The sequence below is a fragment of the Strix uralensis genome, chromosome 25, assembly GCF_047716275.1.
Source record: "Strix uralensis isolate ZFMK-TIS-50842 chromosome 25, bStrUra1, whole genome shotgun sequence".
Classification (NCBI taxonomy): domain Eukaryota; kingdom Metazoa; phylum Chordata; class Aves; order Strigiformes; family Strigidae; genus Strix; species Strix uralensis.
The window spans coordinates 4,005,001-4,058,200 of record NC_133996.1 but is presented as its reverse complement, the minus strand read 5'-3'; the positions used below and the strand labels follow the sequence as shown (position 1 = coordinate 4,058,200).

The following is a 53,200-nucleotide window of genomic DNA, read 5'->3' as shown; positions in this document are numbered from 1 at the left end:
CTCGCCTCGGCTGGCGGTGCCACGCAATCTGCTCGCCTCGCCTGGCCCCCCCCAGCACCGGGCACCGTGCCACGCTGCCCAGCCAAGCCTGGCCGGGGGCCTGGCCCTTCCCGGAGGGATTTTTCCCCGGGATGAGGAAGGGGGGTGACAAGGGGGGGACGGGGGTGACCGCATCCAGCCCTGCGCTGCTTCACGACCCCGTCCCCCCCGGGGATTTGCAGCCCTTGGAGGAGTTGGGGTGAAGCAGGAGCCGGGGAGGTGCCTGGTGGTGCCCAGGGAGGGTGGCATGTCCCCAAGCCCCCTGGCATGGCCCCAAGCCCTCTGGCATTGGCCCCGTGCCCCGCTCCCCACTTGCCCGTGGCCTCCCCCCCAGCCTGAGCCCCCCCTGGATGGGGCCGGGGCCAGTCCCCCCTTCCCACCAGTGCTGGGGAATTCATTAGCCGGCCACAGCTGGGCCCTGCTGGGGAGGCCAAGCTGCGAGGAAAATTAACCTCTTCCTCCCCAGCCTCCAAGCACAGGACCCCCCCACCAGCACATCTGCCCTCACACAGAGGAGGGGGCCAGCAGCTCCCCCCAGCCAGACACCGCCCAGGGACCCCCCCTGCTAATTAAACCCAGCCTGCTGCCTCATTAACGCACATGCCTGGGAGCTAGCGGGGAGGGGGATGGTCCTCCCCCCCGCGGGGATGCTGGGTGCAGGGGGGGGCTGCAGAGTGCCCTGTGTGGGGGTGGCTTTGCTTCCCACCCCAGATTTTCTGGGCTTTTATTTGCAAGGGGAGTTGGTGCTGCAGCCCCAAATGGCTTGGGGGTGGCTGGGGGGGGGTCTTCCTCTCCCCCACGCTCCCCCATGGCCCCCCCAGCCCAGCGTATGTCTGTGCCCTGGGGCTGGAGGGGGTGAGGATACGACCATATCAGTCCTGGATTGTCTGAACCTGGGAGCCCCATTGCGTGAGGACGGGTGCCCCCACCCCTAATCTTGCAGCCCAAGGTTGTCCCCCCCAGCTCTAGCCACCCCCTCAACCCACCCTGCCCAGTGCCTCACCCCAGCCGAGGCAGCCCCTCTCCCTGAGTGGGGGCAGAAGGACCCAGGCTCCCCCCACTTGTTAGAAAGGTTTTATTTCTCTCTATTTACAGACTGGATTTTAAAAAAAATAAACAACAAATCCCTCCCCTTCCCCCGCCCCCCCCCCCGATGGCACTGCCCACCCACAGCCCTGCCCCCTGGGTGAAGGGGGGCTCTTGGCCATAGGGAGCAGGGCTGGGGCCAAGCCTGGGACTACAGACAAGCCCTCCCCAAAGAAAGGGGGTGCCCAGGGGCGCTCTCAGGAGCCAGCCGGCAGGGTGGCATCCCCCCCCCGTGCCATCACATTCACATTGTGCCCCGAGTCCCCCCACCAGCCCCCGCTAATGCTTGCCGCAGGGGTTTGAGCCAAGCTGCAGCTGGGACACCCCCCCCCCCGAGCGCTGCGGGGGTGACCCCATCCCGTACCCCCCCCTCCCGCCTCACGTGGGGCAGTGGGAAACAGCCCCCGGGGCAGAGCTGCCCCCCCATAGCCTGGGCCCCTGGGCCCCACCAGGACCCCTTGTCCCCCCCAGGACGTCTTGTCCCCCCCCAGTGCAAGCAGAGGTTTATGGCTTTCAGGATTTGGCTCTACTATAAGGAGGGGGGCAAGGGGATCCCCCCAAATACAGGGATCCCTGGGGGTGAGGTGGCTACTGGGGTGAGGGGTATAAAATCTTATAAATTAAAGATAATATAAAGAGGGGGGGTTGAGGTGACCTTCCCCAGGTCAGTGCCAGGATTTGGGGGGGCTGAACCCCCCCAGGTGTGCAGAGCTGAGCTGGGGGAGAGGAGATCAGGGTTGGCATGAGGAGGGTCCCCCCAAGACCTCTGCTGCTGCAGGGATACGGGTGCCTGGGGGGGGCACAGAAGGGTACCCCACCTTCCTCCCCCCAGCCAAAACACTTCTCAGGTTCAAAGCTGGGTGTGAAGGCAAAGAGAGAGATGGAGGGGGGGCATGAAGGGGGGGGGGGTGGGGGGCTGCAGCTTTGCCCCCTCTCTGAGTCCAAAATCCTTGTGCAAAGCCCCCTGTCCTCCCCGGAGCATCCCGAGCACCCCCCAGTAGGCGTTTTGAGGAGGGGGGGTGGGGCACAAGCAAAGGGAGCAGCAACCACCCTGCAAAAAGAGGGAGATTGGCCCAAAAGCCACCCCAGAGCCTGGCTGGGGGATGCCAGCGCTGGGTCACTGGTTGTCCCCCGGCTGGTACTGGGGCTCAGTGGCAGTGAAATAATCCTCGAGGAAGGACTGGAGGTACTCGAAGGTGGGGCGCTCCTCAGGCTCCCGCTTCCAGCACTGCACCATCACCTCGTGCAGGGATGGGGGACAGTTGCCTGGGCACTGCATGCGGTACCCCCGTTCCACCTGCTCCAGCACCTCCCGGTTGTTCATCCCTGTGTGATAAGGAACACCCCCCCCACGCCTCGCTCAGCGACCAGCACCCCCACGGGACAAGCCAGTGGGGAAACTGAGGCACGCGGAGGGACGCAGCGGCATTGCGCTGTGGCTTGGATTGGGAGCCCAGCTTAACAGGGTCTCTCTGGTGGGGAAACTGAGGCACGGGGCAAGGCTTGCCCCTGCCCAGCCCACCCCAAGGGTACCCGCTGCCCCAGGGGGGCCGTACCTGGGTAGGGCACCCGGCCTTTGGTCACCAGCTCAGTCAGGAGGATTCCGAAGGACCAGACGTCCGATTTGATGGTGAACTTCCCAAAAAGCGCGGCCTCCGGGGCCGTCCACTTGATGGGGAACTTGGCACCTGCAAGGGGAGGTAGGTGGGCTGTGACTGGGGCACCCCGCTGCACCCGCACCCAGGGTACCCCACACCTGGGACATCTTGCACCAGAGGCACCCTGTTAGCGGAGCACCCTGTACTGAGGGTGTCCTGCACCCAGGGTGCCCTGTGCTGGGACACCATGCGCTGGGAACACCCACATCCAGGGCAATCTGTCCCTGGGGTACCCCACACATGGGGCACCCAGCTCTAGGGGTACCCAGCACCCAGGGCAACCTGCACTGGGGGCACCCCGCATCTGGGGTACCCATCAACTGGGATACCACACATCAGCTGGGTTACCCATCCCCTGGGGTACTCATCCCCCGGGGCACCCATCACCCAGAATACCCATCACCTGGGGCACCCATCCCCTGGAATACCCATCACCCGAGGCCCCCATCACCCAGGGCACCCATCACCCAGAGTACCCATTCCTTGGTGCACCCATCACCTGAGGCATCCATCACCCAGGGTACCCATCCCCTGGGGCACCCATCATCCAGGGTACCCATCACCCAGGGCACTGATCACCCAGAGTACCCATCACCCAGGGTACCCACCCCCTGGGGCACCCATCACCCAGGGTACCCATTCCTTGGGGCACCCATCCCCTGGGTCACCCATCACCCAGGCCACCCAGCATTGGGGGTGACCTGCCAGGCCCAGGGTGTGCCACAGCACTTTGGGGACAGGGCAGGGGGGCACGGAGCCAGCTCACCCTGGCGCGCCGTGTACTCATTGTCCTCGATGAGGCGGGCGAGGCCGAAGTCAGCGATCTTGCACACCAGGTTGTCTCCCACCAGGATGTTGGCAGCGCGGAGGTCCCGGTGGATGTAGTTCATCCGCTCGATGTAGGCCATGCCCGCTGCGATCTTGGGGGACAGGGAGGGGGAAAAAGCAGTGAGGACCCCCCAGATGCACCCCCCTGGGGGGGACCCCTGCTCCGTACCAGTCTCCCCAGTACCTGGGCAGCCATGTCCACCAGCTGGGGCAGCTTCAGGTAGCGGCCGTCCCCGTCCTTGAGGAAATCCAGCAAGCTGCCTGCGGGCAGAGGGTGCCCGTCAAAGCACCTGAGAGCCAGCCGTGCCCACCCAAGGGTGCCCACCCCTGGCTGAGGCCTTGCAGAAGAGCTGGGGGAAGGAAAACCGGAGGGGGGGGAGTCTCGCAGGCAGTGCCCCCCTGCTCACCCTGGCTCATGAACTCAGTGACGATGTAGATGGGCTCCTCGGACACCACGGCGTAGAGCTGCACCAGCTTGTCGTGCCGCAGCCGCTTCATGATCTGGGCCTCCTCCAGGAAGGCCTCTGGGGACATGGTGCCCGGCTTCAGCGTCTTCACCGCCACCTTCGTGGTGCCGTTCCAGGTGCCTGGGCCGGGGACACGGGGTCACCGCAAGCCCAGGGGCCAACCAGCCCCTGACAGGGCCGGGATGGAGGGGGGTGTGGGTGGAGGGGTTCGTGGATGGAGGGGTTCGTGGATGGAGGGGTTCGTGGGCGCATGCTTCCATGGATGGATGGAGGGATGGAAGGATGCGTGCGTGGATGGAGGAGCAAGGAAATCCGAGCAGGGCAAGGAAGGGGCATAATACCACCGTACCCCACCCAGGACAAGGAGTCCCCTCACCCCACGGCATGAGGACAAGGCACCTGTGAGCTCATCTTACCCCATTGCCCATCCCTCCCTGGGGGAGCCTGTGCCAAGCTGCCATCCCCCCCCCCCAGCAGTGGGTACCACCTGGCATCCCGTGATGCTGCCTGCCAGGGCAGGACTGGACTGCTTCTGCACACCCCCTGTGCCCCCCCTTCACCCCCCGGGCCGGCTGGGCCAGCCTTACCCATCCACACGTCTCCGAAACATCCCATGCCGAGTTTCTTGTCGAGGCTGATGGATTCCCGCACTATCTCCCAGGCATCCTTAGCTAATCCCAGGGTCTGGGGCTTCATAGTGGGGCACGCCCGGGTTAGCAGATGGCACAACCCGTCGTTACACTCTGCAGGGGGGGGTCAGGGAGGGGGGAGGAGGGAGGGAGGGGGTGCGATGGGATGAATGCAGCATGCACGCCGAGCGGAGGGAGCACGGGGCGCCAGAGGAAGAGGATGATGAAGAGAGGACCCCCCGGCCTGGTTTCGTCTCCTGCTTGTTGTCCCATCTGAACTCAGGGGGGGCTACTTGCCCACGCAGGGATGTCATGGGACATCCTGGGGTACCCACTGTGACCCCAAAGCAGGACATGGGACATTTCCCCATGTTGGCAAACTGGTGTCGCAGGAGCCTTTCCCCTGGGGAGGATGCCAGGCCTGGGGGTGCCCCCACCATCCCCCCCCAACCCGCTCGCCCCAGCTTGCCCGCCAGGCCCTACCCATCCACACTTCCCCGAACTGCCCGTTGCCCAACTTCTTGAGGAGCTGGAGGGACTCGCGGGGGATCTCCCACACATCTTTGGTTTTGACCGAGAGGTCGGCCAGCTTGGGCGTTCCCTTCTGGCACGGCACGGCCAGGCGGCAGCACAGCCCAGCCGCCCGCTCTGCGGCACCGGGATGGGGGGGGGCTCACATCAGCCCAGGCACGGACCCCCCCGCCAGCCCTTGGCCCCCACTCGCTACCCCAGGCATCGCCCAGGCTCTTGCGTGGTCCACTCACCCCCCCAACATGAACATACATACATGGGGTGCACCCCCACTCCACCTCCCCCCGGGACAGCCCTGCACCCCCTCATGCTGGGCCGGACCCCCAAACCCCCCCGGCTGTGCCTGGGGAGCGGCTGATGCCCACCCAGGCCCAGGGGCTGTTTACCTTCTCCGGAGAGGCCGGGTGCGCCCTGCACCGAGGACGCAGGAGAGGGGGGGACCCTCAGGGTGCCCCCTAATGCCACCACCAGAACAACTCCCTCCTTCTCCAGTTAAACCCAGATAGTCCAGCCGGCTGCCTCTTGCCAAAGGGTCTCCTGGACTTTCCCTACCCCCTCCCCACCGCCCCTCCACGCCACCCCCGCTGTGCCCCCCATCCCACCCTACCTATATAGTGCTGGACCAGCTCCTGGACGGTGTCAAACTGGGCACGGGTGGTGATGTAGTAGCCCCCGTTGTCCAGTTTCCGAATCTTATAGTGCTTGACGTGGTCTCCCTTGGCCTCATCCCAGTCCCGGATGGACAGGGAGTAGGCACCTAAGTGGGGGCAGGGGTCAGGGAGGACGTGGGGCGCAGCCCCCGGTGTCCCCGTCCCTGTCCCCATACCTTTCGTTGTCTCGCTCTCCCGGATGAGGAAGGTGCCCCTGCAGTTGCCGTGGCACAGGAGCTGCCTCTCCGCATCCTTGCGCCCGATCTTCCCAAAGTACCATCTGCAGCGGGGATGGGCTCAGCACCAGGAGGGCACCCACGAGGGGCACCCATGGGGACCCCACAGCACGGCCCCTCACCAGCACCCTGGGCTCGCCCAAGGTACCAGGACACCCAGGTCCGAGGCATCAGGGTCAGGGGCTACCTCCATCCCTGTGCCCCCCCCGCTGTACTCACTCTTCTGCCTGGATAGAGTCCACGGGGGCCACGTAGTTGCTGGGGATGTAGCCTGTGGTGCCCGAGCTCAGCGACCTGGCTTCCCACCAGTCACCCTCCCTGGGGAAAGAGGGAGAGAATGTGAGGAGGGACAGACAGACAGACCTGGCTGCCCTGCACCTCCTCTCCCCGCACACAGCACCCCCAGACCCCGCTCTCCCCCACCACAGAGGGCACCTGTCTGTGCTGAGACCACCCAACTCATGACACACATGGCCCTGGCTCTCTTGCAATGGCAGAGCTCGAGTCCCCAGCCCGGGTCCTACGGGGGGTACCTGCAGCACTGAAGCACCTCCCCAGGGTGACATTGGGGTGCTGGGGGTGGCAGGGGGTTGGGGGGGGCTCACGTGTTGTTGATGATGTGGAATTTCTCCCCTTTCTGGAAGGTCAGGTCCTCCTCCGTCCTGGCCTCGTAGTCGTACAGGGCGATGAAGAGCGTCACACCCCCGCCTGTGGCGCACGGAGGGGACCATGCTGAGCCCCCCCAGTCTCCCCCGCCCCCCCCCCCGGTACTGTGGGGGTGCAGCCAGACACCCCTCCCCATCACTCGGCCCCCCCGCCCCTTCCCGCTGACCTGTGATGCCCCCGCTCCGCATTTGCAGCATGTTGGAGGTGAAGACCCCCGGCCCCACGAAGGATGGAGTCGAGGGCATCGCCGCGCCGTGGAAGTTGTTGAAATCGGGGATGCGGGTGAAGATGGCACCCGGCTGCGTGGGGTCGGGGTCGTACTGGGAGGTGGGGGGTGAGGGGGGCCCCCCCACCTCGCCCCCCACCTGCCCTTTGCCAGACCCCTTCTCTTTGCAGTGCACACAGCCCATCCTGGGCACGGCCTGGGGGACAGAGGCACCGTCAGTCCCGTGCCCCCCCCCGGCAGGGCACACGTGTGTGCACACATCGTCCCAGTTAGAGGCACTGGGGCGCACACATCATCCCAGTTAGAGGCACTGGGACGCTCACATGAGCCCCTGCCCGCCCCCCCTGGCTCCAGGAGGAGCGGGGTCCTGCCACCCCCAATCACAGCAGGTTGGGGGGTGCCTGGGCTGTGACATGGGGACAGCAGGGTCCCAGCGGGCACTGCCACTGACAGGGACCGGGCTGTGCTGCCCAGGGGACCCCGTGTCCCCCCTGGCACCCATGGGTGCTCCCATCCACAGTGACCCCACTCACTGCGACGGCTCCTCGGGTCACTTCAGCTGCTCCATGTCACCTCGGGGAGGAGAAGAGGCACCTGTGGACAAGGGGAGGGCATCAGGCGGGGGGCAACAGCCCTGCACAGGCTGTAACACCCCTGTCACAGGCTGAAACACCCCTGGATGGGCTGAAACACCCCTGCCATGGGCTGAAACACCCCTGGATGGACTGAAACACCCCTGCCATGGGCTGAAACACCCCTGGATGGGCTGAAACATCCCTGCATGGGATGCAACACCCCTGCACAGGCTGCAACACCCCTGCATGGGCTGAAACACCCCTGTCATGGGCTGTAACACCCCTGCACAGGCTGCAAAACCCCTGCGTGGGCTGAAACCACATCCTCGAGCGGGTTCTTCTCCCACCACGTCCTCAATAAACCGATTATCTCCCTCGGAGGGGACACACGTCCCCTGGCTGCCCCGAGGCTGGAGGCAGCCAGGCTGGGTGACAGGGAGCCCTCGCAGCGTCCCTGTCCCCGTCCCCATCCCCGTTCCCTCCACTCAGCAGGGGAACTGGTGTCTCGGGGGAGGAAGGGCCCTGCTCGCCTCGCTGCGGTCGGAGCCACGCTCTTCCGGCCGGGGCCACGCTCAGCAGCAAAGGTGTCGCGGAGGAGGAGGAGGAGGAAATCAGACCTCTCCCACCGCGGCTGCAAGGAGACATGTCTGTCCCCTGCCCTGTCACCTCCCCTGGGTGCTGGCCACCCACCCGCACCAGTCTGCCCAGTTTGGACTGGGCAGAGCTTTCCAGTGGAGAGCTCTTGGAGCGATACGGCAGAGCTCACCCCGTCTCCAGCCCGCGAGCGGAGGGAAGGGGCCGTGAAGCTGTACTGCGCCTGGCAGCCATGTCCTGTACCCTGCGCTCTGGAGAGCAGGAGGAGACGGAGCTTTTGGGGCGGATGAGACGTTTCAGGCGGGTTTCCCCCGTCACGGTCTTTGATTCACTTTCCTCTCGCTCGGCGCGGGGGGGTGGAAAGGGCCCAGCGCTCCCCCTTCCACCTTCACTTTCGACACCAGCAGTGTGGCAAGGCCGCGGCCGTTGCAGATGAGGCAGCGTTGCCAAATCCGAGAAGGCTTGGCTGGTTGGGGTTTTTATTTTTGCTGACAATAAGTAGCTACTTCAGCTGACAAACATCCCCAGCTCTCGCAAACCCTGTCCCCTCTGGGTGGGAATCACCCGCCCTGTTGCTGGCATCGCACTCAGAAACTTCCCATTTTGCTGAATTTCTGTGCCGAGCACGGCCGGCGGCGCTGCCACGGCTGCCGGTAGGGATCGGGCAAGCAAAGAGCATCTTTAGGGCAAGCACAAGCCCGAAATATCGCAGCACCGTGGGGTTTAGCCACTGCTCCTGTCGTGCTCAGCTGCCGTGCAGCAGCGTTACACGCAGGCTTCCCCTTCTCTGGGCACCCACAAAAGCCCTGAGCTGGTCCCTGCCACCCCAAAACCGGGCAGGGTGGCACAAAAACCGTCCCCTTGTGTCGTCCTTGGGGAGGGGCCGCAGCCGACCCCGTGTCTGATGGCTCTGAGCTGGCGGCGGGCCCCGACTCTCCCGAAAAGGAGCTGCTTGGAGCCTGGGAGCAGATGGCAACCGAGCCCTTCCCGCACCGGCTCCACCGGCACCGGTCCTGGCCGAGCTGCCAGCTCCCGCCCCGCGCTGAGACCCAGCCAACTCATCACCCCCGCCGCTGCCCCCACCCTGCCGGGCATGGCTGGGCACGATGTAGCCACATCCCCGGCCTCCTGGCCACCTGCTCCCCGGCCCCCCCCTCCTCGGGACATGGGGCAGTGCAGCCCCATCCCCAGCTCCGCACGATGTCCTGGGTGCACACCAGTGTCACCCTGCGTGTCACCCCCAGTGCCGAGGCACCCCACGGGGATCACCCCCATCCTCCGCTTCTGTTCCCCTCCGGGAATAACGGCGATGGAGAGGGCTCAGGCTCCCGGGGGGATGCAGCCGCACAGAGAGATACGGGGTCTGCTGGAAATGTCACGCACCCAGCGCCGTGGGGACACGCTGGGGTGGCATTTGCCAGGCTGAGGGGGGATCCCCAGCACCCCGGCGTGCCACAGCTCCCTGGGGAGTGGGCGAGCAGCAGAGGGGCAGCTACCAGAGGAACTCAGCCAGCACCTACGCAGTGGGAGGAGGAAGCAGCAGGAGCACGGCATGGGGGAGGAGAGGGGAGGAAGAGGATGGTGCTGCGGCCGTCAAGGGGAACCTCAGGCCTGGCAGGATCCCAAGCCATGGGGACGGTGGCAGCCAGGAGGGCCGGGCAGGGACCACAGCGGGGTACCCTTGGGTACCCTGTGCCCTCACCATGCCTTGTCCCACCCACCTCACCCTGCACAGCCCTGTCCTTCCCGCGTGGCCCCGCACCCCGGCGGCTCTACCCGCCCTACCGCAGCCTCCCTGGGGAAAAGGAACCAAGAGTGCTGCACAGCCCAGCCTGGAGCCCGCCCAGGCTCCCCCATCACCCCGGGGACTCTGGACCTCCCTGGTCCCAGAGGGGAAACTGAGGCATGAAGCAGTGCAGGAGGGGGAGGTGCCTCATTTTAGGTGGCTCATTAGAACACATGACGCTGAGCCGTGTCCCAAACCCATGCCCAGGACCCCCGCAGACCTGGGGAAGGGACAGGAGGACACATCCTGCCTCTCTGCTGCCTGCTCCTTGGCCTGGCACGGTGGCAGATAGTGGCATGTCCCTGCTCCTTCCCCGCTGCCCCCAGCCTGAGTCCCATCCTGCGCCCCAGAGCCGGGGCCCTGGGGTAGAGCCTTGCTCCTGCTCCAGTCTCCCCAGTTCACCCAGTGCCTGGCGAGTCCCCCGCAGCTCCCAGCAGAGCACGGCAGCCCCTGGCCTGGCTCGGCTGTGGTGGGACCGAGTTCCCCGAGGACAGGGGGTGTGAGGAAGGACAGGGAGGGTCCCGCTGCAGCCGGAGACCCCCACACCACGAGCACACAGCTCAGGACGGGTGCGAGACGTGGGGACACCGGCAGCGGTGGTGGGATGAGATGCCGTGCTCCGCTGGGAACGTGCAGATGGGGTGACAACAGCAAGAGGATCCCCCGAGCGTGGGTTTCCCAGCGGGGTGTTCCCACCCTGGAAGCACCGGTTGTTCCCGTCAGGAAGGCGGTGGTGGCACCGTGCTATTCCTGGGCACTCTCCTGCGGCGATGTCTGCAGGGACACCCCTTCCTCTGCCTGCCCACAGGCACGACAGGGTTCAAAGGGGGCTGCTGGCCCCCAAAACCAGCTGTGCCCTGGTCAGGCATGGCCAGCTCTCGGCCAGCGTTGTCTCTGTGCCAGCCCCAGGAGGTGGCAGGGTGCCACCCCCCCAAAAAGCGACCTGCCTCCACAAGCCCACCCCAGTGAGCAGGCCCATGGCAGGGGGTGTCCCCTCGTCCCCTGCCCTGGGAGGAGATGCCCAGGGTGGAGGGAGCCCCCCCTCCCCGGCCTCCCAGCCCCATCGCTGGCTGGGAAAGCAGGATTTCCGCTGGAAGAAGAGCAATTCCCGGATCCGAGGGGCTGCAGGGGCGGAGGGAGGGAGCCGGCCAGGGCTCCAAATACAATGTCCCAGGAGGAGCGGGGCGGGGAGGGAATTGTGCAGGGCAGGAAGCCGCGAGTTCCTGTCCCTCCTTGGGACACACCAAGGACCGGGGACAAGGCAGAGCTGCAGGGAGCGGGGGGAGCACCCGCTGCGACAAGGGCCTGAGCCCCCCACAGCTGCCCCCAGCCCTGGCCGGGGAGAGCTCAGCCCCCAGCATCCCCCTGCCCCGTGAGCACTTGCTGGGCTGGCACACCACGGGCACTGCAGGGCTGGGGGGAGCAGGTGTGTGTGTCCCCCCCATCCCGGTGACCCCCGGGGTGCTGTGACCTGCCCCCTCCCCAGCACTTGGGTCCGGCGCAGGCGAAGGCACCATTTGTCTCGGCAGCCTCCCCGCCGCGGCGTCGCCACTGATTAGTGCCGGGAGGACGAGCTGGAGCTGGCGGCTGCCCCCAGCCCTCCCCACGCCACGGCCCCAGGCGTGCTGCCCCCCCGCTGACCCGCTGCCCCCCAAGACGGGGAGGACAGGGGTGTCCCCCCTCTCCCCCCCCCAGGCTCATTGCAGAGTCTGGTGTTGCCTGGGGGAGAGGTGAGGGCAGGGCCCGGTGGCAGCCCCCTGGCAGCCCCCCACCCGGGATACAGGGCCCTCTGTCCCCACAGCTCAGTGCCCCGTCCCAGCCCCAGAACCACCCCACACACAGCGGGGGCAGCTCTCAGCACTCCCCCCAACACACGACAAGGGGTTTGAGAGACCCTCCCCACCATCACAGGGGGCAGAGCCCCCCACCCGCCCAGCACCCCCCCCACCCCATGCAGCCCCCGTGCATCCCCTCCTACCGTCAGCCCTCCTGCTCTGGTTCGCATGGACCCCCGCTCCCACGCTGCCCCCCAGCTCCCGGCAGGACCACAGGCTGGGTTGCCACCGCAGCACCCCAAACTGCCCCGGCGCTGGGGGCCGGGGTGTCGAGACGGGTGACAGGGTGAGGCAAGGAGAGCGGGAGCGCCTGTGCGTGTGTTTCCCCTGTCTCTTCGGCGGCTCTCGCAGCTGAGCAAGAGCTTCCCCTCCCCTCGCCCCCCCTTCCTCCCCGCGCTCCCAGCAATGGTTCATTGTACCAGCCAGCCCAAGCCGGGGCGGCCGCCGGTTCACCCTCCAGCAACACTCGCCAGGGCCCACTGCCTGCCCGTGGAGGTGGCGTGGGACGGGGAGCAGGATGGCATTGGGAGGTCCCCAGTCCCCAGCAGCACGGGGGGACACTGCTGCGGCTCCCCCAGCTCTGCCTGCTGGGATTTATGGGGTGTGCGTGGGGATACCCAGCTCTGTGGGGTCCAGCTCCGCTACCAGGGGCAGCCCTTGCTGGGCTGGGGTGCTGCCTGCACCCATCCTGAGACAGCCTGGCATCGCCCCATCGCCCCCCTGAACCCCACCCCGAGCCAGCGTCCCTGAGCAGGGGATGGCACGGGGACAGCGTATGGCAAAGGGGGGGCTGTGACCCTGCAAGGGGCAGGAATAAGGCGATGGTCTGACCAGCAGCCACCCGTCCTCTTGGCACTGCTAGGACGGGGTGAATGTGGGGCAGGGCAGAGCCACGGGGGGGGGGGGGGGGGGACAGCAGCCCACCTTGCCCAGCGAATGGCTGGTGGCTTGGGACCATGTTCCAGGGGGGCTCCCATGTGTCCCCCCAGGATGGGGTGCAGCTCTCAGCCAGCTCAAGCTGTTGCAGTGGCCATCAATCACCCACCAGATACTGGACCCCCAATTTACTCCTTGTCCAGATAAAGTTGCTGGTGGGGTGACCCCAAGATTTGACATCGGCCACATCGACCCACAAAAACCTCAGTGACCTCTGGGAGAGGGGGTGAGACTCCCAGCACCCTGTCTGGGCCCCCCTGCACCCTTCCTGGGCTGCCAGCCCAGGGCGCTGGGGCACCCACCCTGCAGAGAGCGCCTCGGGCTTTTGGCACCCAACCCCCAGATCAAGGGGGTCTCGGTGGGGTTCCCTCACTGGGGGAACCCCCCCATGCAAATCTGGGGTTCAGGGAAGCCTCCCCTCTAAGGCAAAAGCTCCCCTGACTGGAAATACCCTTTGTAACTTCACCAGGGCCCAAACCTGCACGGCCCCCCCCCGGCCCCCAGCCGGCTTCCCACCGCAGGGGCCGGTAACAGCGAGGGGCCGGTGATATTTTTATGTGCCCCCCCCCCCGCAGTTTCCGGCATGGGGCCACGCTCCCAAGGTGGGGTGAGGGTGTGCAGGGAGGGCAGGGGGCTGCCGTCGTGCTCCAGCCTGGAGCTGGCTGTCACCCCGTCTCCCCACGCAGCCGGGCTGGATTGTGTGCTGGTGGGGGTCCTTCTCCATCTCTCCAGAGCCTTCCTCCTCCTCCTCGCCCTGTGGTTAAGCCTCGCAGGCTGACCTCTTTCCTGTGTGACGGTGAGTCCGGCTCTGGCGTTTCCTGTTCTCACGGCGGGGCCAGGGCTGGCGGAGGTCCTGGGTCCCCACCAGGATGGGGACAGGCCCCCCAGGCTGATGCCACGCTGGCCTTGTCACCCCTCGACTCACCCTGGGATCACAGATCCCCTTTAATCCCAGCTTTGGGAGCTTTCGGGGCACTTGCGGAAGGGGGATTCAGACCCTGCTGGGGATGGAGCCAGCCCTGCCGGTGTCCCTGGGAGGGGACAGGGCACAGGGGGGACAAGGGCTGCTCATCAGTGGTCACCTGCGGAGCGATGAGCCCCTCCAGGCTCCACCTGGGCTCCCAAGACCCTTCCCAAATTGTGGCCCCAGGTGTTTGTGGCCGGCTTCAGCCCCAGGGAGGGCATTTGCCCTCTGCCTTGGAAAGAGTTGGCTCAGCTCTGCCTGTCTGCCCCCCACCTCAGCTCCCTACACCCCAGCAGGGTGCCCTGGCACCATGGAGGGGACAGGGCAGGTCCTGGGGCGTCAGAGATGCTGAACACTTGTCACCCGGGAGCAGGCAGCACGTGTGGGGGGGTGAGTCTGGCAAACCGTGGAGAGAGGGGCTGCCATGGGCTCCCCCACCCCTGGGGGTCACAGCCTGGCACGGGATGTCCCCTCGGGAGGAGCAGGAGCCTTGTCAAGAGGACTCCCAGCCTGCTCCCCATCTGCAGGATGGAAATAGGGGTGGTGGCATATAAATCCCCCCCGAGGAGTGTCCCCATGTCTGCCCCCACCGCCTGGGGAGGTGGAGCCACAGCAGTGAGGGGCAGGGGAGCCCCCAAAACCCTTGGAGGCAGGTAGGGGAGTGGGAGAAGTCGGGTGGTTTCCCTGTGTGGCTGGAGGAAATGCTGCCTTGCCTTGCTAGGCGAGGCTCTCCCTCTCAGCCCAGCTGCTGCCCTGTGCCTCAGTTTCCCTCCTTTGCAGTCAGAGAGGCCAAGCAGCGAGCGAGGGGTGACGTGCCCCTTTTCCAACCCTCTGCCCAAATGCTGAGGGCCGTGGTGGCTCAGCCTGTCCCCTTGGGGCTGGCTCTGGGGTGCTCCACGGCCGGCTCAGCCCTCCTTTCCCAGCAAAGGGTTCCCAGTGCTCCCAGTCTCATTAATGCCAAGCTGCTCCCGGCCCTGGCCCTCTGCTATGGGCGCTGCCTCCTGCCCATCACCCCAGCGTCAGGGCTGCCTGGCAAAGAGCTCCCCGGCCCCAGGGAGCCTCTCCCTTTGCACAAGGAGGGGACGCACAGCCCCAAGCACCCCAAGTTGAGCGGGTCCCCACGGATCCATCCAGTCTGCACACACACCCCCCCACCACGTTGCTCGCGGCTCTTTGGGGCTCATCCTGCACCTCCCATCCCCTTCGCAGCACCCAGTGTTGCTCCATCTCCCTCCGCGAGGACCCTGCCGAGACACGCTCTCCCCGCCGAGCACCCCGGGGTGCCCGGCCCCCCGCGCACCCCGCCAGGCACCACATGATGCTGGTTCCTTCCCTCCTCTGGGGAGGGCCCCAGCTTCTGCATTGGCTCTGCCGGGTTTTGCCGTCGCTGGCTCCGGTTTAAAGGTGAGAGCTGGTGCTGGGCAAGCCAGGGCGGCGAGGATGGGTGTTCTCCGCTGGCTTGTGACCTCCGCGCTCTGCATCGCTGTCCAGGGTGAGTCTGTCCCCGCTGGGGACACCCCAGAGATGGGAGCTGGGGGCACCCAGGCAGCTCTCGCTGCACTGCTGGGAACGCAGGGCAGGGCAGGCTGGGGAAGTGGTTTCTTGTTGGGTCCCCAAATTTGCAGTTCCCCCAAGACAGAGTTGGGGTGGGGTGGCAAAGAGAAGGGAGGGGACGTGACATGCCTTGAGGGCTTGGTGGGGTGAAAATAAGGCTAAATCGAGCCAGATGGGCTTTAACCTGCGCACAAGCCCAAGCTGTTTCCCTGGCTTTGCTGCCTGCAGAGAGCAGGCAGGGAAGCCAGGCAGGCTGTTGCTGGAAGCAGCAGGAGGGGATGGGGATGGGAGGGGGGGACCATGCCCCCACGGGACCCCCTTTCTGGGCGGCTGTAAAGCTGAGCAGGGTTGTGGGGTTGCTGAATCCATCGCTGCTCCTCCCAGCCCAGGCAGTGTCTGTGGGTGCCCAGACCCAGGGTGCGACGGGCACCCATGGGACAGCCTGGGGTGCAGACAGCGGGTGCTGCCGGTCCCTGCCTGCCCCAGGTTTTGGGCGCAGAAGCAGAGGCAGGTCTGGTCCCTGTTGCCCAGGGCAGGCACTGCTGGGCTGCTCCTGGCGGGGAGAAAGATGCTGACGGAGGGAAAGGTCCATGTTCCCAGCGGCGGGTGTGTTGGCGTGGGGTTGCACAAGCCGGGAGCCCGGAGGGAGGTTTGGGAGGTCACCAGGAGATGCCAGGCAGGGCCAGCCAGCCCCCTGGCACCCCCCAACCGTGCCCTGCTTGTTAGGGGACACCTTGCCTGCATCCCCCTTTGGACACATCATCCAAAACCATGGCCACCAGCCCCGGGGTGGCACTGCCTGCCACGGGGACATGGCCCCAGCAGCCCCCCCAGCAGCTGGGGTTCACTGGGGATGCGACATCACGGGGCTCACAGGTTATGGCGTGGTGCTGAGCCCGGATCCGGCCCTGCGAGGGTGTCAGTGTGTCAACGGCCTTTGCAAGTGCCACGGGTGGGCTCGTGGAGCTGCTGCCTTGCACAGGGAAGGGGAGCACCTTCCTCCAACCGCCCCGTCCCCAGCTCGGCCGTGGTGGGGGGACACCCCCCACTCACTCCTGCCCCTCTCTACCTTTCAGGATGGGACTATGTGTTCTCCCGCTCACCCCCTCACTTCGGCTCCATCTACCACGTCCGAGGTAACAGGACCCCACAGCGCCCTTTTCCATGGCAGGGGGGAGCAGAGGATGCTCAGCACCAGGCAGGACCAGGCCATCCCAGTGCCAAACTGAGGCAGCTTCCCACAGCTGGGTGCTCAGCAGCTTGCTCAGCTGTGGGTCTGCAAGCTCTGCGGGTGCTGGGGGGCTTGGGGAGGGATGTCGGGGTGCTGAGGCCTCGGGGATGACCCATGCCACATGCTGGGGGCCCTGCAGGTGTCATTAACCTCCCCTACGCTGAGATCGAGGAGCCCTTTGAAGCCTGGTACAACCTGACGGGAAACAAGAGCCGGATCCAGTATTACGGGGGTAAGCAGGAGGACATGGACCTGCTCCGGGCTCTGCCCGTCCTGCCCCAGCCCTGGGCAAAGGGAGAACACGGGCACAACCGCTGTGCCTCAGTTTCCCCTTCCTGCTGGCACAGGGCAGGTGATCACCTACCAGCTGGCAGCGGTGAAGCCTTACGGGATGCGGTACAAGATCACGCCGGAGACCACCGAGAAGGAGGTGAACACCAGGAAATGCTTCCAGCTGCCCGGCTCCAAGGAGGACGTGGTCAAGGCTCAGAGTGTCTTCCCCAGCATTGACGGCTTCAAGGTGAGGGAGCTGGAGCCTGGATCTTCATCTTCAGGCTCCGGCCGGGAGCGCTGGGCAACTGGAGATGCTCCTCTCCATCCCAGGGGGGTGCAGCATGCTGGGACGGGCCAGGACATGTCCCCGCACCCCGGGGTGCAGGGAGGGTCACTTCTCCACCCGGATCGGGGCCAGACTCCCGGCTCCTTTCCCAACCCCAGCAGCCGTGTTGGGACGTGTCGCAGCCCACACGAACGCCGGTGTTTCGGGATGACTCGGGCAAGTCGCTGCACGGCAGCTCAGCTCCCGCCGGCCCCAGCCTCCAGCCGGGCTGGGCGCAGCAGGAGGGGTGCAGCACGTGAGCCATGGGGACAGCAAACTGTCACCGAGCCGGACAGTGAGCTGGACACGTGTCTGCAGGGTGAGAGCTTGGAAACACATGGAAAAACCCGGAGCCTTTTGGAGTGGGGGTGCAGCCAGGCCCCCCCCAACTATGGGTGTCTCCTGGGCACTGCTGAGCCAGACAAGGGGGGTCTGTCCTGTGTTGCACCACAAATCCTTGCCTCATTTTCTGCCCCACATATGGCTGGACTAGATGATCTTCAAGGTCTTTTCCAACCGAGATGATTCTGTGATTCTATGGCTGCGTGGATCTGGCCCAAGAGCCCAGTGGGGGCTGGTGCCAGGCGCTGTACATGTACTGGGAGCAATGGGCTCATGTATGGCAGAGGGATGCAGGGTCCCCACCCAGAGCCCCCCTCCCTGATCCCACGTGTACCCCCAGTTCCTGCGGGAGGAGTACTACCGGGGCCGGTACTGCGCCGTCTGGCAGAACATCACCCGTTGGGCGCAGAAGAAGAATGTCTACACCCTGTGGGTGACCAACTCCAGCTGCGGGGTGGCCCCCGTCCACTACGAGATGCGAGGCTACAACAGCCTGCTGGGCTCCCACTACGACAAGTACGAGATCGCCTACACCGACTTCGACAACAGCTTCCCCCCCTCCATCTTCGACCTCCCCGTCAATGGTGAGTCAGGGAGGGTCCCCCCCATCCCGCCCGTGGGGCTCGGGCTGATGACATCCCCTCCTTGCTCCCCAGAGACGAAGAAGTGCGGGGTCCTGCCAGGGAGCGTGGCGGAGCACCGGGTGCTGGCGAACCCCATGGAGGACCTGGTGGGACGGCACCAACCCTGGGCCCACAAGGTTTTCCACCACTACCGCAGGCGGCTGGGGCGGCGGTACGGCTCGACGCGGGAGCTGGAGCACAGGCAGAGCATCTTCGTGCACAACATGAGGTACAGGCAGACGGGAGGGGGGGGCTCCAACCCCCCTCAGGGGTGCTTCTCATCCCCAAGGAGTTGCACCGCTGCCAAGGTGGGAGATGGCACCGGTGGCTGACGCCGTCCCCGCCGCGACGGCAGGTTCGTGCACTCGAGGAACCGCGCCGCGCTCTCCTACACGCTGGCGCTGAACCACTTGGCCGACCGCACGCCCCAGGAGCTGGCTGCTCTGCGGGGCCGCCGCCGGAGCGGGACTCCCAACAACGGGCAGCCCTTCCCCACCGAGCTCTACACTGGCCTCATCCTGCCCGAGAGCCTCGACTGGCGCATGTACGGTAGGTGTGGGGATGTGGGGGGACGTGTGGTCCCTGCTCTGCTCAGCAATGGGAAGATCGAGGCTGGGCTTATCTGGTAAAAGTTAGCTCGTTCCTTGGCCCTTAGTCTGGTGCCCCAGGGACAGATGTGACATCTGAAACCACATCTGGCTTCCCTCATGGCCCCATCAGCTGGGAGCGACACCCCCAGAGCTTGCCCCAACTCAAGGGCAGGGGTCCCACAGGTTGGCTGGTGCATTCTCCACCCCCCCACCCCCAATTAGCCCCAAGCTCTGGCTGCGCTGCCTCTGGGAGCACGGCAAGTCCTTGACTCCCCCTGTGCTCTGCACTGGTGAGGCCACACCTGGAGTGTTGTGTCCAGTTTTGGGCACCTCAATACGAGAGAGATCTCGAGGGGCTGGAGCGAGGGCAGAGGAGGGCAACGAGCTGGGGAAGGGCCTGGAGAATAAATCCTGTGAGGAGAGATTGAAGGAGCTGGGACTGTTCAGTGTGAGGAGGAGAAGGGGAGGGGAGACCTCATCACTCTCTACAGCTCCCTGAAAGGACGTTGTGGAGAGGTTGGTGCTGGTCTCTTCTCACAGGGAATCAGTGACAGAACAAGAGGGAACGGCTTTAAACTGCAACAGGGGAGGTTCAGACTGGACATGAGGAACAAATGTTTCCCAGCAAGAGTGGTCAGAGAGTGGAATAGGCTGCCCAGGGAGGGGGTGGAGTCACCATCCCTGGGTGTGTTTAAGGGTCATTTGGGTAAGCTGTTGGGGGATGTGGTGTAGGGGAGAACTTTGTAGAGTCGGGCTGAGGTTTGGACTCGCTGATCACGAGGGTCTTTTCCAACCTGAATGATTCTGTGATTCTGATTCTGTGACTCCTGCCTCAGTTTCCCTTCCACTTACCCTCATCCCCCGGTGCCACCCCAGCCTCTCACCCCCCATCCCGCTGTCCCCAGGAGCTGTGACCCCCGTGAAGGACCAGGCCGTCTGCGGGTCCTGCTGGAGCTTCGCTACGACGGGCGCGATGGAGGGTGCCCTCTTCCTCAAGGTGAGAGCGGGGCCGTGCCCCACACCGATGGCCAGGGCACCTGGAGGGTGCCCGTCCCTGTCCCTGCAGCATGTCCCCTCCCGCAGACCGGTGTGCTGACCCCCCTGTCCCAACAAGTCCTCATCGACTGCTCCTGGGGCTTTGGGAACTACGCCTGCGATGGGGGCGAGGAGTGGCGAGCCTACGAGTGGATCAAGAAACATGGCGGCATCGCCAGCACCGAGTCCTATGGCACCTACAAGGGGCAGGTGAGGGTGGCTCCGTGTCCCTGCTGGGGTCCCCCAGGTCTTGCAATGTCCCCCCAGGGGCTTTAAAGCCAAGGTGGGGCCGATCAAGATGGGTCAGAGGTGCTACCAGGCTGTGGAGATGGTGATGTCACCTCGTCCCCAAGGCACCAGGCTCCCTGCGGTTCAAAGCACAGTCCAAAGCCAAGCCCCGGGGCTCAGCCAGGCGATTTCATCACCACGTGCCTCAGTTTCTCTTCTTGCAAAACAGAGAGAAGGCTCCTCCACCCATGGGTGGTGCCATGGGTCGCTCCATACCCTGGGGTGCAGGGATGGAGCAGGGCTGCCCAGGGACAGGGACGTGGCTGCAAGATGCAGGCAACAGCCTCCCCAGGGCTTTGGGTGCAGAGCCAGCTCCCCGTGCTGCGTGTGGGCAGCGCTGTGTCCCTGCAGCAACCAGGAAAATGTCCCCACCACGGTGGGCAGGGGAGGACAGAGGGGTCAGAGCTGGGACGCTCTCACAGCCCGAGTCCCAGATCGCCCCTTACATCAGAGCAGAACTGCACAGGGGCAGCCAGGGTGGGCAGGGTCCCAGTGAGGGGACCTGGGGGCTCCTGATGGCACCCCCTGCGTGCTGCAGAACGGCTTGTGCCACTACAACCAGTCTGAGATGCTGGCCAAGATCACGGGCTACGTCAACGTCACCTCAGGCAACATCACGGCGGTCAAAGCTGCCATCTACAAGCACGGCCCCGTGGCTGTCAGCATCGATGCCTCGCACAGGACCTTCTCCTTCTACTCCAACGGCATCTACTATGAGCCCAAGTGTGGTGAGTTGGGTGGCACACGGGGCACGGGAGGACCTGGGTGCCCGGGGAGATGCCAGGACACCCAGGATCCCCCCCTTGTTGAGCAGCTTGGGCAGGGGTGGAGGAGGGAACCGGCCCCAGCGCTGCTGGCAGCCGCAGAAGCAGGGATGTTCCCTGGACAGGGATGTTTTCTGGACAAAAAACACCTTCCATGTTGTTCCCTGCAGCGAACAAGCCGGGAACGCTGGACCACGCGGTGCTGGCTGTGGGCTACGGGGTCCTGCAGGGAGAGACCTACTGGCTGATCAAGAACTCCTGGTCCACGTACTGGGGCAACGATGGCTACATCCTCATGGCCATGAAGGACAACAACTGTGGCGTGGCCACCGAAGCCACCTACCCCATCCTGGCCTGAGCCACCTCTCGGCTCTGTGGGGAGAGCCCTCGGCGATGCTCTGGGCACCCAGCCCTGGGGGAGCCCCTTTGGTGGGAGCCATCGTGCAGCAGGAAACTGGGGACACGGCGGGACAGGGCCATGGGTGCTGGCCAAGGAGCAGGATGGGGACCCAGCTGTGGCCTTGCCAATAAAGACCCTGGAAAAATATTGGTTTGCTTCTACAGGAGCGATTCAACTGCTGCCCACCCAGCTCTGCCCCCTTTGCACACCCCAGTGCCTGCAGCATGTGACACATCTGTCCCTTGCACAAGTCCCTGTCCCCACACTTGTTTTCTTTGTCCTGTGGGATCACAGGGGCCTCCCGGGGAGGGGACGGTGCCCTCCTGGCAGAGCCAGCTGGCTCTCGCAGACAGTTCCAGACACCCAGGGCGAGGGGAGCGGCTTTTCCAGCCCTATCTCTCGAGGTGGAGCACAAACAACCCCAGGGATTTCTGCTGAGACGAGAAATTCCTGGCACGGGGTGTTGGGGAGGGGGGAAGGCATCCACCCTCTGCCCCACTGCCCTGCTCCCTGTTGTGGCTACTGACAGTGTTTGCCAATGCCACAAGACAGGCTCCCCTGTGCCTGTGGGGCTGCTCCCCTCCAGGGAAAGGCACTTTACACCATGGCTCACCTGGGTGCTCCTAGTCTGGACTTGAGCCCTCCTGGGAGAGCAGTGTCAGTGCACGAGGGTCCTGCAGACAGGGTGGGGAGGTCTCTCTGCCCTGACCCTTTGTGGTCTCCCATCTTTGCCGGTACATCCTCGGGGCAGGCTGCACCCCCACACCGGTGTGCCCCGATGGCCGTGGCGGTGGTCCCTGGGGAGGTGTTGCAGCACGGGGGTGCATCAGCCCAGCCCTGCACCCTGGGGTGCAGCCAAATCCGACCCGACTCGTCCCTGGTGGCACGTGCAGCCAGCCCAGGCCGAGCCCTTATCAGCTTTGTTTTGGGCTCGGGTGGCCCCATGGGTGCTGGCTGTCACCTTGGGCTGGGGGCCAGCTGGATGGGCAGCAAGCAGGAGGGGTGAAGGCCACTCTGCCACGGTGGCAGCGCTGCTCTCCACCCCAGGTCTGTTTTTTCCATGTAGCCCTTGACATTTCATCTGCATCTTTCCCCTTTTTCCAATTAAAATCCCCTAAGCGCAGTCCTGGGCTTGCCCTGAGGGTGTATTGGGAAGGATGCAGGGATGGAAACAGCCCCCATCTCCCCCTGACTACTCAGTGTTGCCTTTGCTCCTGCCCCAGGAGGGCTGGGAGCACCCCGAGGGGCTCTGGGGTGCCTGGCAGGGTCTCACTGCACCTCATTGTCCCTGGTTGCTGCAGACGCTCCCCCCCCGCTCACAGCACACTGCGTGCAGCAAATCCTGGCTGCAAACTGCCACCCAGGGTGGGGGGGAGCGCAGGGACACCCCCAGCACCCATCACCAAGCCCCCGATCCATGGGGCACCCACCTTTGCCCCAGGGGACGGCCCTGCCATGGGGTCCCACAGGGATCCGGGTCCCACCCAGCCCCACAAGCACACGGCCTCGGCACCCACCCTGGTGCGGGTGGGCAAGGCACCCATGGGGGGGGTCAGGGGGGCAACATAAAGCCACGCCTCCCCCTTGGTCTAGCCCCAGTCAAGGGAAGGAGGGGGCTTTGCCCGTTGGCTGCCTGCAGCTCCCTGCCCGCCCACCAGTGGTATTTAAGCCACCCGTGGGTGCAGGGCAGCAGCGTGGGCTGGGGTGCGCAGGATGGAGGGGCTGGGGGGGCTGCTGGTGCTGGGGGCTGCTGTGCTGCTGGGTGAGCACCCAACCTGGATGAGCTTGGCGGGGGGACGGAGGCCATGCCCCCATTGCGGGGTGATGCCATCGTGCCCTTTATCCTGGGCTGCTGTGGGGGTCCTCGCTCCGGGAGGGGGTTGCTCTGTCCCTGTCCCCAGGCCCCGAGCAGTGGAGGGGCAGTGGGCACGCTCTGCGTGTGGCATATGGGGGTGCATACGGTTACCCCTCACGCCCTGGGGTGTGCGTGGAGGCTTTGGGGTGCACCTGAGCTGGCTGCACCCCCCCTCCGGGGGGGAGCTCTGGGTCAACCAGAGGACTGGCAGAGGAGCGGGGACTTTAATGGTTGGACGAGATGATCTTCAAGGTCTTTTCCAACCCAGATGATTCTGTGATTCTGGGGACCCCCAGCTTGGGGACCCCCAGTCTCTGCCCTGTCTGGGCAGGTGGGAGCCCTCCCAGCCCTGTCACCAGCATGGGCCACCCTGGGGCTGTTCCCCTCTCCTGGGGGACAGCGAGCCAGGGACCAGTACCGCTGCCAGCCCCTGCCAAGGGGAGTTGGGTAATCAGCAGTGTAAAGGGGTTTGGGGTTTTGGGTTTTGTTTTTCTTCTAGGAGCAGAGTGCAAAGCTCCTCTGGAGACTCCCACATTTGGGGACATCTACCATGTCACAGGTACCTCTCGGGGATGGGGCACCCTGCTGGGACGGTGCCACCGCCACGCTGCTCAAGGGGGGTCCCCCACCTCCAGCCACCAACTCCCACCCCACGTGCCCGAGCCGAGGAGGCTCCAACTCCCCCGTGAAACCCTGGGGCTGGGGGGCGCATCGCTGCCATGGGGTGCTGCTGGTGGGGTCCCTGGGGCTTGGTCCCCCACAGCCCCCCCAAGCCCGACCCCTCTGTGCCCGCAGGAGTCATCAGCCTGCCCTACGCAGAGATCAGGGAGCCCTTTGAAGCCTGGTACAACCTCACCGGGGGGAAGAGCCGCATCGAGTACTACGGCGGTGGGTGCAGGAAGGGGTCCAACCCCCCAACCCTTCCCCACCCCCCTCCTTCTGCCCCAGGAGCTTTGGGTGCCCCAGGAAAGCCCTGGGAGCCACCACCATGCCAGGATGTGGGGGCTTGGCTTGACCTCAGCGTTGTCCCTGTCCTCAGGCCAAGTGGTCACCTACCAGTTTGGCTCCATCGAGCCCTTCGGTGCCAGCTTCAAGGTGACGCCCGAGACCACGGAGACGGAGGTTAACGTCCGCAAGTGCTTCCGCATCAATGGCACCGACAGGGACCTCATTGCCCCACAGAGCGTCTTCCCCAGCCTGGAGAACTTCAAGGTGAGCCCCGGGCATGGTCCTCCAGGATGAAGGATGGGGCTGGGGAGGGGACAAGGGACCCCTGTGGGGGCAGAGCAGCCTTCCCTGGCTGGGAGTGGGTAAATACAAGCCTGGATGTGGCCATGAGTGATGGAGGTGGAGGGGTTGTATCCAGCGTGGCACAAGCAGGCCGGGGGGGGCCATCACTGGGGGCATGGTGCCGGTGTGGCACCCCGGTCCCCAACACGTGCGCTGTGCCCAGCGGGTGCGGGAGGAGCGATTCCGCGGGCAGCCCTGCGCCGTCTGGCAGAACGTCTCCTACTGGGGCCACAAGAAGAACGTCTACACGCTGCGGGTGGGCAGCTCTGCCCGCGGCCCCGTGCCCCTGCACTACGAGGTGCACGGCTTCAACAGCCTCCTGGGCTCCCACTACGACAAGTACGAGATCGACTACTCCTCCTTCAGCCACCTCTTCCCCCGCAGCGTCTTCCACCTCCCCGAGGGTGAGTTCCCAGCCACCCCGCAGCCCAGCCTGCAGCCGCTGCTGCCACCAAAATGCAGCACCATTCCGCTTTTTTAATTTCATTTTTGGGTTGTTTTTTTTTTTTTTTTGCAAGAGCCTGATAATTTGGGTGAATGGGTTTGGTTGGGAAAAAAGCAGGGGAGAAAGGTAATTAATGTTGATAGCTGGGGTGATGCGGGGGCTTTCCTGGTGCTGGCTCCTCTGTGCCAGAGCGCAGGGTGCTGGGGGGGACAGTGGGTGCTCAGGAGCCAGCTCTGGTGTGGGTGCAGCACCCCCCTGCGTGCATGTGTCTATACAGGATGGACACCCCCAGTGGTTTTGGGGGTGACCATGCTGTGCATCCCAGCTGGGGGGTCAGGAGAGCCCAATCCCGCTCGGGAGGCATCAGCCGCTGTCCGTGCCTCGTGGCAGGGGTGCAGTGCGAGCAGTGGCCCGCGGCCGGCCCCGAGCACCGCATCGTGGCCAACCCCATGCAGGAGTTTGTGGGGAGGGCGCCGGAGATGGACCACGTCCACCACCGCCTCTTCCACCGCTACAAGGAGCGGTTTGGGAAGAGCTACGGCAGCGAGGAGGAGCACGAGCACCGCAAGCACACCTTCATCCATAACATGCGGTATGGGGATGCCACGGGGATGGGCTGGGGGGGTCAGGGGTGGTGTCCCCCTCTCCCCTCTCACAGCATCTCTGCTCTGCCGCAGGTTCGTGCACTCGAGGAACCGCGCCGCGCTCTCCTACACGCTGGCGCTGAACCACTTGGCCGACCGCACGCCCCAGGAGCTGGCTGCTCTGCGGGGCCGCCGCCGGAGCGGGGGTCCCCACAACGGGCAGCCCTTCCCCACCGAGCTCTACGCTGGCCTCATCCTGCCCGAGAGCCTCGACTGGCGGCTGTACGGTGAGGAGGCAGCTGGTGCCACCGGCGTGCAAACCCGGACCGTGCAGGAGGCTGGGGGTCAGCTGTGCCTGCCGGGGTTTGCATGGGGACAGGCAGCATCCTCCACTGCTCTGTTAAACATGTCCCCATCCCGCTGTCCCCAGGCGCTGTGACCCCCGTGAAGGACCAGGCCGTCTGCGGGTCCTGCTGGAGCTTTGCTACGACGGGTGCGATGGAGGGTGCCCTCTTCCTCAAGGTGAGAGCGGGGCCGTGCCCCACACCGATGGCCAGGGCGCCTGGAGGGTGCCCGTCCCTGTCCCTGCAGCGTGTCCCCCCCTGCAGACCGGCGTGCTGACCCCCCTGTCCCAACAAGTCCTCATCGACTGCTCCTGGGGCTTCGGGAACCACGCCTGCGATGGGGGCGAGGAGTGGCGAGCCTACGAGTGGATCAAGAAACACGGCGGCATCGCCAGCACCGAGTCCTACGGGCCCTACCTGGGGCAGGTGAGGGTGGCAGCGCCGCTCAGGGGGGGTGCAGTGCCACCCCCTCCTCAATCCTTCTCCCCAGGCTCTCCCAAATCAGCCATCAGCCCTTTGGCAGAGGATAGAGGCTTATTTTGGTTTATGGATGCTTCATCCAAGCTGTTCTTCCCCTTCACTGGGCTGGGTCAGACCCCCCCCATCTACCCCAGGACCCCAGTGTCACCTCAGCCTCTCCACTCCTCCCCCAGAACGGCTACTGCCACTGCAACCAGTCAGAGCTGGTGGCCCAACTCGCCAGCTACGCCAGCGTGGAGCCGGGCAGTGCCACGGCGCTGAAGGCTGCGCTGGTCAAGCACGGCCCCGTGGCCGTCAACATCGACGCCTCGCACAAGTCCTTCGCCTTCTACGCCAACGGGGTCTACGAGGAGCCCCGCTGCGGTGAGTCCAGTCGACCCGGGAGGCTCCGTGTTCCACTCACTGGGGCTGGGATAGGCAAAAATATTTGCAGGGTGGGATTTACCCCCCCAACTAAGCTCCCGGCCAGAGGATACGGGACCACTTGCTGCATCAGGAACAACCTCCAGCTCCAAGGGACGGGGACTGAGATGGATCCGTTTTCTTCTCCCGGCAGGAAATGAGACGGGAGCGCTGGACCACGCGGTGCTGGCTGTGGGCTACGGGGTCCTGCATGGCAAGAGCTACTGGCTGATCAAGAACTCCTGGTCCACATACTGGGGCAACGACGGCTACATCCTCATGGCCATGAAGGACAACAACTGTGGTGTGGCCACTGCTGCCTCCTTCCCCATCCTGGCCTGATGGGACACGGTCCCACATGTGACCTTCGTGTTCCCCTGGGCAACTCCAGACGGATGGGGGGGCTGGCAGAGGGATGCGGGGCCCTGCAAGATGTTTGTAAGGCAGCTCAGCTGGAAGGCCAGAGGATGCTCCCAGCCCTCTGGAGAGGTATTTTACCATTTTAGCAATAAAAGCCTGTAGAAGTGATCCTGTCTGTCATGCTGGGATGTCTTCTGCCAGCCCCAGCCCGTCCCCCCACAACAGCCCTTGCTGTGACTGCCTTCTGCAGCCCTCTGTGTGATGAGTTTCACCCAGTGCTCAGCCCAGGCTCACCCCTGTTTGGATTACATGTGCTCTAACCCCAGAAGTGCCAGCACCCCCTTCTCCAGAAGCAGGAGGGAGCCTGGATCCACTCTTGGAAGCTGGGCTGGGCTCAGGGCCCTCCTGTTCCCAACTGGACTCCTGGCATCATGCCGGGAGCAAGGGAGCTGCTCCCACCAGAGAGAGCGGTCCCCAGCGCCTGGTGCCTCTTGGGGCACCTGGGTCCTCTGCTCAACCTCTCCCCAGGCTCCTACATGGGTCAGTGCTTGGTGACTCAGTTTCCCCACCCGTCTGGGGGGAAAGCAGAGCTTCTGGGAGTTTCCATGCTGCTGCCGGCAGCCCTCGGGATGGAGGGAGCCCAAATGGACCCAAAGGAGACCCAAAGTTTATTTCACCCAGGACGTTTCAGGGGGGTTTTTTCCAACCTCTTGGGGGACAGCTGGGCTTGGAGCTGCCACCCCAGAGCTGTCATGCTGCCTTCATCTCCAGTGTTTTCCCCCAAAATTGAACGGCTACAGGGAAGCCTGACCGAGAGCCAAGGGGTTGGCGAGGCCAGTGCTGCTCTTGGGGTGTCCAGGCTGGATATCAGTGCGGTGTGAAGGTTCATTCTTGGGGCTCACATCCACCCTGGGGATGGAGCTGGGCAGGCAGCAGCAGCAGGCAGCCCAGAGCTCCCACGTGAGAGCTGTTGGCACTGCCAGGCTCTGCCTTCCCAATTTCAGAACCCAATTAGCAGCCGGGCAGGAGAACCTACAAAGGGGGAAAAGTCAGCCCTGGCTTGTATCAGTATGTGCACAGGCTGCATCTTCCCCCCAAAATGGGTTTCTGATAGTTGACAAGCAACGTTCCCCCATGGTTACACCCTTATTTTGTACAGCAAAGAGCCGGGGTCAGCCACCGTCCTCCCTCGCCGCAGGCGCTGGCGGGTGGCACCCAGGGAGCAGTGCTTCCTTCCAGGCGACGGCATTGCTCCCAATTGAGGGTGGCAGGTCATAATATTTTCTTGTTTTCTTTCACTTGTTCACCTGCTTATTTTACAATTTGCTGCACTGATTTCTGAAGTGGTCTTTAATCATTCTCAGCAGGGGTGCTGACTCGAATTCATGTCTGGGAGAGAAATGATCACTGCGCAGGAATAATGTGGTTTATTCTGTGGGAGTCCAGGTCTCCAGATCTTTGATTCTCTTGACTGCAGTCAATAAAACATGCTTTGACTTTCAGGGAACCGTGACTTTCAGGCTCCCTTTGGATAGGCGATGTTCTGAATTTGCTGCTGAACACGCAGGTGGCTTCAAGAGCTGGAGGTTTTGTACCCCTAGGAAGCATTTAGCAGGAGCCTGAAATTTTGCATTTGTGGCATTAGGGATAGCAGTTCTGAGCATGGGTAGTTAAGGATGGCTGGGAACTCAAAAAAAGATCCATTTATTATATTTGAAAAATCAGAAAATAAGAAAGGACATACCTGGAGAGAGCTTTGCTGTTTCCAGAGCCAGCCTTGGGTTCTGGCTCCCAGCCCGGGTGAGCTGTGACCTCCAGACTTCCCTCGACACCTGAACCTCAGAGTCGCTCCAGGTTTTGCCGAGCATAGCAAAGAACAACCACCCTGAACCCTGCTTTTTATTGGAAGAAAGCTGGCCTAAAGGTATTCATTTAAGGTTTGCTTTGGAAGAAGCACATTGCCTTTCCAATTTGCCAGTGATGTAGGAAACTCCCCAAATTTGATACCTTCATGGTGAAATATCAGCTGAGACTGGTGCTTTACGGGGAGCGAGCACCACACAGAGAGTGAAAGCTGAGAGGATTTGGCACTACCTCCCATATGCCCCCTTGAGAATCCCACCTTCTTGCTTTGCAAGATGAGGTAGTTCAAGATGTCTCCTGAGCTCAGCTTCATGCTGAAAGCCCAGGACCACAGGTAGTCCTCGGTGGCCAGCTTCCAGCCCTGCACCCTGTCCTCTACTCGGTATTTCTCATGGTCCTCTGCTACGTTCAGGGTCTCCTCCTTGTTCAGCTGCCCCATCTTGGCATCTGCCAACCACGAGGTTGGTGCTCAGGTGCTTAAACTGGGCATGGGTGATGTCCACCTGTGAGCTGGTCCCTGTAGAGGCAGTCCAAGCTGATGGTGGCTTTCATGCTGGAGGTGGGAGACCGTTTGGCCACCTCACAGGCTTTCTTGAGCCTCCAAACAGCTCGTTTATCCTGCCTGATGCTCTCTTGATGCTTCTCTAAGAATTTATCCATGAAGATCCTCACCAAATGGTCGTCAAAGCCCAAGCGACTGTCCCTAACTGTGGCTTTCACCTCAACAACGTCCCTGTCTATGATGAAGATGAAGATGCTGACGTCCCTCATGGCCTGTATTAAAGACGAGGACACTGTGCTCTTCATCAGGGTGATGGAGGCTGCAGGCCAGGGCTGCTGACGTTGTCTCACTGAAGCCTCTCAGCACAGTGACGCCAGCAATTACCGCGGCATCTTTGGTGGCCTGGTTCTGGGCGTCACTGAGATAAGCTGGCACAGGGACAATCACTTCTCCTGGCTGCCCCGCATCAATTCATCCCCTGGGACAGGGATGGGAACCTTGGGGCAACCCTGGCTCCACGCTGGACTCCGACCCACCCACTCTCACAGAGCCCAGCGCCGGTCAGGACACGGGGAGCAAGCTGAGACAGAGCACGCTGCTGCAAACAGCTCCCGAGAGGTGTTTTGTTTCCAGTGAAACGGCCTTTCTGTGGGGGAGAGCATCCAGATCTGTGGGATCAATCTGTCCACACATCCAGAAATTCAGGGTGGGCTGAGTTTGCCAAGCTAAATTATTCTCTGAGGAAGGGCGGCTGGGATTTCAGCTGGGTTTGGTTTTTCGCCTTGCCCTCGGCTGTCCTGGATACGGCACTTCCCTCCGGAGGCAGCTGCGCTCCAGCGCAGACCTCTGTGCAGCAATGCCAGGTGGCCAGAAAATGTGCTCCAGCCCAAAAGCTGGCTGCCTTTCAGTGCTGGATGAATTATCTGTGAAAACCTCTTACGGCTCGCACAAAACAAGGTAATTATTCAGAAAGCAGGGGACACGGAGAGAGCCAGAATATGAAAATATTATCTGTTAGTGATTTACAGAGAACCACAGACGGTGTCAAAGAACAGCAGCTGAATCAAACTTGTTTTGGCAACTTTTTGGTTCCCAAATGCTCTAGACGACCTGGGGGGGGCTGATCACGAGCTCCCAACACCACTCCTACACCCTGGGAAAGGGGGTTCTGGGTGTCTGGGTCTCTGGAGCTGGGTCAGGGCAGAGCTCACGGAGGGAAAGGACACATGTTACAGAGCCCTGAGGTTTTAGGATGGCAAAGACTATGATCCAGGGGGAGGCCATCTCGCCTTTGCTATCTAATACCGTAACCAGAGCTTTTTTGGGGTACAAATGATTGCATCCAGTGTGATCTGAACAGTCTCCCAAGCTCTGCAAAGCTAGAAACTGCTTTACTGCTAGTGAGACTATCCTGGAAAATCACCGAGGCAGTGGCTTTCTAAACGTTTCTTATTACACTTCCTTCGGTAGCAGCTTTACAAATGCTCTTCCTTAGCCAAATGTTTTTCCCTTGGCGACCGTGACTGCTCTGGCAGGTTTGTTGTTCACGTTTTGAAACGGAATCGCTCCTTTTCCTTCAGCTCGAGAGATTTGCAACTCCCCCCCCCCCCCCGACTTTTTTAGGAGGTTTTATTTCTTGTAACAGATCGCTCGCGGCGTTTACGTTTTCCAGGTGCGCTGTCAAACCCCAGAAAGCTGGGCAGCCCCAGCCCTCCACCTCTGCCTGATTTCCCCAAGAACCTCTCCTCGGAGCATCGCAGCCCCTGAGCAGCGAGGAGGGTTTTGTTTAAAGCCATCCGCCGCCCCTGCCAAGCTCTGCCTTCTGCTTTCACCGACTGATATTTCCCAATCACAATCAAGCATCCAGCACAATGCAATGAATTTCATGAAATTAAGTATTTCTCCTACACACAGCATATTTGCCCGGTGATTATAACTAGTCCCCGAGGTAGCCAAGCACAGCAGAATTTCAGTTTAATATGCACACCCACGCAGCCTTACTAAAAACCCAAGACACTCCCCCGGTCCTTCTTGGGAAAGACTGAGCACTGCAGTGAGCATCTCGTATTTCAGCTTCACCACTTGCACAAGCTAGGACTGGGAATACTCTGTCATCTGGTGTAAAAAAAAGGTGGGGAAGGAAGTTTCCCAAAGATTTCAAGGTATCCCTTATGGCCTGAGAGAGAGAAGGGTGTAAGAACACGGGAATGTCAGGCAAAACAGGCACAAAAGAGACCAGGTCACACCACTGTGGGTTTATTAACACGACTGTATTTACTGCCTTTTGTTCACTCTGCACAGTGAACTTTTAACACCAAAATGCTTTAATTCCCCCATTTGTTCGGGCAGGCAGCATATACGTAAGCTCACAGCACCTGTTCCGCGTCACATTGTAAAAAATGACAACTACTTGATTAAAAAAAAAAAGAGCAATTATTCAGTGTGTGTGCACAGTGTATGATCTGCCCTTGCTGCAGCGACTTGAGTCCAACCTCACACCTGAAATGAAACAGGGACAAATCCTCCCGGTGTCTGCAGCTGCCAACGCCAGCACCCGAGCTGCAGTGGAAACACAGCGAGCTGCGGTTCGCGGTGCTGACCCTGCCCCAAACCAGAGGCAGATCCACCCATGCAAACCACAGTCCTGGCTGAGCCTGGGACTTGCAGATGAGCAGCTGCCCCAGCACAGACCAGCAGCTGCCAGAGTCAGAGCAAAGGGGGAAACAAGTTCACATGAAGGTTTTCCTTTCGCTGCAGACACTACCTCCTACCTCATTCTCCCTTCCTCTTCCTCCAATTCTCTTTCTCTCAGCCCTTCAGGCACAGTTTTCCCTCTGCCCCTGCCCTGCCTCTTTCTCCTGCCCTTCTGGCTCTGCTCCCCCTCGGCTCCACTCTCAAGGTGGAGACACCTCCTCCTCCTCCTCCCCACATTCTTCTCCTTTCCTTCCTCCAGACCTGACTGTCCTTCACCCACCTCCGCACAGGCCTTCCCCTCCCTGCAGCAGCTCCCCACCTCCCCAGGCCCACTGGGCCCCCTCCTCCCAGCTCAGCCCAGCCCAGCCCAGCCTCTCCTCCGCCTCCGGGCCAGCACGTCCCCTTCACCCTGCCCTCCCCAACACACACCAGCTACGGATCTCCCTTTCGCCTTGCCCTGGCTTAGCCCGGCCACCCCCAACCTTCGCCGTTCCCTAGGCCCAGTTCAGCCCCTTCCCCTGCCCTTGGTCCGGCTCAGCTCAGCCCCTTCCCTCGGCCGTGACTCTGTCTGGCTCAGCTCCTTCCCCCGGCCCAGCTCAGCTGTTTCCCTCGGCCTTGGCACGGCTCGGCTCGGCTCGGCTCGGCCCAGCTCAGCTCAGCCCCTTCCCGAGACCTTGGGCCGGCCCAGCCCAGCCCCATACCCCGGCCTGGTCCCACCCAGCCCCTTCCCTCGGCCCTGACCCGGCTCAGCTCAGCCCTGGCCTGGTCCCGTCCTGCCCGGCCCAGGCCTAGCCCAGCCCCTAGCCCAGCCCGGCCTAGCTCAGCCCCCGGCCCGGCCCCACTTCCGGGTCCCCTCCCGCAAGGCCTTGTGGGTCAGCGCCCACCCTGCGCGATCTCGCGCGCGCCCCCGGGACGCGTCACGCGGGGGGGGGGGGGGAGGGGGGGGTAACGCTCCGCGCGTGACGTTAACGCTTCCCCTTCCCCAACGCCTGCGGAGGGAAAGGGCGGGGGGAGGAGGGGGGCCCGCTCCGCCCCCTCTCAAGAATGACAGCCCATTGACCAATGAGATGTGGACGAGGCGCGAGTGATGCGGCGAGTGACCAATGGCGAGGGAGGAGCGGCGGGAGGGGGCGGGGCCAGGCGGCCGGGGCGGGTTGGGTTGCGCCTGTCAGCGGGGCGGCGGGATGGCGGCGCTCTACGCCTGCACCAAGTGCCACCAGCGCTTCCCCTTCGAGGCGCTCAGCCAGGGCCAGCAGCTCTGCAAGGTCCGGGGTGGCCGGTGGGACCCGGGGCAGCCGGCGGGGGAGTGCTTGGGGGAAGGGGACTGGCGGGGTGGTCTCTGAGGGAGCTGCTTGGGGGGGGGCTGAGGGGGTAAAGGGCCGCCTGGACCGCTGTTTGTGAGGGAGGGTAGGCAGGGGGGGATTTTTAAGGGGTCTGGGGGTAATTGGGAGGCTGTTTATGGGGAGATCCTGAGGGCATCTAGAGGGTCTGGGGCCTCAGGGTGCCCATTTGGGGCCTGAGGATACAGGGTGGGCAGTTGGGGGCTGTGTGGATGGGGCTCTGGGGGGTTTTGAGGGGCTGGGGGCAGCTGGTAGAGCCTGGGGGTTGTTGAGGGGTATGATATGGAGGGGCTACTTGGGGGAACTGTTTGTCAGGGGAACCTGAGGGCATCGAAGGCTGTTAGGGGGTGCTGGGGGTATTTGGAGGGTGTTGCGGAGGGAGTCATGGGGCTGTTGAGGGGGGAATTGGGGTGGAGGTGGGCACCGTTCGTGAAGGGAGGCTTGGGGGCAACTGAAGGTATGTTTGTGATAGAGGCTGTGAGCAAGGGGAGAGACCTGGGGCATTTGTGGGATTCTGGGGTGTTTGGGAGGGTCTGGGGACATTTTGGGGGAGGTCTTATGGTATCTTGAAGGAAGGAGGTGGGTTCTGGGGGACAGTCTGGGTGGGTGGGGCAGTTTGGGTGGGGAAGAATGAGATCAGAGATGAGATAGGGAGTGAGGGGCAGGAAGTGGAGGAGCCTGGGTTTGCTGAGACAGATGGGGCAAAGCAGGCAGGGGGTGGGGGGGGGAGAGGAGAGCAGGGCTGGAGGAGTTGGAGGAAGCTTGTGGAGGGCAGAGATGTGAATAACTGTGTCAGGACTCTATGTTCCTGCCCTGGGAGGTGAGGCCAACCGCCATGACCCTTGTCTGTGGGCGTTGGACACAAATAAGCCCTCATTACGAATCTCAGTTTACTTCTGGCTCACCTGTGACACATGCCGTTCCTGTCACCCTTCCTCTGCTCTCAGGCCTTGCAAGAGCAGCATGACTGTACAGGGAGGAAATGTTTTAAGTTTGATGGATGTGTGTGCAAGTGGTGGGAGTGGGGGTCAGCAGGTGATCTGGGATTTTGGGAAACGGTGTGCAGGAGAAGCGCTGCATCTCACCGAACACTTCTGTTGTTGCAGGAGTGCCGGATTGCGCATCCCATTGTTAAATGCACTTACTGCAGGACTGAATTCCAGCAGGAAAGGTAAATGCCCGCTGAAGTGGGGAGACTGATGTTTTCTTTAGAGCAGACGCATGTGGGGAACTGTAATTTTTCCACACCTTCAATGACTGAGCCTTAACCTGTAGATTGTTGCTGTGGAAAGGTTGGGGGACCTTTGGCCTTCTTCAGAGGCTGGGCAAGTTGGTGTGCCTCTGCGGTGTCCTTAGATTTGCACCTTTTGTTGGTTTTTATTTTTGGTCAGTGCTTGGATGCATCCTCCAGTGAAGGATCTGGGTTCAGTTTCCCACAAGGTTTCTTCTTACCTAATTTTTGGTATCCAAAAATAATTTCCTAATGTGTTTCCTTTAGCTGTGCTTTTGCCTTTTTGCATTTTTGCACGTTACATGGCTTACAGAGGAAGGATTGGTAAACCCAGTAGCTGCATGCAGGCATTGTGTGGGGTTTTTCCTGTGTTTGTTGGACAAATACACCTCTGTTCTGACCTGCCTTAACCTCGTCATCCAGAGCAGACCTCCTCCAGAACTGAGGCTGTCACCAGTGCTGAATCACGCCTGCTGCCAATTAGCTGGTGATCAGACTCCTGTATTTGTAAGGACTAAAAACTGGTGTCATCTGGGGATGCCTTAATTAAAAGATACCTCCTAGTAGTACCACTTTTTGGCAAATTATCCTCAACCAGATGGGGATAGGAAATGCACTTTGATATCAGGGTCCCCAGTGAAGATGAATACAGTCTCGCCACTAGAGACAGAGCCTAAGGGAGACTGGGATCCTAACCACAGAGGTTTAATTTTCTTTGGGGAAGCGTTAATAAAAAGATCTGTCCTTCTTTTTAACAGCAAAACCAACACGATATGCAAGAAATGTGCTCAGAACGTGAAGCTCTACGGAACAGTAAGTGAGCAGGGCTTGTTCTCACCAGCCTCTCTTCCTTTCATCTTTCTTGTCTTTATCCTGCTGAATCCCAGAGCAGTTTATGAGCGGGCTCTGTTGTAACAGCATGACTGATCAATAACACACAGGTCCCTCAAGCATGAAGCTGTTACCTTTTCTCTTCTTTTAGTATAGAAAAGAGCAGCTTTGCATCATTTGAGGCCAGGAAATGAACTATTCAATATCCAGTAGAAACAAGAGCATGCTTACACAAACTGAGATTGCTGCAGGAAGCCGTGATAAATCTTTCTTTCTTGCTTCTCTGAAATCTGAAAAAGAAATTTTGATTGTTTCTCTCTTGGTGATACGTATTTTCTAAAGATTTCATAGCACTTGGTAACTGGTCTGGGTGCCATGGCTAAATACACTTAGCTAGAGACCAGGGGTCCAAGTGTAGATATGTCTCCTGGATCAGCAGTACGATTAGCTTGGAATGGGGAAATAAAAGTTTTGAAGTGATGGGGAGAAGGGGAAAGAGCAAAGTATTAATGTAATTAGAAGGCACTGCTGTATCAGTTGTTTTTGTTTCTTAAAGCCAAAACCCTGCCAGTACTGCAACATTATAGCAGCGTTTATTGGAAACAAGTGCCAGCGTTGCACAAATTCTGAAAAGAAGTATGGACCTCCGCACTCCTGTGAGCAGTGCAAGCAGCAGTGTGCGTTTGACCGCAAGGATGACAGAAAGAAGGTCAGTATCTCTGTAAAAGAAGACCAAAAAGGTAAAAGGGCTGGTCACAGTGATCGTCTGTCCATCTCCTTCACATATTCTCTAGAATTTCAGAGGGGGTGACTCTTGGTTATAAAGTATTTTTCTGGAGTTGAGCTTTGCTGTGGGAGCAGTGTTTTGGAGCTGTTTAATCTTTGAGCCCCTCTACTCCTTTTCCAGATCTACTGAGAAAGATCCTTGAATTTGGCCTAAGGGAAGGTGGGCTGGCACAGGAGAAGGGGCCTCTGAGTGAAATGTGAGGTACCTGCTCGGGGAGAGGGATGGGGACCGATATTTGTGCCGTAGCCTGAGGAGCTGGCAGTGTCATACCTCCACCAGAAAACCCATTCCATGGCTTCTGCACATCCTTTCTTAAACAACATAAGTGCTCCTTAGGAGGCGTGTATTTCTAAGGCTATAAACCCCTGTGGATCGTTGGGGTGCTGCACTGATAAGCCCTGTCCTCCTGCTCATCCTCCTTGAGCAGAGACCCTTGTTGTTCTGGTCTCTGGTGACTACCTTGTCACGTACCATTCCTTGGCACTGCTTTGACAGAAGTCCCCCTAGAGCTAGCCGGTCCTGGTGGACGGGTGCTGTAAGCAAAGCTTAGCAGAGCTGTAGTTACGGTAGATAAGTACTGTCTGCATTGCTCCGGCCACGCCAGATGCACTAATCACCCTTTCCAGGCGTTCGAGTGATCCTGTTTGAGTCGTTGATTGTTCATATGTGACCTTAAGCCCGAAGGTGCTTCTTCTTTTCTCTGTGTTTGGTTTGTGGGCAGGAAGCAAGACCAAAACTTCTCTCCTTCTCTGTCTCTCTCACCTTCCAGGTGGACGGAAAGCTGCTATGCTGGTTATGCACACTATCCTACAAACGGGTCCTACAGAAGACCAAAGAGCAGTGCAAGCACCTGAGCAGCTCTTCCCGGGCAAGCCTGCAGGAGAAGGAACAGTACAGTCGGCTCAGCAGCGGCAGCCACTATAACAGGTAACCTGCATGAGGGGTTTTTTTTCTGTTGTGCAGGGTGAGCTTCCCTCTAGGGTGAGAAAACAGGGTGCCTGGCTGCTCCACACTCCTCGGGTGCGCTTCCTGAAGTAACGGGGGGGAAGAGCCTGAGGGCTCAGTACCTTGGTGATGGATTTTGGCAGTTGTCTGTTGTTCAGGAGAATCTGGCTAAGTCAGGCTTTGCTAGTTTGGAAACCCCACTGTGCTGGAGTAGACTTGTAGTCCGACAGTGCTTCTTAGTGATTCAACTTACTGAACTTGTATGCAATTACAGCTAAACTGCATTTGTAAAATTGAATGATTGAAATGTAAATTTTAAACATGAGTTCTTCACCTACATGCTGATCTGACTGATGCATTGTTTTCTGTTTATTTTTAGTCTCCAGCTACTCTTCAAGGAATGAATTTTTTATCATTCTTTCTTGTGCTAGGAAATATTGTTTTAATAGGTTCAAAGTGGGTGGGAATATTTATCTGCTTCCCTGTCTTAGACTGCAAGTCATTCAGTTTCTGATATACGATTTCCTCGTTGTTTCTAGCCAGAAAACCTTATCCACCTCTTCTATTCAGAACGAAATCCCAAAGAAGAAAGCCAAGTTTGATGCCATATCTGCCAATGGTGACAGGTGAGCCTGTTACATGGGGAAATTGTGGGTGGGAGGTCTTGTTAGCTAAATTTATATAAGACAGAGTTCTGTGCAAATAGCAGGAAGCTCTTATGCTAGAGCAGGGATCTCGGGCTTTGGGACCTCAAGGGGCTGCATTAGCAGCTTTCCCGAACCTGGCAGGCCAGGTGTTTCTTGGCATTTAGACATAGGTTTGAAGAGAAAAAGAATACCTAGCACCCATACCTGCTAGAATAGAAACTGCGTGTTGGCTGAGCTCCCCAACAGTTAGAAAAATTGCAGCCAGCTCAGCTTTATCCTCTCCCCGCAATTACAGGGAGAGGGGGGCTGTTGGCTGCCCTGTAGAGTTGAGATCTGCAGGTTTTGTGCTTTCGGGAGCTGAGGGAGATGGCCCCAGAGGAGAGCCAGGATCGAGACCCACCTCCCATTTCCCCTCCTGCCTTCTGGGGGAGGGCCAAGCAATCAAAGCACTTTGCTTGAAAGCATCCGATCCCGTTCTGCTGCCGCAGTTTGTGCTGGATTATGTTGACACTGGCTGCAAGCACAGCAGAATGGGAGTCACTAGCAGAAACAGGAGATTGAGATGGATTTTTATTTTTTTATGGTCTTGTACATGCATATTTTCATTCCTGCCTTTCCTCTCTGATTCTCAGCGTTCCTTCCTCTCCCGAGATGCTTTGTCCCCCTATCCAGAGTGCCCCGTCCACGTTGGCGCAGTGGGCTGCTTCCCAACAGAGTCTCGGTGCCCACCATTGTCCTGTTTCTCAAGGCACTGACATCCTGAAGTGAGATCACCTGTTGTTTTCTCCCCTGTTGCCCTCCCTCCCTGGGAACTGCCTCACACATGGGAACTGTCCCTCTCGCTGGATCTCTTTCCAAACTTGGGAGCACGGACCAGAGCATAGGCTCGTTAGTGCCAAAGGGTCTGTTAAAACCACTGGTAATTAATTAATCGCTACCTGCCTTGAATGTCTTAGAGATCCCAAATCGCACCTGTCCTGTAGATACTATTGGCACCTTGTCAATGTTTGTTAATATGTGAAATGCTGCTAATGGGAAATAGAACTTAAATATTATTTTGTAGGGCAGTAGTTCCCACAGAGTGGTCTACAAGACCGTTTATCATCTGAACGGTGCTTTCAGTTAAAAGTTGGAAAAATATTAAGGATTAACTGTGGCTTGGGAGCCACCTGGAGTGGTCAGAGAATTCATCTGACTGCCTCAGTGCTGCTAGAGCCAGAGGAGAGACGGGTCCCTGCTAGAACTGGTGCAGCCCATCAGTATTGCTGCAGGTCTCGCTCTAGGGAGGCTCCTGTGCACCTACCGAAGCTGCTCTCCAGGCCGTAGGGCAGCACCAGGTATTTTTATCTGCCCACTAAAGCCTGGGCTGAGACCTAACAACTCATTGTAACCTGCCTGCTGGCTTGGAAGTAGCCAAGAAGCAAAAGGTCCCGTGCTCTGGCATCAATTCCTCAGGCATTCGTTTGCAAAACAGGAGTGTGTATTAGAAGAATCAAATGCCTTCACTTTGCTCTTGTGTCAGATGTTGTCAGGCTGGCTCCTGCCAAGGCTGTGGTCCTTGCCACAGACTTTTTTTGATGAATCCCAGTAACAAACTGTGTAATTTTAGCAACTACTGAAGAGCTCCAGCACTGTGCTGTAGAAAAGGCAAGCTGCAGCTGCCTTAAATAGATACATGGCTGTGTTTCTTGAGTAGAATAATAATGGTGGTTCGTTGCGTTGGTTTTTTAGAGTTGCTGGGGGTTTTTTTGTGAGGATGAACCCCCCAAACCCCTCCCCTCTTGCACCATTTTCTATGAGATTGGTCCCCCCAGAGTCAGCCTGCAGTCTGGCTCACAGCCCGAGTGTGGAGTTAGGGTCTGCCGCAGCGCAGGGCTGTTCTCAGCAGCAGCGTAGTCTGGAGTGGGGTGATACACACCCAGCACCTCTTCGCTGCTGGCATCAGCCACAGTGTTCTGTACGGTGTGTCTTGGCTCCAGCCAAACTTCTGCTGCAGCCTTCAAGTGGGCAAAATTTGGGCATACTTGTGTTTTGCTGATTAAGGACACGAATTAAACTCGGAGCCCTAGCATTTCAACTTCAGCTCAGCTGACTTTGGCAACGCCTCCAACGGGGTCCTGCTTTTCTGAAATCATTGCTCCTTTTTGGATACAATAGGAATTCCTTTACCACCTCTCACTGAATTCCCTCTGTATGTTTTTGTTTACGTATTTCAGAGTGGCCGTTGCTCCCGATGACCGTGATAGGGGGACTGAGCCATTTCCAACGGTCACTTAATGGGTGGCATTGAGTGGTTCATTCTGGGTGAGCTCTATGAGGAGCTGACAGCACTGGCCCTGCTGCCCGTGGAGTAGTTTTCCCCCGCAGTGACTCTCAGCTCATCTTGCAGCAGACTTTGCCCTCCTAATCCCGCTGTCCCGCCAGTGCCCCTCAGTCCTGGGCTGCCCCTGCCTGTGTGAGCACCCCAGCTTCACCTCCAGCCTCTGGTGCTGCCCTGTCCTGATTCGGACAGCGCTGGGTATCGCCAGCGCTGCCACAAGTGCTTTTATGTTACAGCCTCTGCAGATGAACACGCTGCAGTCCCTTCTGTGACTATAGACAAGGTGCTAAATTGTGCTTTTAACACCAGGCAGAGATGAGCTACTGACTGAGCTGGCTGGGGGAGGGCAGCGATGCTGGAGGATGCTAAGCTGCAAAGTTCATTTAGTAAAAAGATTCTCATTTGCATAGAAGAGTCCTGGCATACGCTTACAGCACTGGGACTTGGGCTGAACTGCGCCTGCTTTTGGTGGTGTTAGAGGGAGGGTAAGTCCAGATGCCTGGATGGATTTTTGCACATGAAGTATATTTTTTGTCTAGGGTGAAGCTTGGATGCAGGTTCAGTCAGCCTGGTCTGTGCCTCTTTACGCTGGCCTGACTTGAATAGCAAAATCTTTAAGCTTGGCATTTTTTTGCCTAATTTCAGCTATTTAACAGGTGTGGTGTTTAAGGTAGTCATTTTGGTTTCTTTTCCACTCAGTTGAGAGGCAGGTGTCTTTGGAAGAGCTCCATCTTTCCTCTGTCTCCACTGAAAGCAATGGGAGCTCATCAGTTCACTTTAATTAGAGGCGTGCATTTTAGACTGTTCAAACATGGAGAGCACGTGCCCCCCTGACCTATCCCAAGGGGCTGGGATCCTGGGTATGGAGTTTATATGTAGGGAAAATGGCTTTTTTTGTTGTCTGGTTGTTTTAATTTTTAATCTGTTTGTTAAAGGAATGGAGCGACTTGTATTTGGCAGTTTTCCTTCTAATTTTGGAGTCTCAGGCTGCTTCCTTAATGCAGGGTTAAAGACAGAGAAACCTTTCATTACTAACTTGTCAGTCTTTCAAAAAAAAGCAGGGGGGAAAGCTGCTGCTTTAATTAGCACCTTGATCACATTTGAGGGTGCATTGTGCAGCAACTGGACAGGAAAATACCTGCCTGTGCTGACGTACCTGACAGAAGGGGGTGTCTGGGCACTCTGAGCCCACTGTTAGGACTTGGGGGTGCAGAGCCCAGGGGCAGGAGGAGGCCCCCGAAGCCCTGGGCTCGGTACTGGCCATGCTGAGTGGCTCGGTGGGAGGCTGGTGGCCCGTCTGTCCCTTCTCCCCGCTGGGTGGCAGGGCTGGCTCTCACCTGCCCGGCTCCACAGTGTGCTCTGCAACAGGAGCTGCCAAGGAGGGAATTTTTCCTGCCAGAGCTGCTCAGAGAAGGAAATGTGCGCATCTCCCAGCACTCTTTATCACCCCAGGACACTGCAGGAGGGAAGCTTGCCTGGGCAAGGGAGTGGTGTAAGCGAGAGTTTGGGTTTAGCCAGAGGGAATCAGTGAAGAAGCCTTTTTTTTCTCTGTGGAGGCTGCTTTTTTTTTTTTTCTTTTTTTCTTTCTTTCTTTCTCTCCTCCCCAGCATATTTGCACTGAGTGGGAAATTGAAGCTACTGTTAGGAACGTGCTTGCACACAGAAAGGTGCTGGAGCACCCACCATCATCTCGCACAGCTTCTACTTGGGCAAACCGTACTCAGGAACGGTTTTAAAATGGAGTTGTTCCCCCGTGTAGGAACCTCTTGTGCGCTCGCTTGCTGCCCAGTGTGACAAGCACAGTGCTCGATCCAGAGTACCCAGAGACCTGCCACGTTGTACGGTGTGGGCTCTGCTGTCAGCATGTTTTAACCACGCAAGACTCTTCCACCGTGGGCTGTCTCCTACAGACCCTCAGTTCTGAGTTTTCCTTTGCCAAGCTTTCTCTCCCAGTGCCGCAGGGCTATCCTGTGACTTTCAGATCTGTGAAGCTGCCTCTGCTTAGTTTCCCTCTGTAGATTCCCCAGCACAGTGGTGGAAAGAGCCTTTTCTTCTGCCGCATCCTTGCTAACCAGTCCAATCAATGCAGACTGCTTTTCATTAGAAAATAGATTATTTCCAGGCACTGAAGAGACCCCGGTGTGAGGTGAGCAGCCTGTCCTCTGCCTCGGTGTGCAGATGGGGGCTGGAAGGACGGAGGTGGCAGCGAACTTGAGAGGGGCAGTGGTTCGGGGTTCAGACCGTGCCTTCCCCAGTCCACTGCAGCTCCCAGCTTTAGAGCTGAATGCAGGCTTTAGGACATGTTGACCTACTCTGGAGGCTTTAAAAAAATGTCAGGCTTCAGGTAACCCTGGCTATTTATCTTTATAGCAGCAGTGCTGTCTGATAACAGCCAGACTTGAAGTAATCTTCTAGGTGAAGCTTTGTTGCCTTACTCCTGTTAAATTTTTATACAGCAATTTCAGGTGTGTGCGGCTGGGAGTGTGCTGCCCTTTTAGCACCAAGAGATAAAAACCAGGCTTACCATTACAGCAGTAAGGAACAGAAGGCAGGCAAAGATCAGGTGAGCTCCCTGGGCCTGTGGCTGCAGCTTAGTGTATCTTATGATCCAAAATACTCCTGTAGCGCAAGACTGTAGCGTGGCTGCCCGGATCACTGGGTATCTCGCAGGGAGATTGTGAATTACCAGCGTCCAGATAAGTTTTCAGCTGGTTGCTTAGGTTTAGAGTACCTGGTGCTGTACAAGTGGAGTGCTCAGCTATTTCTCTGTCCTCCTGGAGAGCCTTTCCTGCTCTGAAGTGATGATGAGGCTTCTTCCTAAATTGCTCTGTCGTGGTGGAATCAAAATACAAAAGTCCAGCATGTCTTTTTACCCCTTCTCCCTGCTGAGCAGTGCTGACTTTAATCGAGGTGTCTCCCTTTGCTTTGTTTTTTTAACTTGGAGGTTATTTGTTTCTCTCTCATGTTCCCTCCTTGCCAGAATGTTTGTTTACATTTAGTGAAAAGTTTTGCTGTACATCCAAGGACTGCCTGTGAGCAAAGAGAGTTCCTAAGTGCTTGCATAAAGTTTCGTTAGCTCTCTGATCGCTGTCCTCAGCGCTTTGGTTTGAAAAAGGATCCTTACTGTTTGAATGGTCACTGCAGACACTGGCCAATGGTCACCCGTAGCCATTCCAGGTCCCTGCTGATCATGCAATAATACAACTTGATGTCACACGTGATCCCTGTTGTCTGTTATACCATGTGTTTCCCAAGTTCCATGTGGCATCCAGGGCAGGCATACAGGTAACACCTGCACTCAAGGAGCCTTTGGAGGACACAACATGTGTCGTGGAATGATTCCTATTCTCCTCTGAGTGCCATCTGTGGGAGTTCCCCTGCCTCGGTGAAGAGAAGGGGTCGTGATGAGAGTGTTTCCCTCTTCTTTGCTGCAGTTTTTCTCCGGACCTCGCCCTGGACTCTCCTGGCACTGACCACTTCGTTATCATTGCCCAGCTGAAGGAGGAAGTGGCTACTTTAAAAAAGATGCTGCACCAGAAAGATCAGATGATTTTGGAGAAGGAGAAGAAGGTACAGCCCTTGGCTTGCTTCCCCTCACAGCATGCTGACATGTTCACACAGATCACACTCCAACGGAGCCTGGCTTTTTATCTTGAAGTGAGCAAGAGAGTCTCTGGCTGTTTCCAGGCTGCCTTCTTTCCAAAGTTAAAGAGACTTTCTGGACCCACCTAGGAGATCTCATTTCATAAAGTGTCATTTTCTGTCTCAGAGACCTCTATGTGGGGGCAAGACTGAGAAAAAAAACATGCTGCTCCTTGCAGAAAGACAGTCCTGGCCGCTCCTACTTCTCTGTGCCGCTCAGTGAGGTGGTTCTGGTCTTGCTGTGCTCCCCCAGCCCACCCCAGCATGTTTCTGAACTCATCCAGTCTCACACAACTTCTGCAGAGGCATTTTCTGTGGCAGGGTGTGTCTGGGGTGAAGGCATTAATTTCTTCTTCCAGCTCACTTGCTCCTTACTGGTTTATCTGCAGATCACAGAGCTGAAAGCCGACCTGCAGTACCAGGAGTCGCAGATGAGGGCAAAGATGAACCAAATGGAGAAGACACACAAGGAGGTCATGGAGCAGTTACAGGTGACAGCATTTTTGTTTTAATTTGCTGAGCTGTGCTGTACCCAGGAGTGACTGAGGACACTCCTGATCACAACACCCCGTGAGCTTCTGCACTCACAGCTCTGCTAACGCTTCTCAGCCCTGTCCTACAGCCCCTCTGCTCTGCCAGGCCAGCCCCTCCCCAGCTCTGTACCAGGCTGCAGTGCAGCTTAACCCCTCTTTATATCCTCCTTGCTGCTCTCTACCTGGGCTCAGACTTACTGTATGGTCAAGTGCTGTGTTGTGTCCCCTACGGACTAGACAGGAACCATCAAAACTCATTCTACCTATTGCCAAAATCGGGTTTGAACCTGTTTCTCCAGACTGCAGAACTTTGTCAGCTCCCTGCGCCACGTAGTTCTTAATGTGATTTATGTGACCGGTAACTGGAGAGAACAAAGCTCAAGAAACAATTGGCAGTTCCTCTAGCACTGTATCTCTCTAGTCCAAATAAAGGAGTCCCTGAGCTCGAGGGAACAGGGAGAGCAGGATTCTTGTCATGGCCATGGAAACCCTGGGCATGAATACTCTCTGAGCCACTGAAGAGATCAGGTCAAAGAGGAGCTCGTTACAGGGAAGAAATCAGACACAAAAATGAACTTTGCACCCTTTGATTACTCTGGGGTATATAATGATCTAAAGCCCAAGCCAGGAGAAGTGGGAGGGGATCAAACAAAAGGCTTATGTTCCCCGAGAAAACAGCCCCTCCTCCATCAGCACACACCCAAGTTAATTCTCAGAGTGGAAGATGGGGTTTTGGAGACTCCAGCTGCTGTCAGAAAGCTGGTGCCTTTGTCACAGCGGGCATTCTTAAGCACTGTAAGCCTGCCTGAAGGTTGGAATATCTGTGGCGTGCAGCGGGCTGGATGCGCGTCCCACTCCTCGTGAGCGGTTGGTGTGCGAGGGGCTGACGACAGCCAGAGCCTTCTGTCTCTGTTCTGCTGTATTGCTCCCGCGCCGCCTCTGTCAGCCCAGAGCCGTTTTTATCTCGTAGCGCTGGGAGTCCTGCAAAGAACCAGGTGGTGTTTTGACTCCAGTTCTCAATAGACAATTTTCCGTTAGCGCAAACCACCGCTTTTTGGTTGCCTGGACAGCCTTGGCCGTGGGGTCAAGGGCTGAGTGGGAGACGCCCCCCCCTCCTCGCAGGGCAGAGCACGCTGGTTGCTGGGTGTGCGTGGGGACAGTGTTACCCTGCTGTAGCTCAAAGAGGACGTCCACCTTGAAAAGCTGTCGGACACCTTCCAACAGCCTTAAACTTGCTCAAATGGGAAAAGAAAGAGGAAGCGTCAGATCCGCGAGCAGGTTTGCCCGCAGCCGCCTGCCTCTCCTGGCTGGAGAGGGTTTGCATGTCTGTGCTGTTCTGTACCTAGCTCGGACTGGGACTGCCCTGAACTCTTGCTCTCTGGTGTCCAAATGTTTTGGTATTGACTGAGGCTCTGGAAACTTTCTTCACTGATTCAAAAATAAAAGTTCAAATCCTCTTGGTGTATTGCAGGTGCCTTGAAGTGTTCATCTGGTTCACTTTTTCAACGTGCTCTTGGTTTTTATTATTTTGTCTTTGTCTTTTCACGGGGGGAAGCAGGGGTGCCTGTGTTCTTCCAGTCTGCAGGAGGCGAAAGAAGCTGCTTTACCACATGCAGCACTGGGGCAGAGGGTTTAATTCCTCTAATAACCCTTTGCGCATTCATTAATTCACTGGAAACTAATGCAGAAGACCTGTATCTGGCTTCACATGGGTTTTACCCCATATCCTACAGCTGTAGCGTGATTTACTTCATAGGCTAGAGGAGAGTGAGCTCAGAAGTTTGGTAAAAGGGGCTGCAGAGCCTTGTTCATAAGTTGCCATGATTGTTTAATTAGGTGCAAACCAGAGCAACTGTCAGTTGCTACGGGTTGGTGCTCTGATGGGTTTGGAAAACCCCTGGTAGAGGTGTGGGGTCAGTACAGAGCTGGAGCCGGGTAAAATGTTGGTGGTGCGTGAAGAAACCAAGGGTGAAGCAAAGCTGGAGAACGGTGAGCTGCTCCACCCTGCTTTTTGATATGTGAGAGCGTGGGGTAGGGGAAGTTGGCCTTCGACAAGAGTCAGGGTGGGGGCTTGAGGCACCAGAGCTGCTTCTCACGCTGCCGAAGCGCGGTGGCCGGTGAAAGGGGAAGGAAGTTTCCACAGTCCCCGCTGACTGTGGAGAGTGCCCTTGGCCGCTTTAATGCGAGTTGTGGAAGCTGTTCACTCTCAGCCCACTTCTCGGTTACAGCGGGGAGGGGGGGATGCGAGAGGGAGGGGACGGGCCCTTTTGAGGCGGTTAGAGGTGAGATGCCGGACTTGAGCTCGTGCTGCGATGCCGCGCAGCGACGTCTGCCTCCTGCTCTCACCTGCGCCAGCAGCTCCTGTCCAGGCAGGTCAACTAATGATGATCCCTGCCATTAAATACCCATTTTCACTGTGTTTCCAGGCCAAGAACAGAGAACTCCTGAAGCAAGCAGCTGCCCTATCGAAGGGCAAAAAGCCTGAGAAGTCGGGAGCAATAACCTCCCCTTAAAACCAAACCCCCACTCTGGGAGCTTTCCCCAGCATTAGCCAAGGAGTCTAGGAGGCCTGCCTGATCGCTGGAAGCCAAAACCTCAGTGTTGTCACTATCCCACTGCCGTGGACTCGATGGAAACGCCTGGTGTGTGTTGCTTTTCGACAGCAGGCTTGAGCATGTCTGGTTTCGATCTCAGTTGAATACCGGTCTGTATCACGGTGATCCACGGGGAGAGGTCCCAGCCATCCTAAATCCCCCCTGAAGTACTGCTTCCTGGAAGAAGGTGGTTTTTTTTTTTTTTTCCTAACCAGTTACTACCACTGCCAACCCTTTCTGTTAGCAAACAGGAACCTGCTGCATTAAAAGACTTCTTGCTGGTTCCCAACCTGCTGCTGTGAGGCAATAGCCGTGGCCAGTTGTTACGCAGATAAGACGGGAGCTGCGTGTGGTGGGAGCTTGATTTTTCTCGAACTGTTCCCTCTTCAAAAGGAAGCCGATAAATCACCAGCCCAACAGATGTTACTGGAAGGTTGTGCCACTGCTGAGAACGGTTGATCCAGCTTTTTGAAGATGCTTCCAAAATGGGGGCTATGTATTTATCTTGGAAGTTTTTTGTTTTGTTTTGTTTTGTTTCTTTTCTATGTCAACTTGGCAAACCCAACTGCCTGGTTTTGTGTTTTCTTGGTTTGTTATGATAGCTTTTGGGTTGGGAGCCAGAGGGGAACGATACAGACCCAAACCCACCCCCTATTCCCGCTGGTGCCCTGGTTACTTGGTGACCTCTGGGGCTTTGATGACTTCTGCAGCTTGATGTGACCAAGCGTCTCTTACTCCGTTTCTTTCCACGAGGAGAGTTCAAGGCTTGGATGTTCCCTCTGCTCCCCTCAGCCCCCGGATTGAGCTCGCCCTCTTCTCCCCAGAGCTCCCTTCCAGATGCAGAAGCAGGGGCCAGGTTGGCTCCAGGAAAGCACTTACTCAGGCAGCGCCCCAAGCCAGGGAGTGTTTCTTGGGGCTCTCCAGGGACATTTCTCACTGCTGATAAAAAGCCAGCAGAATAAAAGGGCTATGAAAGTTCCCTGTAACAGGGATGTGCTTCTCAGAAACAGCACAGAGACCACAGACCCTTCCAGCCAGGCCAGCTGGGGTGGGCGCTCCCCAGGCTCTGTCTCTTGGGGTGAAGGGGGGGCAGCGGGGGGATAAAAAGCACTTGGCCGCTGCGGCGGGGAAAGCACCACACAGCTCTGGGCTGGCAGGAGCGTTCCTCGGCAGCCCGGCACCAAGCTCCTTTGAGGGGGGGGTGAAAAAACATCTCAGGGTTTGGAAACCCTCGGGGCGGAGGAGTAGGGGGTGAAACCTTAGTCTGGAGGGTTGGAAAGGTGGGTAGTGAAGAGGAGAAACCGCCCTTTTGAGGCAGGGCCAGCTGCTCTGTCAGGGTTTTTATTAAGATTTTAACTAGAGATTGTGATTTTTTTTTTTTTTCATCCTTTTTTTTGTTACTAAAGATGACTTTACTCAAAGGCACTTTTTTTGATGATGTTGGCTTCCGGCATGGAAGGAGCACGCTGCAGCATCAGACACTCTGCCATGTGGTTTTTTGTTCTTTTTTTTTTTTTTTTTTTTAAGAGACTTCTCATGTGAAAACAAGAAAAAAAAAGAGTTGTTACACTTTGCCAGAGTGTGACAGCAGAAAAATACTCACCTAATTTTATACTTCACACGTTTTTAGAAAATGAGGTGCATTGGTGGGATTTTTTTTTTAAATGGGGGCTTTGCTTTTTCGCTTCCCTCAAGATACAGAAATAAATAGAGGGAGAAAGGCCCTGTATATACTATTATGGGGGGTTTTTTAATTGTGATAAATTGATTATGCAGTTGAGTAGCTGATAATTTGTAGTAATAACATTGTTTCTTTGTATGTTTGTAATAATGGAGATTTTAAAAGGGATGCTTTGATTTGTACAAAACTCTGACAACTGTAAAAGTGTTCTAAAAAATCCTCATCTGTGTCTGATACTATTTGCCTTAAAGAAAAAAAAAAAAAAAAGCAACCAGAGCGCCCTTCCCTGCCTGGAACTGATTTATCTCCTGCTGGCTGGTCGAAGCATCCGTCGCGCTGCTTTGGGGTCTGGTGCGTATGAGAAGGAGACGGCATTTTTCTATTGTTTGGTTCGCTCCTACTTTTGTTTCTATCTTTAAATCCTCCCAATCAAGCCTGTTGCTAGGAGCCTCGTTACTTGGTTACATCCAGCTTCCCAGGACCCATCCGGCTGTATCCGACAAGATCTAGTCTCTGTTTTCTTCCCAACCACATGAATGAAGAGCAGAAACAATACGGTCTTGGTAGGAAAAAGACAAGAGGATGAGGGGGTTGTTTCTTTTAAGCTACAAATGAGGTGAGTAAACACCATTTGTGGCTCTGAAATCTTCCCCTTACCTCAGCCACGAGTTGGGAGCAAAAACAGGTTTGGGGTTGGGTTTGGTTTTTTTTTTTTCAAAGCTTCTAATTTTCCAACAGAAATTTCGTCGTGGAAAACTCTCCACAGATTCCCATTTGGAAGTGCCCGGGTCCTCGGGGCGCGCTGTGCTCTCCTCGGGTGGCGCAGCTCCCCGGGGCACGCGCGGTGGCACGCGCGGTGGCACGCCATGCTTTCCTCACGCGGGGCGGAGGAGCTGCCCCGTCCTTGAACGTCTGTTCCCAACGCGCTGCCTGTAGTGCAGGGTGGGAAAAGGCAAACCCGAGCTCTGTTGGAACACCACAACAGCTTTTCCAGCTCAAAATTTATCTTTCCATGTTACATTTCTCAAAGCCTGGAGTTGCAGACAGAAAATAGTCAGTTTTCTGGGAATCATTAGTTGTGACAAACACCCAAATTCATAGTTAAATGCAGGGAAGAAAAATAGTTTCTATTAAATCTTTCTCCTCAGGGCTATTCTTCCACTCTATGGCTTCTCATGCTGGGAAGGCAGAGGCTGGTGTGCACTGGTTGGAGTTTCCATCCTGGCTTTGCCAGATTTCAGCCCCCTGACCTAGCTGAGAGCCCTGGCGGGGGAGGCACGTCCCGCTTCGAGCGCTGAAGCTGTTGCAGCCTCGCCGAATTTCTGCAATGCCCCATAACAGTGCCTGCGCTGGCTCAGACCAAAAACCTGGGCTAGTACCCTCGGCTCAGAGGGTGCCAAACCACGGTTTGTTCCATGTGCCCTCAGAGGCTCCCGGAGCTGAGCTTTGCCTCTGTGGCCTCAGGCAGCTCCTCGTCCCCCCTCTTTAGGCTCATTTTCAGCTGAAAGTGCCTAAATCACAAGCTCGCAGCCTGCCAAGGCCGGCCTGGTGCGCGAAGGTGAGCCTGGCACCTCTCCCCCGGGGAACGCTGCCGCAGCGTGCGGGCGGTGCTTGGCGTTTACTGGGCGCTTTCTCTCTGCTGAGCGCAGCACAAACCTTGCCAGTCCCAGAACGTGCCCAGTTCGCCTCGTTTCCAGCATGTTCAGGAGAGAGGCGGGAGCTGAGCTACCAAAGGCTGGGCTCCCGGTCAGCGGGCAGAGCTGGAGCCAGCCGAAGATCCTCACACTCCTCCTCCCATGCCGTGTCTCTGCCCCCGCAGAGCTGCAGGGAGGATTTCAAACAGGTCGTGGGCAATTTTTGCGTTTTCCAGCCAGACCTTGGGTAAGAAATGGCTGGCTCCTGCCTTTATCTACTAGCACATGCTTCCTTCTCTCTGTGGTTTATCCATACCTCTAAAGCAGTTTGAGTGTTTGCAGAAGGATATATATTTTTTAAATTTATTTTGGGTTGTGATTGCTTTATTTTAAAGCTTTAGGAAAATACGGTTTTGACAGTAACTGAACACACTTGAATATTACATACTGATCCCAGTCACCTGCTAGTAATGAAATCAAGGTCAAAAATGAGACTTCTTTTTTTTTTTTTTTGTCAGTGTTTTTTCCCATTCCACTCGTTTCAGGTGAGCTGATGTTTGGCTGCCCCTTGCCTGCTTCCAACAGAAATCTCTCCTGAAGATGCAGAAGCTCAAAGTTTCCGGAGCGCTGACCTGGGAAGCTGGAGGCGGTGAGGTTTTCAGGGCACAATGAAAACCTCTTGCAAAGCATTTCCTGAGACCTACTAACCAAGAGGATTAGATTATTTTAATTTTTTTTAAGTAATTACTTGAATAAATATCTCTTTTCCATCTTGCAGGCCCCCTGGCAAGGATCTGAAACTTTAGTACGCAAATGAATATAAACTCTTTAGCAGCCTGACTGTGTGTACTCGCAGCTGAAGTAAACTGACTTAACCAGCCGGTGATTACCCACAAACATGCTCCCTTCCATTCCTCCCTAATTGCTGGGGCTTTCTGGGAGCACTGGCTGAGGCAGCACGCCCTGGGGGCAACAGGCTTTAAAATTATCTTAAAGAAAAAAAAAAAAAAACTACTAAGGATCTTAAAATCCTTTAAAGCCTTAGTGGCCTGTGTTTTGTAGCTGAGCCAGGAGAGGTGAGCGCAGGCCTTGTTCCGGAGGGGAGGGCAGCAGGATGAGCTGGGCTGGGCAGAGAAGTGAAATGGGGAGACGGGGCTCCTTGTGAAGCCCGTGCAGAGCGTGGCGGGTGCTTCAGAGGCAGTTGGGAGCCCTGCAGAAAGCATGTGGGGGTTTAGGGCTGGGAAATGTTCAGCGTTGCCTACTGGTCTCAGGCATTTGCTACAGGGGTAAAACTGGTGCAGGCATTGAGACCTGCGCCTTTGGGATGGGGCTTTTCCCTTTTTCACGAGATTTCCATGAAGAAAACTTGGCTGCCCGTTGCCTTCTTCCAAAGGAACCTCTAGAGGTCTGGGAGTCCAAAGGTGTTTTGGCTGTAACCCCCATCCTTATCGGGCTGCAATATTCAGTCCCTGCTCCTGGAGCACACGGGGATAGCAGCTCCCTCCTGCTATTCCCAGAGGCTCCAGAGCAAGGAGGGATCACTCACCAGTACAAACCAGTACAAACCATTGTTTCTAATGTGTTTACGCTGCTGAAGCCACATCCAGCTGCCTGTAGTGCAGAACCCCAGACGGAGCAGGGTGCTGAGCGTTGCAGCTCCCGCTGTCCCCGAGGCACGGGGAGGGGGGCGAGGACCTTCCCTGCAGCTCCAAACGATGCGGCTGGGGTGGAATCCCCTTCCCCACCCCACAAAGGCTCTGGGCTTCCCTTTTCCAGCCCACCAAGGCCAAGGGCTGGTGGGTTTTCCCACCGGAGGCTGTTGGTGGGGAGGTGGGGGGTGGGTGGCAATCCCGCTCCCTGATCTTCAGACAGGAGCAGGGCACGTAAAGAAAGGAAACGTTTAACGGTGCCCGTCTCCTCAGCACCAGGGGCTCCTGCAGACAGTCCCTGCGTGGTCTCTGCTGCTTCCCTTTGTCCTCAGGGTCTGGGCTGGCCAAAACCACTGGGCTGGTGAATACCAGAAGGCTGGACAAGGCGACAGCTGTCCCCAGCCAACCTTGCTGTTTGCTCTAAGGTGACTTATCTTAAGCAATCGGCCTTGCCTTCCCGTTTAGCTTTCTTGCAGCGCACTGTTAAACTAAAGCAACAGACTTGTACAGTCAGCATCTTGATAACTAGGGCACTGTCAATCCCGAAGTAATTACTGAGCCGTTGCATGTTTCCCATGATTGGTGTTTCTGGAAACAGCGTGTTCAGGTTCAGCTCTTGGGTTCCTCTCTCGAGGAAATGTTGCCTCTCCTTTGCCGCCCTTTTTTCTGATGAATATTGTAATGAGCCCAGCTGCAACGCTGCTGTGTGCCCAAGTGAATCAGCCCGCACGGAGAAACCCTCCTGCACTTGTATTTCCTTGAAGAACAAGCTCTGCTGAGCTCAAGTTGGGACAAAAGGTGAGACCTCCAGCGCTCTGGGGTGAGGCTTGTGGGACGAAAGAACTTGAGATGCTGAAGCTGCCTGGTATCACCCAGCTCTGGCACGCAGCATGCGAGGGCACGAGCCCCGGGCGGCTCAGAGGTGGCGGCAGGTCACCTCCTTTTGCCAGGGAGCTGCTGCTGACAGCCCGAGCCGGCTGCCATGCAGGCAGGAGCGTTGCACACAGGCCAAGAAAAGTGCTGAGGCTGCGGGTAACGTGCCGGCTGCCTTTCACAGAATCCTTCAGGTTGGAAAAGACCCTCGGAATCAGCGAGTCCAACCCTCAGCCCGACTCTACAAAGTTCTCCCCTACCCCACATCCCCCAACAGCTCATCCAAACGACCCTTAAACACACCCAGGGATGGTGACTCCACCCCCTCCCTGGGCAGCCTATTCCACTCTCTGACCACTCTTTCTGGGAAAAATTTGTTCCTCATGTCCAGTCTGAACCTCCCCTGTTGCAGTTTAAAGCCGTTCCCTCTTGTTCTGTCACTAATCCCCTGTGAGAAGAGACCAGCACCAACCTCTCCACAACGTCCTTTCAGGGAGCTGTAGAGAGTGATGAGGTCTCCCCTCCCCTTCTCCTCCTCACACT

At 58.5% G+C, this 53,200-nt stretch overlaps 3 protein-coding genes across 5 annotated transcripts; 2 read left to right on the top strand and 1 right to left on the bottom strand.

Moving 5' to 3' along the window:
* Positions 1–2,029: 2,029 nt before the first annotated feature.
* Positions 2,030–12,145, bottom strand: FGR (FGR proto-oncogene, Src family tyrosine kinase). Of its 3 annotated transcripts, none has more exons than XM_074894397.1 (13): positions 11,950–12,145; positions 7,550–7,610; positions 6,957–7,212; positions 6,730–6,832; positions 6,344–6,442; positions 6,065–6,168; positions 5,846–5,995; positions 5,191–5,355; positions 4,019–4,198; positions 3,796–3,872; positions 3,550–3,703; positions 2,682–2,813; positions 2,030–2,451 (listed from the first exon to the last, which is right to left on the bottom strand). In XM_074894397.1, the coding sequence occupies exons 3-13, from the start codon at positions 7,198–7,200 to the stop codon at positions 2,243–2,245; spliced, it is 1,617 nt and encodes a 538-aa protein (XP_074750498.1). In that variant the 5' UTR covers positions 7,201–7,212; positions 7,550–7,610; positions 11,950–12,145; the 3' UTR covers positions 2,030–2,242. The 3 variants fall into 3 exon arrangements, with proteins under 3 accessions (XP_074750498.1, XP_074750499.1, XP_074750500.1); XM_074894398.1 differs by lacking the exon at positions 5,191–5,355 and adding an exon at positions 4,666–4,821; XM_074894399.1 differs by lacking the exon at positions 5,191–5,355.
* Positions 12,146–15,095: 2,950 nt separating this feature from the next.
* LOC141954570 (digestive cysteine proteinase 1-like) lies at positions 15,096–21,277 on the top strand. The gene is made up of 11 exons (XM_074894234.1): positions 15,096–15,198; positions 16,337–16,396; positions 16,631–16,723; positions 16,839–17,011; positions 17,772–18,015; positions 18,088–18,283; positions 18,410–18,603; positions 19,550–19,641; positions 19,728–19,889; positions 20,506–20,695; positions 20,902–21,277. The coding sequence occupies exons 1-11, from the start codon at positions 15,147–15,149 to the stop codon at positions 21,087–21,089; spliced, it is 1,644 nt and encodes a 547-aa protein (XP_074750335.1). The 5' UTR covers positions 15,096–15,146; the 3' UTR covers positions 21,090–21,277.
* Positions 21,278–22,844: 1,567 nt separating this feature from the next.
* LOC141954571 (digestive cysteine proteinase 1-like) lies at positions 22,845–26,873 on the top strand. Its single transcript, XM_074894236.1, has 11 exons — positions 22,845–22,893; positions 23,486–23,545; positions 23,782–23,874; positions 24,026–24,198; positions 24,440–24,680; positions 25,112–25,313; positions 25,399–25,592; positions 25,736–25,827; positions 25,914–26,075; positions 26,303–26,492; positions 26,686–26,873. Exons 1-11 carry the CDS (start codon positions 22,845–22,847, stop codon positions 26,871–26,873), a joined length of 1,644 nt encoding a protein of 547 aa, XP_074750337.1.
* Positions 26,874–53,200: the final 26,327 nt, after the last annotated feature.

Coding starts and splice junctions, on each gene's coding strand:
- FGR (XM_074894397.1), bottom strand. CDS start 7,200: ATGGGCTGTGTGCACTGCAAAGAGAAGGGGTCTGGCAAAGGGCAGGTG. Junction 6,443..6,729: donor TTCCACATCATCAACAACAC/GTGAGCCCCCCC, acceptor CTCTTTCCCCAG/GGAGGGTGACTGGTGGGAAG. Junction 6,169..6,343: donor GACTCTATCCAGGCAGAAGA/GTGAGTACAGCG, acceptor TCCCCGCTGCAG/ATGGTACTTTGGGAAGATCG.
- LOC141954570 (XM_074894234.1), top strand. CDS start 15,147: ATGGGTGTTCTCCGCTGGCTTGTGACCTCCGCGCTCTGCATCGCTGTC. Junction 18,016..18,087: donor CTTCGACCTCCCCGTCAATG/GTGAGTCAGGGA, acceptor CTTGCTCCCCAG/AGACGAAGAAGTGCGGGGTC. Junction 19,642..19,727: donor AGGGTGCCCTCTTCCTCAAG/GTGAGAGCGGGG, acceptor CCCCTCCCGCAG/ACCGGTGTGCTGACCCCCCT.
- LOC141954571 (XM_074894236.1), top strand. CDS start 22,845: ATGGAGGGGCTGGGGGGGCTGCTGGTGCTGGGGGCTGCTGTGCTGCTG. Junction 24,681..25,111: donor CGTCTTCCACCTCCCCGAGG/GTGAGTTCCCAG, acceptor GCCTCGTGGCAG/GGGTGCAGTGCGAGCAGTGG. Junction 25,828..25,913: donor AGGGTGCCCTCTTCCTCAAG/GTGAGAGCGGGG, acceptor CCCCCCCTGCAG/ACCGGCGTGCTGACCCCCCT.